Genomic DNA, 72,089 nt, shown 5'->3' on the forward strand with positions numbered 1-72,089 from the left:
TGATACTTAATGCCTTACTATGAGTCAATTATTCCATTATCATCAAGACCAGCATATCAGAATCCTTTTGTAAACTAGTGCATGCTTCATTACTCCAAAGTCTTTGACCCCTTTTACTCTTTAACAGGGAAATCTTAACTACACACTCCTTTTTCTTCCCTGTTTCCACCTGAAGTGTCTATCAGTTTTCTCTCTTACCTCTTAAGTCAGTGGATTTAAATCGGATATTTTCAGAAAGCAATGATCATTTATACTAAGATGCGTTTAAGGGAGTCTGACTTTGGTTATAAAGAGATTTAATGCAGGCCTCCAGTTTAACTTGGAGGACTGAGTCAGCCCTGTAATGACAGGTTTCCCTGGACCGGCAGGGCATCCTCACCACGTAGTCTCTGCTTTACGCCAGGTGACTGTAGGACCAGAAGCAAACAAAAGGCAAAGGTAAAGTATACTTCTGCCTCTGTTTGAAAGATTTTAAACATGGTTTTTAGAAATATGTTTTCTTAGAGCACTTAGAAGAAAACTAATTTTAATTTCTTCAAATACTCTAATTTTCTTTTTTGAAAGGGTAGGTTAGGACAGATTTATTTTAAGAGAGTGTAAAAGTAAATCAGAAAAGCTCCTAAGCTGAAAGAGGTGCCTCCACCCCCCCCCGAAGCTGGGGGGGGGGCGGTTCTGCGAGGAAAAGTTTTCCAAAATCCTTTTCAGCTTCACAGTATTAGTGTAGTACCTTTCAAAATGTGAGCTTGTTTTATGAGTACAGTATCCTAATTAATATGTTTGTCCCTAATAGTTGTAAATTCAGGTAACTTTTGAATTTATTCTTTATTTATGTTTGAAAATGTACTCACTCTTGTGATTATTTAAGTCTTGTTTCATTTCTCTTTTATGGACATAGCTTCTCTAAACAGAACTATTAGCAGTATGCTCAGTTATCATAACCTAATACTTAACAGGTGATAGCATTTGTAGTCTACAAAGCATGTTAGTAAACTAGGTGTACTAAGGTCATAGGGAGATTTTACAAGAGAACCATTTTTACAACTGAGAGCTGTAAAGAATTCATCAATGTACAATCTTCCATTACACTATACTCTTGTTTTATAGGAGTATCATTTTTCCATAATACTCAATAAAGCATGTCTTTTAAATTCATCCTATACTTATTATATAGCATAATGATTAACATTAAAGAGTTGTTATTTACAACCAATGTTAATTACAGTTTTTGGGTAATGTAATTTTGAAAAGGATTCATAAAATAGATGTTTTCTGACCATAAAAATAAATTTAAATTTTCTTTCCAAAAACTAACAAAGTGTCTGAGTATTTAGAAATCATTGATAATCAATAGATATTTCCTAAAAGAAAATCTCATAAATTGGGAAGAAGACAGACACATACATGTACATATAAAATATTTTTTTCCAGTAAGGAAACAATGAGTACCAAATGATATGAGAAATATAAGTCTTCAATCACTGACTCTAGCAGAAAGGTAAGATATTAAAATCATGCAGTTTCCTAGAAATGTAAATAAAATTTGTTTATATGGGTGGCTTATATAAATCAAAGATAAAGTGAAAGGTTTGAAAACTTATTAGTTAAAAGAATAGGTTAGGTAATAAAACTTAGTCTTTCTTCCTCTTCCATTCCCAGTTAAGCTATAGATTTTCTTTTTCCTCAACACCTCACATACGAACAAAGCAAAGCAGAAAACATGTTAGACAACCTTTTATCCATATATAGGTATCTGCACACTTGAATGCTCTTAAGAATCATATTTTTTCTCTAATTTATGAACTTATAGAGAATTTTCCTTTCACTACCTCTCTCAAAGGTTTTCCTTAGTAGCATGCAACACCATTCAGGTGAAATTAGAGTAACACTGGGCTGACCTGTTTGTCTCAAGGCTTTTGTAATTTCTCCATTCAATATGATACATATCAAAGTCATTGTCACTTGTGACACTGTTGATGAATATGATGTTGATGAATATAATATGTTGAAAATGCTTTTGTAGCAATAGCTATGAAATCTTAGTCATGTGCTTTATTCCAAACTTGCTGGTAAATTAGAATTCATTCTGATGGGAGATTTCTCACTGAAGTACTATTTCTTTGTCAGTGGTTAAATACTAAGGTATAAACTTAGTTACATGGAGAAAATTAAGACAACTTTTAAAAAAAAATTATAAAAAAATCATTTGCAGAGATCATCCTCCGTGACTTTTTATTTTTATTTTTTTAAGAATAATAGCATGCAACATTTTCTTAACAAGGCATGTGTGAATATGATTTTTGCTTGGAAACTGATTTAACAAATTGAGTAACTCAAGTTATATTGTTCTTGCATTTTCATCTCCTTTTTCTATATGTAATAGATTTCTAGATGCTGTAAGTTTTTAACAAGAGCAATCTTTGGATGTCTTTTTCACAGAATAAAAGCTTCTTACCTCAGCACTAAGTACAAGTCTAATGTCATGATAGATACAAATGAATGAATCCCATGTTCCCTCTTATCATGTCCTTTTGAAGAAATTATAAACCTATTCTTTTAAAACATTATTTTTTATTTTATAAATGGTTAAAGTCTATATCCCCTCACCCCAATCCTCTTCCCCTGAGAGCCCTCCATAGTGGCATTGTTGATATTCATTATGGGGTCATGAAGGCCTCAGTCATTCTCTGCTGGGGGACTGTGCCTTAGGATAATCCTATCTATCTACCTTGTAGCTGTTACAATCTTTATGCTGCCTCTTCTGCAAAGTTTCCTGAGTCATGGCGGACCTCTTAGCAGTCTGATTTAGTGTTGGAGTTCTGTGACCTCTGGTTTTCTGCTCTGATGAATTTTGATTAGCCATGTTGTTGATTGCTGAAAACCTCCTCTAAGAAACAGTTTCTTTGACACAATTTATTTGATGGGGAATTAAGAACAAGTTACTGCTCTAGGCAGAATCATTTCTTCCATTCATAAGTATTTCAAAAACATGTTGTATTCTTAGTGGATTTTTTAAGTGACCTCAGTTACCTAACTGTGTTAAGTACTCTCAAATTACAACTGGAAATTATAATATAATTTTTGCATGTTTTCAAGTTGCAAGATAACCAGACAATATGCAATTAGCAGTGGTGGGCAAATAAATTTAAAAATCATTTTTATGAAACATATTGACTTCCCACTTACAGTTAGTAGACATTGCTGTCGTAAACATAGAGACTCGACTTTCTTTATAGTATCCGTGCACCAAGCAAGTCCCATGTTGTGTCATTAGACAACAAAAGCTCAGGTTGAGCTCTCTAATGATCTTTTAAATGATGTACACAAATTAATGCTGTTAACTAGTATATGTGGCACTTTGACAATCACTATTTTATAGAATAAAAGCCAAACTCCCTTGCTTATAATATTAACTTTTTATTACTAAAACTTGGTGGTAATTAGGCTTTCTTGGCACATTCAATTGCTACATCAAGAGCTTGGTCATTAATCCAGAAAGTGAACCCACAGTATTATCCCACAGCCTTGAATGGAGATATGAAATATCTATGTTGCAAGTTAGACAAGATAACAACCTAAACAGTAAAGGAAAATATATGCAAGCAGTATTTCATTATCTCTTTCTGTAGGTTCAGATTGTTTACTTTTAAAGGATTTTACAGTGTACAGTCAGGTTTACTGAAGGTTGACAGGGATGCTTGAGGAAAGAGACATTTATAAAGTTAAAGGGCATTACAAAGTCAGGCACGAATCAGTTAAATACAGGAGGTCAGAGCACAGGTGTAAAATGTCCATAGAGCACTCTGATTCAGCTGCATTCCCATCTAGGTTAGAAAGTCTGTTCCATGAGAAAATATCAGAGAGGGTACAGGGCTTCAGGGAGACACAGAAGGTGGTAGGCAAGATTGTCTCCTATGCATGTTAATAAATTAAAACTGAATTACTGTTCATAAATATACTTCTTTAAGAGCTGAGATTTAATCTCATGGGGAGAAAACAGATACTGTTACTATGTTTGGATAGATAAATGCCACATTATTTTTAATTATAACCTTGCCCCAAAAGAAACAGTATTATAATATGATGAAAAGATAAATTAAAGCAATAGAAATACAAGCTGAATATGTAAGGTAATGCTTTTTTCTAGTGATCTGATAATGGAAATAGTATTCAGAATATAATATTTATAAGATTTTAACCTCTATTGTAAACTGAACTAAGATTTCTTTTTAATTTTTAAAATAAATGCACCAGAAATATTGGACAGAATTCAAAGGAAGTAGTCAGATTTGAGAAAATATTCGCAGAAGGAAAGTATGAGGACAAATAAAGAAACACAAAATAATGGCACGAACTTTGGAGAGCATCAGACAAGGTCAGAAGTTAACCTTATCAACAGGTATAATCTAATGGCATATAATAGAATTGAATTGCTTATGCAAATCTAAGAAAAGAACTCTAGAATTGACAAGGTAGTATTCTGGCTTCCTGTGTTAGTTGCAAATAAGAGATGAGGAAGAACTACAGAACATCTTTTCTATTTCTAATTCCTACAGTTTCATCACATTTACACTTAGAGAAGGCCATTTTCTGACTTGAATTAGATAATATACGTTATGCACTGCATTATATGGTATATAATAATATTCATTAATTTCCTCAACCCCATTATCAGTGCTCTGATTGACTACTTACTAAACCATTAACTACTGTTGATGTTTCTTTACAATATATAATTAATCAATCTATAATGAGCTGTTAATATCATTATGTGAGAATCGAGTGCTTAATTACAAAGCTCTGGCTGCTATGTTCACTTCAATGAATATAATAGAATCCTATTTATTTCCTGAAATGGGCTTTTTCTTGCCAGGTTTCAGAAAAGTATATTCTTTTCTAAAATAGCATTACTAATTTTTTTTGTAACAAAATCCCACTCAGGTGTGACCTTTCTAGGGGCCACACCTATAGCTTTGTAATCAGGATCAGTTTGCATACAGTGTTTCCTAAACAAACAAGCTTTATGAATTTATAATTGATTGTATGAGTTTTCTGTATGTAGCATATATGGATGGGTATGTGAGGTATGGTTGTGTGTGTGTTAAATGAACAAGCATGTGTAGGTGAGCACCCCTGTCCCATGAGGTTACAGAGGCCAGAGGAGAATATAGACTGTCTTCCTCTATTGCTGATCTGAGTGTTTCCTTGAATCTCTCATTGACCCAGGAGCTTGCTGCTTTCAAAATCATTTATCCAGTTTCTGCTTTTTGTGAGGAAACTTTTCTCCTGGGAAGATGTGAACACATGTCTTCACCACAGATAGGGCTCTGATGACAGACCAAACTAAGATTACACCAAAACTAGTCTTGGTGAACCAATGAGTTTATTGTGGTTACTTGAAGAGCAGGGTCAAGTGTTACTTATAGGAGTAATACAGACCCCAAAACAGCTGCACCACTGAGAATTCTCATCCCATCAGTTTAAGGGCAGCGGCATCACCAAAAAGCCCACTCCAGCATAGGTGACAAGTCATGAAAGCTGGAGCACACTGCACAGCCTGCAGGCAGAGAGTCTCTAGCATGCTTTGTGACTTGCAGGCAGCTCAATTAAAGAGTCCCAGCACCAAGCAGTTGTTTCCCCCATATATAATCTTAGGGTTAGGCTATTAGGATTGAAGCAGAATTTATAGTCAAACCCTTCTTACTTAAAACAGGACAGTGAGATCTGGTCCTAGCCCTTGGACTCTAAATTGCTTGTCTACTCAGTTCAGCCTTGAACCTTCACCTTCAGATTTAGGATCTGGAGAACCCAGTTGGAACTATTTTGCTTGAATGTTTCCAGTACCACAGCCTGAGACTGGATCTCTCTTCAACACTGAAGACTTAAGTAGCACTGTGCAGTCCACTAGATTGCTTTTGAATTTAAACACTGTAGTTAGAGATATGAGAATTTAAATCAACTTCATGTTATTTTAAGGAGCCTAGTTAAAAACAGACTGATAGAGGGAATATTTTATTCAAAATGTGGTTCTCAGACTGTATGCTTTTCAAAGAAACCTGCTGATCTTAGCTGCAACAAAACTTCAAGTTTTAAAGGAAAAGTTATATATATATATTTATTTATTTAAAAATCACCAAGCATATATGTTCATACAAACACAATAATATTCTGTCTCACATTGCATTTCTTAACATGTAAAGTGTTCTTGCTTTGGGAAAAAAAATGCAGCTCCAAAAATTGAATAATAGTGTATTTCCCACTAGTGGTAGTGTTATGTGACTTTTCCAAGGCAGAGACATAGAAATACCCATTAACTGTCAATAGAGAGCAATGAGAGACCAAGGAAAGAATTCAGCTCAAGTTTGGCATGGAGAACCAGTGAGTTTATCAGAGGTAATTAGTTACCAGTGCAAGGGTGAGGGAGAACTTACAGAAATAGGGTGACTCTCAGGCAGCTGTATCCACCAAAAAGCCACACCTCAGCATGGGTGATTACTCATGAACATTGCATCAATGGAATCCAAGCCCCACCCCATGATGGCTGATGACCCACAAAAACTGTTTCACTGGAGCCTCCTGTATGAGTTGTAAACAGCTACACCACTGAAGAGTTTCTTCTCTGACAGTTTTTGCCAGTTAACATAACTTTGGGGAAGGGCTTTGTGAGTTTTGTGTTTACTGTGAGCCTTGTGACTGTCTCTCCATCTGTTAATCCACAGGAAGCAGCCGCAGAGAAAGTGACATTGAACAGTCATTTTCTTAAAACCTTTTAACAAGTTCCATAAATATAGACAATATACTATGATTGAATAGTCATTTTTATAATTGACAAAACTTGAAATTATCTTTAAGAAAAGTAGAAAGAAAGCAATCTTATTGAGTCCAGATAACACAGAAGTTCTAAAATTTGTACAGATGGAAGAACATTAGCGTTCCTTGATCGTGTGATAAGAAAAAGCTTTACCAAAATTCAGAACTTAATAATGAGTTATGGGTCTTAAAGAGATACTATCACAGAATGGATTATGTCACAACTCAACTGTGAATAATTTTGTTTTTCTTCTGAGGAAGGGTCTCAACTCTAGCCCAGGCTGACCTGGAATTCACTATGTAGACTCAGGGTGGCTTAGAGCTCATGGAAATCCTCCTACTTCTGCCTCCAAAGTGCTGGAATTAAAGGTGTGCACCACCACACCTGGCTGCAAATAGGTTTTAAGAATAAACATAAAAGAAAAACTAATTGAGAAGCTTCTATCATCAAGATATTAGATTTCTTCTGGAATACTTAGATTCACTACACTGAAAATTGACATTTTACAAAGAAGAAATTTATCAGAAAAAAGATGTCTATTATTGGCTTGTTAATATTATTTTAATTAAAAAAAAGTTAGCACTTAGTGCTGAAAAATTGAAGACATAGCTTTGAACTTAAAAGCCTGTGCTTTGTCTTCTAATTTGATAAATATATAAATATTTTAGTATGGGCAATAAAGTAACAAAATACTTACTTTGAATATTTGGAAACAAAGCACTACATTTACATTTACCAAATTCCTTAGGGAATATGAAGATCAGAAAATAGTTAAAACAAAATCCCAATATTATGAAAAAGATTCAGAATAATTGTAGATTTGGACCATCTGTTTCCTCCGTAATACATTAAATGCACAGTGTATGCATTCACAAGCTTTGCTAGAGCATTTGCTATAATCCTAAAGATCAGTATCCTTGCTGCATGGTGAACAAGAAGACATTCAGTAAGAGAGGACAGACATGCAGTGCTGCAATAGCAAGACAAAATTGTGACATCTAAACTGAGGAGGTGAAGGCAGAAGGATCACAAGTTTAAGGCCAACTTAGGTTTCATAGCAAGACCTTGTCTTAGAAAAAAAAAAAGCATGCAAACAAACAATAGGACAGAAACCGAATTAGACACAACCAGCAAAAGTTCAACAATGGTTAAGGATATACCTCAGGGGCAGTGTGTTTGCCTAGCATAGACAAAGCCCCAGGCTTTTATTCCTAGCAGAATGAATAATAATGATGATGATGATAATAATAATAATAAAAGTACAAAAAAATCAACAGTACCAATGTTTTAATGTTTAATGTCCTTACTGCTTATAACTGGATTCTGGCACACAGAGCCAGGCTTGCTTTGGCTCACTATAAAATTTCTGTTTTCATATATGAATGGAAAACTAAGTGCCTCTGCTTCACACAATTGTCACTGCCCCAGAGACAACCAGGGATGCCCGCACTTACATGAACTGGCTGTGCTGCTCATTGAATCAATGCGGAACATGTTTATACACAGAGAAGCCATGGGTGCCAGAGGCAGAGGATGTCAGATGTGATATAGGATTTAGGCTTTGGTTGGCTAACTTAAGAGGGTTTGAGAAGGTGGGTATTCACTCAGAACTGGAGTTTGTACAAGGTAGAGGATGTAGATGCTTTGGCAAAGAGTAGCAGTCATATGCATGTGCCTGAGTTTGATCCCACAACCAAAGTAAACAGCAACAAGGGCAGTCATATGTTTAGTAGTCACTCATTCCCCCTTTGAGAGGCATGTTTGATACTTTGCAGAGTGCACATTCACCTTTTTCTTCCATGCTTGGAAAAAACTTAAAAGGTGGCCTTACGCTATCTCATGTTATTATGGCCTGACAGTGAACTTGTTTAACTTTGCTGTTTTGTGAGATTGTCCATGTATAATAGGCGAACTACTGGGCTTCACCATCATTTGAATGTTAAGGTTACAATTTTCATTTTTTTATATATTTTTAAATTTTTTGTTTGTTTTTATTTATTTATTTGAGAGTGACAGACAGAGAGAGAGAAGGAGGCCGAGAGAGAGATGGTGCTCCAGGGCCTCCAGCCAGTGCAAACGAACTCCAGACACGTGCGCCCCCTTGTGCATCTGGCTAATGTGGGTCCTGGGAATCCAGCCTCGAACCTGGGTCCTGAGGCTTCGCAGGCAAGTGCTTAACCACTAAGCCATCTCTCCAGGCCCATTTTTATATTTTTAAATTTAATTATCAAAAGCAACTGAGCACGTTAAAGAGAGGCTTCATCATAGACTCATATGTGTATACAGCAGACCTGTATCCCACAAAGGAACATTTCTGCTTGTCTTTGTCACTATCTGGAAGAGGAAGCTCAAAAGGGAAGGTCCTAAGGATGTTTAGAAATACATGCCACCATTCTATTGCCTTTGTTGTGTTCCCCTTTCTGGTGGGCAACATCAGAGCTGGGAAGCCAAGGTCACCATAATAGTAATTAAGTTCTGTCTCTTTACCTCTTTTGTCAGGGAAGGAGGATGAGGCAAAAGTTACTTCCTTTTCCAGCTTCTATCTATGTGGCCAATTAACTAGTAATCATTTGTCCATGGGTCTCCAAAATACTTTAATAGAAGATTGAAGAAAGGGAACTTGCTATTCCTATAAGTCCTCAGACAAAACTTGCTCCTAGAATGTAAAAGGGATGGCAAAACTTAGGGGATAAGTTCAAGCTAAACTCACTCATTCCTACCTTCAATATATTGCCAACTCTTCTACTGATTAAAGATTTGTTTAAAGGAACAAATCTTGGGAAGATGAGAGGAGGAAACAAGGGGAGAAAAATTATGCCTGTCTTTCATGTGATGTCACATCAACCAAGACTCTTGATCTTCATTAGTCTCTTCTATTTGTAAAATGTAAATGTAATTATAACCTTCACAATATTTATCAAGCATCCTTGTTTAAAGACTGGGATTTTGGTGAGATTTCCAAAAATAATTGTGAATATTATTTTACATCTGTTTTTCATTATGAACTCCTAGAAGGCAACTTATTTATTTTTAATTCTAGACATGGGTGTGATGCTCCCTGAATAGTCATTTAAAATAAAATAAACTTTTAAAATATAAGTATATAGTAATGTGCATTCAATATTTGAATCTTTTTGCTTGACATAATCTCTAACAGATAATTAAATCTTTTTTCAGGTCTTCTGGAATACATTGAAGAGAAGACAACATACATTTATATCTTATCATGAAACTGTTATCTGAAGGACAATTCAGACTTTGTTGTGTTCAGCCTGTATACCTTACATCAGGCCTGTTCATATTTTTTATTCTGAAGTCTACCTCCTCTCTGAAACCTGCTCGACTTCCCATTTATCAAAGGAAACCTTTTATAGCTGCTTGGAATGCTCCAACAGATCTGTGTTTGATAAAATATAATTTAACACTGAATCTGAGCATGTTTCCATTGATTGGAAGCCCTCTGGCTAAAGCCAGGGGGCAAAATGTCACTATATTCTATGTGAACAGATTGGGATATTACCCACGGTATACAGCAGAGGGGATCCCTATCAATGGGGGTCTCCCCCAGAACATAAGCTTACAAGTCCATCTGGAAAAAGCAGAGGAAGACATTAATTATTACATTCCTGCTAAAGATTTCAGTGGACTTGCTGTTATAGACTGGGAAAATTGGCGCCCACAGTGGGCTCGAAACTGGAATGCAAAAGAGATCTACAAACAGAAGTCAAGAATGCTTATTTCTAATATGCAGGAGAACATATCGGCAACTGATATTGAATATTTGGCCAAAGCAACCTTTGAAGAAAGCGCAAAAGCTTTCATGGAGGAAACCATCAAATTGGGAATTAAGATCCGACCCAAGGGCCTTTGGGGTTATTATTTATATCCGGATTGCCACAATTATAATTTTTATGCCTTAAACTATACTGGGTCATGCCCAGAAGAGGAGGTTTTAAGGAATAATGAGCTTTCTTGGCTGTGGAACAATAGTGCTGCTTTGTATCCTGCGATCAGTGTCAGGAAATCCTTTAGTGACAGTGAAAAAACTCTGCTTTTCTCACGATTCCGGATGCATGAATCCATGAGGATATCCACCATGACATCCCATGATTACGCTCTGCCAGTATTTGTCTACACAAGGCTGGGGTACAGAGATGAACCTTTACTCTTTCTGTCTAAGGTAGGCAGCTCCTTGCCCAGTCATAGAGACATTTCCTTGTTAATCATGCCCTTTGGAGAATACCCAATTAGTGGGCTGCTAGCGCATGATTCTTTCTAAACTATCAAATACCTAGATTCTTTATTTATACAATCTGTATTATATGTGTCATGCATTAACATCCCTTTAAGGAACCTAGTAAGGCTGGAAGGGGTTAGGCCTTAACACTAGCAACTACTGCACGTCCTGCTCCTTCATGATTGATTGGTTTGGGAAATTATTAAATGGTTTGTGGTTAGAAGGTTAGAATATTGCTCAAAGATGTGAAAGTGTAATGAAAGATTGTCTTGCTTCTGGACTCACCATCTCAAATGTAGAGTAGAGAAATTATGTCCTTTTAAATGCATAATATCAGCCTTGGTAAGATGTATCAAGGCAATATAAATACTGAGATAACATTTAAAAGAATTACTAATTAATAATTTTATAAACTGTATTTATTATAGTTAGTTGAAAACATTTTAAAAAGTATGAGCGTAGTAAAACTGCTAGAAGTAAATAAATGTGTAGAGTTAGCCATTTTGCTTATCATAGCCTCTCTGACCATAACTATTGGAAATCTGGTAGATCAGCGTCAGTTGCCAACTTCAATAGCTAATTATTAGTCAGTGGTTTTGTAGCCCTAGGTTAAAAGTCAAAGATAAGTGTTATTATATCTGTTTATGTTTACTCTAATCACAGGTGCTGCCAGACACCTCAGCCATGCTAGGAGAGTCACCTTTAAAGCAGGTGAACTTTCAGCCAAAATTTCTCTACTTTTGCTACTCTAGGCATTTACACAGAAACTTCAGGAAAAAGAATGGACTTGCATGTAAATTTTCTACATCAAGAATATTGGAAATGTGCACAGGCCTTGTCATTTTTCATGCTGCAGTGTTTTCCATAACATCTGATACCAAGTGTTTAGTATAGTATAAAAAGACATCACTTTTTTTTTTTCTTCACCATTGCAACTTTCAGTTTACCAGCCTGCGCTAAAATACAAAGGTGTTCTGAGTGCTTGAAACCCTAAGGCGAAAGTTTAGGAAACACTCAGGTATGGACTTTTCCAAATATACGCACTTCAGGGAGAAACAGTTTACATGTGTAAAGCATGGGAAATGTAATGCCTTTGATACCATTTGTAAGATGATGAAAGCCTTCTCTGTGAGCTGATATTCATACTACCCAGAAATATCAGATAAAAATAATTGAATGAAGACTGACAATAGATCAGTATGTTCTAGAAAGTTTGCAAAAGCTACTGAAATTTTTTACAAAATAATCTTGGCTCAGACACTGACAATTAAATATGCCTTCTTTTATGAAATACTTCTTTTTCTATATTTCAATTGAACAAGTTCCTTATCTCATGATAACTTAGTTTTTGAAGAGTACTGTAAACTTTAAAGAACAAAATATTCATTTCAAAAGACGGGCTTAGAATACTGGTGCAAATGCATGGTGGGAAATCTTTTGGTAAGCTTCATTCTTAAGTGGCAAAGCTCAGAGATGCTTTTGTTCCCAATCAGAAAAGCATCATCATCATCATCATCACCATCATTATCATTGTCATTTTGGACTTTATCTTATTCCCAAATTTTTCCAAACAGTAGCATATCTTGGTACTCTTTACACTATTCAGGGCTGCAAAGCCATCTACTAATGATGATGTATTGAAGATAGAAATTGCACAAGAGTTTAAAAATACATCTGTTTGTATCAAATTCTAAATGACTATGAAGGGCTCTCACTTTTGACTTTCAAAAATACGTTTGTCTTTTAGCATGCACACACATACAATTAAGATTAGAAAATAGTTTTGCAGGAAGCATCAAATCTCTTAACTTCCCAGGAACTTAGTGCCTTGAGTCTTAATGTAGAAAGTGAATCGTGTCAACAGAAGAAATATGAAAATCAAATGGGAAAAAGTATAGAACATTTAAATCACTGAAGAAATGCATGCAGAAAGCCTATCATTTTTTAAAAAAAAATTATTTATTTATTTATTTGAGAGTGACAGACAAAGAGAGGAAGAGGCAGATAGAGAGAAACAGACAATGGGTGTGCCAGGGCTTCCAGCCACTGCAAACGAACTCCAGATGCATGTGCCCCCTTGTGCATCTGGCTAATGTGGGTCCTGGGGAATCGAGCCTCGAACTGGGGTCCTTAGGCATCACAGGCAAGTGCTTAACTGCTAAGTCATCTCTCCAGCCCAAGCCCATCATTTTTAACAAGTATCAAATCCTTGAACAACCAGGTGATAGCTAAGAATCTCAGGCAGTCATCATAGTTTGAGGGAGTAATACGGAGACAGCAATATCTGATTGTATATTAAAGATTGCCTATAAATATCTCTATATAAATATAGCCTATACATAATCTGATGATATGTGTGGTGCCGAGGAGTGGGGTTTCTGCTAGACACCTGACTATGTGACTTCAGCCTTTTGGAGCTGATTTTCAACAGGAATGTGGAAGGAGTTGAAACCTTGGCCTAAGAGATGCCTTGCAGTGCTGTAAGTACAGCTTGATGGACTATTATGGTCAGAGCTACAAGACCTGAAGGCAGTAAGAACTATGGACTGTGAGGTTTGGCTTATGAGGGTGAGAAAAAGCTTTGCCTGGACTGGGCTAGTAGTTTGTGTGAGAAGCTTGCTCTTGTGCCCATGTCCTAAGAAGTTGTGCAGGGTTGCTTTGCGTAGAAATGAACTGGTGTGTGCAGAGGGATATGGCACAGAAAGAAAAATCTTTGGGTGAACTGCTGCCCGTTCAGCTGCAACTGAGAGATAACAACCTTTGAGACTGGGCTAGCTGACCTGTGCTGGGGCAACAGGAAGAATGTCAGCTTTTTTGAAGGGGTTTGGGTGCTCAATGAGTGTCCTGTTCTTCAAAGTCTGCTTTATTCCCCCCTGGATTAACAAATTGTCACCCTACCTGGTATTGTGGAGTATAAGAAATGCTGGAAAGAGGGTCATTGAGTTTGCAACACGGTCTTGTGCTTTGGAAATGGCCATGGGCAGTGTGAAGTGGGTTTGCTGGTTACCTGCATAGAGACCCCATGGGGCCATGAAGATGAACCGTGGCTTGCAGTGGAGACCCAGTGGAGATGCCGGGACCATGAGGTGGCTGCCAAGGAGCTGCCGGCCCCGATGAAGTTTCCCAGGACTGTGAGTAGCCTAGCTGGAGGGGTGGAATTGGAATGCCAGAGACTTGTTGCTGGTTAGAATTATCAGACTTGAAGATTTGTCACTGGTTAGAGTTGCTGGACTTGAAGCTAGAGTTTGATGTTTGCCCTGGTTGTTTTTAAATCTTGTATTGGTTGAATGTTTCTTTGCTATGCCCAATGCCATCTTTTGCAGTGTGAATATTTATTCTGTGCCATTATGGGTTTTTTGAGGTTATTTTTTGGTATTATGGCTCAGTTAAAAGATCTTGAACTATGGGGATGTATGAACATCATTGGGATTGATGAAAAAAACTATGGGGACTTTTAAAGTCAGACTGAATGCATTGTATTTTACATCATGTATGGATATCAGTTTATGGGGGCCAGGGGCAGAATGTGGTGGTTTGATTCAGGTGTCCCCCATAAACTTAGGTGTTCTGAATGCTAGGTTCCCAGCTGATGGATATTTGGGAATTAATGCCTCCTGGAGGGAGTGTATTGTTGGGGGCGGGCTTATGGGCTTTATAGCCAGTTTCCCCATGCCAGTGTTTGGCACACTCTCCTGTTGCTGTGGTCCATCTTATGTTGGCCAGGGGGTGATGTCCACCTTCTGCTCATGCCATCAATTTCCCCTGCCATCATGAAGCTTCCCCTCGAGCCTGTAAGCCAAAATAAAACTCTTTTTCCAAGAAGCTGCTCTTGGTTAGGTGATTTCTACCAGCAATGCGAACTGGACTGCAACAATATGCTTTACAAAAATAGCAAAAATTACTTCCTTGGCTGAAAATTCACAGATATTCCTGTAATTAATTATCTGTCCTCTGGTGACACACAAAGGAAATTCATTAGTAAGCTTATTAGTTCATTATGTCTCCCCATAGTGTGCATCTTTCTTACATGGATTTTGGTAAGCATCAGGAACTGAAATCCAAGCATGAAAGATGAACCCTCTTTGTAGCCCTATCCTCAAGTGCTGAAACCTTGACTTGAGTTGGGGGGTGGTCATGGGTAGGAGCAATGCAGTCACACACCATGCTGGCACCTAGGAGGGTCGGTTTTACCACAGCTGCCATGTTCCTTTTCTTCTCTCAAGTGACATCATCCATGTGCCTCATGGTCTGTCATGGCTCCATCTACTCCCAAAGGCATTTTACCTATGGCCTCCCTATCAACATAGTTACCTTCTTTTCTAATCCTCAAAACACAGAAGGTTTGTGGTTCAACTAGGACCGGGCACTAGTTTAGTAACACATTTTCAATAGTGCTTGCTACCTCCGGCTTATTTTTGGTTAAGATGTTCTTGACGATTTGCTATTTTTTAATCAGGACTAATAAGCTTGCTCCCTTTCAGACAATCATAGTGAAGGACACATTGGATAGAAACTAATATAACCTGAGAGGGTATGATTGGCATCAAAAACACCTGTAGCCTCCACATTTACTGAATGTGGGTCAATAACTTATGAATACAAACTGTGAATGCTATGTTCCATTCCTTCTTTGATGACGATCCTTAACCCTAAGGAAGGTTGTTGGAGACTTCTGCCCCTTTGCTCACACTGTGATTATTGTTCACTGTTCTTAGAGATGCTTCAAGGTCAATGGCCTGAGAAGTTTTGCTTATTTGTGTTTTTGCCAAAGAGTTAGCAGATATGGACCCTTTGTCTAGGTATTGTTTGCATAGATGTCTCCTTTCTGTTTCTATTCTTCAGACTGCTGACAATCTTCAGAGTCCTTTGCTCTACATGATTTCATTTGAGCGTCACAGAACCTCACTTTCCTGGGTTGTGGCCTGTGTCCTGTTCAGCTGATAATGGCCTTACAAAATGGAAATGAACCAGAAAGGGGAGTCAGTATAACTCAAAATCTTTTCACTTTTTGAAAATTACCAGAACACTGTCCATAAAAAGTGTTTAAAATGGACATTGTAAAACATTGCTTTGAGTGGCAGATTATAGAATTCTCAGATAAGGATATTGTATTAGTTACTTTCTTGTTGCTATGAATACCTGACCAGAAGCCATTCAAGGAAAGGATGGGTTTATTTTAGCTTATAGTGTGTGTGTGTGTGTGTGAGTCTGTGATGGGGGAGGGAGAGTGGCAGGAAGGCATGATAGCACAAGGGGAAGCCAGCTGGTCACATTGATAGGCAGGTAGCAAAGGATGAACAGGAAGTGGGATCAGGTTATAAAACCTCAAGCCTGACTCCAGCGACCAAATTCTTCCAGGAAGGCTCACTTCTCAAGATTCCACAGCCTTTGCAAACAGTGCCATGGGCATGGGGAGGGGAATCGGGTATTTAAACACATGAATGGCTGGGGTGCATTTTACATTCAGACCTCTGAAACAATTTGATCTCTTAAGTACTAATATTATGATAACACAGCTAAGGTAAAAGTTTAACATTTTTTCTTTTGTTTTCTACCAAATCACTATTTTCTAGCATATAACTGATGGAATATCCTTGGAATAAAAGGTTAATATTTAGTATCCTAAACAGAGGGAGAATATAATATGGTTTAATAAACCATGAAACCAACAACATACATTGGACTCTTATTTTCTCCAAGGAAACCCTATAGGTCCATGTTAACCTTGAAACACTAAAACAACAACCTTAAAAGATGATAAAACTAAAACTCCTCTTGCTTAAATTTGTTTTCCTCTATTGTAACCACATTGGGAACAATCCTGGTGCCTTTACCAATGCTACATGGATCATAAATAAAGCCTATTTACTCCAGTACTTTGAAATTAAACACAGGTGATTTCAGGACTAAATATAAAGGATAGAGAAAGTCTGAGCATTGTAACCCCTTGCTTGGCTCTGAAATCAAATGACACAAAGCTATCTGAGTGACTGTGGAGGTTCCATACAGGTGTACTGAAAAACTATAAGAGAAAATGAAGAGGCTTGTAGTTGGAGAAGGAAAACTGTTTGGATTCTGGTTATGCATGTAGCTAGCTTGTGGGTAAATGCCTTCAATCAACTTCAAATAAATAACTTTTTTAAAATTTATTAATTTTTTTATTAATTTTTTTTTGTCATTTTTATTTCTTTATTTGAGAGTGACAGAGAGAGAGGGAGAGAAAGAGACAGATAGAAAGGGAATGGGCGCGCCAGGGCTTCCAGTCTCTGCAAACGAACTCCAGACGCGTGTGCCCCCTTGTGCATCTGGCTAACGTGGGACCTGGGGAACCGAGCCTCGAACCGGGGTCCTTAGGCTTCACAGGCAAGCGCTTAACCGCTAAGCCATCTCTCCAGCCCTCAAATAAATAACTTTTGATGACTATTTATAGATTGTCTTCAAAATAATAAGCTTCGTGTAAAATATAAGTTTTTTTTAAAAACTATTTGTATCCTATTGTATTTGACTATGGAACATGATTTTGAGTATCAGTTCATTCCAATTTCGATAGATACTATGAGCTCTATTCCTAATCCCTGGTGAATTGACTAACATTCATTATTCAAAGAATACTGAACTCCACTCTCTTCCCATCTAGCAAGATCTGATTAGTACCATTGGGGAAAGTGCTGCTCTGGGAGCTGCCGGCATTGTTATCTGGGGAGACATGAATTTAACTTCATCTGAGGTAAGTCAGAGCCTCGAGGGTGTATTTAATGCTTTCAAAAGTATTTCTCCTCTCTGTGGAGTCACTCCAATGAATGATCTTCTCCATGGTAAAATAGATTTAGGATGAAAGTCTAAATTAGTACCTAATATATAGATATAGGGTCCAAACATATTAAGTTTTGTAAAAGTCATAAAGGTAATACTGATATTTGTTGGACAACCGCTGAAAGAGTATCCAAGTGATTTTTGTTTGTTTATTTTGGATTTCCTCACTTATGATAACACAATTCCTGACTGTCACCTTTATTTACAGATAAATGACAAAAGAGGAAATTTCACCAAGATTAACAGTTAAGCTAGTGGTGGAGCTGGTATTGATCACAGACTGTTTGAAGTTGGAAACCCTCCTTTGTGCTAAACTACTACATGGAATATGTGATATCTTACTTTTAGAAGTACTAACAGATGCTAATTTTTAATATTCATATTGAAGTTATTTTTCTCCATAGAGAAATCAGTTGAAAATCAATTACATTTCAAATAAGATTTAAATGTCTTTTCAAATTTCTCCCAGCTGAGATACTATTTATTCCACCCAGTTTCCCCATAGTCACATTCATCACAATTTCTTTGGTATTTCCAGGTGTTCTTTGTTTATTCTCTACAATATAACACATTCTGCTTGGAATTATAATATCATACTTTAGCTTTTGGTTGAGGTAAATAACATCTTGAAGTCCATGATAATCTGACATTATTTTAAGAATTTTAGTATCAGTTTGCTGTAACTGAGACATTGTCCATGAGACTATTATACTCACCTCTGAAAATTAGGGATTGATAGGCTCCAGGTGTGGTATTTCTATTCCATCCCCTAGGTACCTCGTGAAAAAGGTTTCATCAGGAAATGGTGTATGCAACTTGGTGGCTGCTACATAGGACACATAATAGGACACACACACACACACACACACACACACACACACTCACACTCACACACACACACCCTAGTTAGCCTTACAGTCCTTCCTATGTTTGAGTTGTACATACACAACCCAGAAGAGTTGATACTGAAGCACAATTAACAAGAAAATCCAGGATGGTACAGGTGGATAATAAATTAGTGGAATGTGGCAATTCAGAGTCAAATGAAACCAGGGAGGACACTACATACCTGAATGGTAAGCTGGGGGCAGCAGCTGTGGCATAGTTTCTAATTTTGATTTGTTTTTCTTCACGCACTTATTAACTTGGTAGTTACAAGGGGAAAACAAAGGTGTTGATTGGGAAAAGGCAAGAGCCCCCATGCTGACTCAGGTTCTATTACTTTACCTTACTGTGCTAGTTTGAATGGATGTTTCCCAATAGATTCAGGGATTTATTAAAGCTTTGTAACTTAAATTTCCACCCTCCTGGGTGGAGGAGGCAAGTCACGGTGTGTGGATCCTGGGGCCCAGCCCTATGGGTGTGTTACTGTTTTGGGCGGGGTGGGGGCGGATTTGGGATTCCAGTCTCAGGTCTGCCTAGAGCAGTCTGAGCTCTGCCTAGTTCCCTGCTGTTTAGCTGTCGATTTTTTACTCTTGATTTTGGTGGGAGGTATTCTCTTTTTCGCCATAATGAAACTTCTCCTGGGTCTGTAAGCTTCAATACATCCGGTTCCACCCATAAACGGTATCTGGTTTGGAAGTTCATCCCAGCTATGCAACGTTTCCCATCTTCTGCCTTCAGTCCCTCTCGCATCCCATGATCTTAGGAGTTTGCCAACTAGAACCAAGACAGGTTCAATCAAGTGCAAAGAGCTGCCTCTTGGGTCTCAAGTTCTAAGCAGGAGATGCACTAAAACCCATTTGTTTCTTCTTTTGTTTCAGGCCAACTGTACAAAGGTGAAGGGCTTCATGAGTTCGGATTTAGGGAGCTACCTGGTCAATGTGACCAGAGCCGCAGAGCTGTGCAGCCTGCATCTCTGTAGGAATAATGGAAGGTGCATACGGAAGACGTGGAGAGCTCCCGATTACCTCCACTTGAATGCTGCAAGTTACCACATAGAGGCCTCTGAGGATGGGGAATTCATCGTGAAGGGAAGAGCAACCAACGCAGACCTGGCGGTGATGGCAGAGAAATTTTCCTGTCATTGTTATCAGGGATATGAAGGGGCTGATTGCAGAGAAGTGAAGGAGGAAGACAGCTTCTCTGGGGTTCCTCCTGTGTGGGGCTCACTTATAACAGTGTGTCTGCTACTTTTAGCAGGTTATGGAAGCACTGAGTTATGACATAATTGAGGTTAGAGAGAATTGTATGGCCTCTGAAGTAGAATACTAGTGAAAAGATGAAATTTATAACATTTTTTTCTCTTATGAGTTCCTTTGAGAGGTATATACGTAGATATCTATATGTCACTTAATATAAATTGTAATCTACTATTTTATATGCTACCACTCAGGTTAGAAAACAGATCTGCGAATACAAATCAATGCTTTCTTCTTTACTAAAATATGTAAATTGTATTTAAACCAAAGCTAGCATGTTTTACCATTTTTATGATTGTGCATACATAAAAGTATAAATTTAAGCATCGTTATAGATTTCAAAGACTTTTTCTTGATAACAGTTGATTTGGGACTGATTATTAAGTAACTCCCTGATTCTATAGAAAGGATCACTTCAGGTGTGACTGGTCAACTGGTCTACTAGAGAAGGCACAGTTTATGTTCCAGCCTCAGCTTCACCTGGGATCCACTGGACTCAGACCACAGGTGAATCCTGAGGAGGCTTCTCATGTGGGCACAGGGACCAACTCCCAACTTATGGCAAGGCATCTAGCATCTCTTCTGGGTGGTACATCTCTCACCAGACCCCCACCCCCATCAGTTCTTTTCTTGCAGGCTCTGCCAACATGAAATACAGCAAAAGGATTTGGGATAATGTTTATAGCTGCCTGGGCTGACGATGCTATAGGTTCAAAAGTTGGAGCCAAGTTAGTAAAAAAATGTAGTCAGTGACTTAAAGTTAACATCCTTATTTTTAAAAAAATATTTATTTATTTATTTGAGACAGGGAGAAAGAGAGAGAGAGAGAAAAAAAAAAGCCATGCCCAGGCCTCCAGTCACTGCAAACAAACTCTGGATGCATATGCAACCTTGTGCGTCTTGCTTATGTGGGTTCTGGGGAATTGAACCATAGTCCTTTGGTTTTGCAGGCAAGTGTCTTAACTGCTAAGCCATTTCTCCAGCCCTATTATTATTATTTTTTAAATAAAAGACTTTGAGGGGATCTGGAAGTGCTGTTGAAAAGGAAACCTATGACAACTAACTATTTTTGCCTCCCCTCCCCCCATATATGAGTTTTGAATATTGTATTTAGTCATTTTGAATATAATTTGCACTACCTATTTGGTTCTATAAATCAGGTAAAGTTTTTTTGTACTCCCCATTTTGTTACCTTAAGTTTGGTGGTATAATTTTTACCTCAGTAAATGATACTGAGGAGGAAATGCAGTTACACAATTCCTTGCATTCTTGGGCTGCTAGCACATGCTGTTGATTGACAGTCTCCTGATTACCAAAGCAATAGAAAAGCTAATGCTAAAACAAACTCAGGGAATTTCCTCCTTATCTGTTGTGCTTTTGGGAAACAAACTCAATGGCTGGGATTGCCTTTCTCTAAAGATGATTTAAGTGGAATGTAAACTCAAGAGAGGTGTACTGCTAGTCAAGAAGGAATGAAAATTGATTTAATCCTCCTCTCTTCTCCTCTCCTCTCCTCTCTTCTCCTCTCTTCTCCTCTCCTCTCCTCTCCTCTCTTCTCCTGCCCTCCCCTCCCTCTCTCTCTCCCTCTCTCTTTTTCCGTTTGTTTTGTTTTTTGAGGTAGGATCTTGATATAGCCCAGGCTGACCTGGAATTCACGCCATAGTCTCAGGGTGACCTTGAACTCACTGTGATCCTCCTACTTCAACCTCCCAAGTGCTGGGATTAAAGGCATGTGCCACCACACCTGGCTTCCTCTCTTCTTTTGCAAACTAAATGTGCTCTTTGAAACTCTGGCTCCTTGTTTGTCAGAGGTAACTGACATTGTTAAGATCTAATGCCTAGATGTGAAGTGCCAACAGAACAAAACCTAAATCAATCATGCAGGAGAAATGACATTACATAAATTATTAGCTTTTCAAAAAGTTAAATGATATTTTGTATCAAAGATGATTGTGATTACATTGTAGAAAATTTTTAAAATCAAAAAACTAATAAGCAGAAATCACTAATAATCACTATAGCACACACTGAACATTTTTGGTGCAGTTCTTTCTAACATTTCATATAAAATAACTTATATAGTTGTAAATGTGGTGTATGTACATATTTGTAACCTGTGTTTTTCAATTAATGATATAAATGGTTTTCATACTATTTCATTTTACATATAATTTAAAAATCCTTGATTTCCCAGTATTAGGGATTGAATCTAGGCACACGAGCACACCAGACAAGTGCTCTATCATTGACCTAATACCGCAGAACTTTGCTTACTTTTTACTTTGAGGTAAGGTCTCACTAAGTTGCAACTGGCTGGCTTAGAACTTGGTATGTAGCTGTGAAATGAACTTTCCAGAAAACAAAAGCTACACCTATCTTGAATCTTCTGCAAAGCTGATTGATTAGGATTCTCATGATGATATAGAGCTGGAATGCTGTGCTTCCCGAGCCAAATTGTCTGGGGCCATCTTTAGTTCCCTACATAACCATCAAGTACCCAACTCCTGTTGACCTATATCTTTATGATTATAGTAAATCCTTCTGGAATGTACTAACAGGTCACTGACTTCCACCAACCCAAAGATTAAAAATGTCATCAGACAATATCTGAGGCCTATGGCAGAGATTTTCCTGCTTGGCTGAAACCTACTTACCTTATGTTCCTACCAGTGCACTTGAAAAAATGTCTTAATTTATGACTTTATTTTGTTTAGTTAGTACAAATATTTCATAGAATTATTACCACATGGGAACACGCTATTTAAGGAAATCTGAATCTATGTTTTCTTGTATTTGGCCCCAGAATGTAGTATCTTTTGAGATGAGCACTGCTATTCTGTTGACATAGTGCAGCCGGGCCTTCAACTTGCTATTTTCATGCTTATAGTTGAGATTATAGGCCTGTACCATTAGGCTAAGCTTAAACAATTACTTTTATTTCTAAAGCAAATAATAGTCTTTAAGCTGGGTTTTCACTATTTAATTAGCAATTTCCCTTAAGTTTTGATCTTTAAATTTCAAATTTTACAATTTATCACCTTTTCAGAGAAAATGATCTAATGATTATTTCTCTAATTCAGCTATTCATTCTCTGACTAATTAGTTTATCACCCAATTTGGTGAGCATTTTATTTCCTATCAGGCATTTTCTAGGCTTTGGAATCAATCAGGACCTACTTTCTTGAAATGAACATTCTAGTTGGGAGAGACAGATTTTAACACACAAATAAGCCATTTCTATCACAGCATAGAAATGAACGCAATCATGGAAAAGACAAAACATCAGAGAGAAGTGGGATTTCTGTGGGATTCTCCATGTACTAGCCAGATCATGGAGAGAGTTACTGTCAAAGAACTCTGGACAGGTGAGACAGCTGGTACATATTTGAAAATGGCCTGATGGATTCAAAACAGGGTTAAGAGGCCACTAGGATTGGAAAGTTCCTTTTACTGTCAACCTTCTTTGCTTATTCATTGGTTTTTACCACCTGCTCACATAGAATTTTTTTTTTTTAAATTTTAAAACAATTAAACAGCAGGGTGTGTTGCACATGCCTTTATTATTATTTTGTTGTTGTTGTTGTTGTTGTTGTTGTTTATTTTTTAATTTTCTATTTATTTATTTGAGAGCGACAGACACAGAGAGAAAGACAGATAGAGGGAGAGAGAGATAATGGGCGCGCCAGGGCTTCCAGCCTCTGCAAATGAACTCCAGACGCGTGCGCCCCCTTGTGCATCTGGCTAACAGGGTCCTTAGGCTTCACAGGCAAGCGCTTAACAGCTAAGCCATCTCTCCAGCCCTAGAATATTTTATTATATTCTATATTATATTTGTCTATATTATATTTGTGAATCATTTTTTCTTCAGTAGAATGTAAACTATGAAAACAAGGAGTTCATTTTGGTCATTGTAAGAACACTACTGGCTATAACCTCATACATAATAGGCATCTACCAAATATTGTTAAAAAAAAAAAAACCAATAAATCATCCAGAAGTTCAATTCATTGGAACCTATAAAAAGCTACATTTTGTTATTGATTACTCTGCACATTAGTAGTGATTTATTATAAAATCACCAGCAAGCACATTGTTGTATTCCTATCCTAGCAGGTTGCCCTGTGAAATCACAAGCTAACCCCTGTGAAGAGTTGCGACCTGCAGTCATTTTTCCTTTCGAGAATCCAGTTAGCCAGTCTGTAAAGAGGTTCAATCTGGATTCCTGGTTGCCAAGTTTTCTTTCCATCATAACCATGGACAATTGGAATATAATATTTTCAGTCATTAATAAAGTAATGGGTAGAGGTGTTATATGAACTTTTCTTGGGAAGATGAACAAATAAAAATTAACCCCCATAGGGTACCAATGACAGACCAAAGTGTAGCCTGGTGAACCAGTCATTTAATTAAGATTACTTACAGATACAATGGGAGAAGAGCTATTTACAGGAGCATTGGCACCTTGGGAAGGCTACACTACTGAAAAAATAAAAATCTCTTTCCTAGCAGCCATGAACTGCCTATGGCATTCTCAAGGGAAGGCAGGGTCTTCTTGATTTCTTTAGCACTTCACAAACTCAATTTGTATGCTAGTCTAAATCATTCAGATATGCCTGAGCCTACCTTACCTTGTAAAGATCACGTCTCACCACAGGGCTCAACGAAGCCACTAAGGTCCCATACCACTTGCAAGGTTCCTGATTAATTAAGCTCTTTCTTAACTCTCCTACCTGGACCAGTGCACTGGGCGTCAAATGCTATCTCCTGTATGCCTACCTCCTTTGGTAGTGCCTGTTCTTCCTTTATTGCCCTCCATTCTCTGATAGGCATGGACAATGGCTACATCCAAAATAAGATACATCCAGACACTCAATATTATTCAGTTGAAATATGAAACACTTAAAACTAAGAATAATTCATTCCAAAATAAAATGTGACCAGTCCTTTACAATCTAGCTGGCAAAATAGTGACTAAGCAACTAATCTCAATGAAGTAATATTATCAGGGAGAAAGACCCAGGATAGCCACTGTGAAACAGTGCACATGATTTATAAGATGTCACGGCCATCTTCACACTGATGAGATGGACTTCCAAACCAGGCATAGTTTATAATGGTGGATGAAGCTGGTCCCCTTTCACAGGTCCACACACACAGAGGGGCACCATCAGCAGTACCATAAGTGAGCACACTCAGGTACCCCAGGCGGAGCTCAAGCACTCTGGATTTAGCATATAGGCTGAAAATCAGGTCCACCTCCAGTAACACCTTAGGGCTGGACCCTAGGATCCACACACAGTGACACCTCCTACATCCAGGCAGCTGGAAATCCAAGAAGCTTAAATAAAACTGAATCTATTGAGGGCATCCATTTGAACTACCACATAATGCAATATACAATTTTATCAACTCTTAGGGATTTTATTATTGTAGTTCAGAAGAGCAGCTCTATTTCAGTATTAAAATTGAATATGTATAAGATAAAGATTTAATAACTAGAAAAATAAATTTGTTACTAAAGAGAATATTAGTATTATACTTTTTGTTACACCAGAGAATGTAATAACAAAAACATTGTAGTCTTTGTCTTTTATTTTAGAGAGAGTGGTAGAGAGAGAGAGAATTGGTGTAGCAGAGCCTCAGCCACTCAAATAGAACTCCAGATGCTTGTACCACTTAGTACACATGTGCAAACTTGCACTTGCCTCACCTTTGAGTATCTGGAGAGAGATCAAACACGTGTTGTGATGCTTCACAGGCAAGTGCCTTAACCACTAAGCAATCTTTCCTGCCCTAGTCTTTGTCTTTGTTGATCCCAAGAACTTAGAAAAATTTGATTGTTAACTGAAAATTTACATGCACACTGGGTATTTTGTTCTTTCTGAGGGCCCATGAGCATTACTTGTTTACTTCTAATATGACTTTGTGCAAGCTTATGTAAGGGCTTTTTGCTTTCTGTGACTAGAATATAAAATCTCTTGAGATTGCATTGGGAGTATGTCTTATTTGCTGCTACATTAAGATTTCTATGTGTCAACCTTACTGGACTGTTCTGTACCCAGACATCAAGTTAAACATATTTGTTTCTATGAAGGCATTTCTACATGAGAATGACATCTACATCCTGAGATTGAGTAAATCACAATGTCCTGAGCATTGTAGCCAGCCTTATACAATACATGAAAGACTTAAATAAAACAAAAAGGCAGGGTACATGGGAGTTCAGCTCTGTCATAGTGCTGAGAAATTAAAACTCCCCACTTCAGATTTGGATTCAGACTTGAATCACGCTATCAGCTTTTGTGGTTTGATAGTAGATGATGTTGGAATTTCTCAGTCTTTACAACAGTGAGCCAATTAATCGTAATAAAAATAAATCTGTCTTGATCACTCACTGTCTCCCTCTGTTACTATGTCAATATATGTGTGCATTTATGTTTAGTGTGAATATCCTATTGGTTAAGTTTCTCTTGAGACTGGAGACTAGTAATCACACCAAGAAAAATATTCCATTAAATTTATTACTACTCCCCCAAAACAAACATTGGAAAAGATAATGAGGAATTGGAACTTCCATTCACTGTTGATGGTACATTGAAAGACAGTATTGATGTTTCTCTAAAAAATTACAAATGATAGTTAACCAACAACCTATATTTCTGGGTATATACCCAAAATAATTGAAATCAAAGGTCACAAGCTACAGCTCAGTAGTGGAGGCAATGGGTTCATCTTTAGCACACATTTAGATAAAATTGAAATGGGTATCTCTATGAGATATTAGTGGTACCATGTTTATTGAAGCATTATTAACAATAAATAATATATAGAAATAAGCTATCTGTCTACCACCAGATAAAGAGAGGAAGGTAGAAAATTACTTATTTCTTTAATTTTTTTTTTTTTCTTAGCAAAAGAAACTTGTCTGGAGGTATCACCATACCCAACTTAAAGCTATATTGCAAATCCATCATAACAAAAACAGCATGGTACTGGCATAAAAACAGACATATAGACCAATGGAACAGAAATTAAGATCCAACTCTTAGCTCAAGTAACTACAACTATTTGCTCTTTAACAAAGGAGCCAACTACGTTGCTCTGGAGAAAAGAGAGCGTCTTCAACAAATGGTGCTGGAAAAATTGGATAACCACAAGTAGGAAAATGAAAGTAGACTCAATTCTCTCCCCATGTACAAAATCAACTCCAAATGGATTAAAGACATCAATATAAGAGCTAAGACCCTCAAACTACTGCATGGAAAAATAGGGGAAACTCTCCATGGTACAGAAGTGGGGAAAAACTTCTTGACCAATACCCCAGGAAAGTAAGCAATTACTCAACCAGTGAGATCTCATGGAGCTAAAAAAGATTTTGAACAGGTAAACATACCATAAACAGAGCCAGCAGACTACCCACAGTATGGGAGAAAGTCTCTACCAGCTACACTAATCTACAAAGGACTCAGGAAACTAAACAATACAAAAATAAAACAATCCATTTAATAAATGGGACAGGGGCTAGAGCAGATTCTGGCTCAGAGTTTGCAGGTCTGCACCACAAGCCACTGAGCATCTTCCCATCTCTGAGCAGACATCAGCCTGGAAAATAAAACATCTGCAGAAATGAACCCGTGCGTCACTGACAACAACACTACTCAGTCTTCCTTGCAGAGTGTGCTCCAGCAGAGTGGAGATGGAGTCCCCAGTCCCATTCCTATAGGGGCAGAGAAATGCTTGTGGGGCACCCCTGGGGCCTGGAGAATGAAGAGGAAGGAGGACTGTGCAGGAACCTGTGGCACTTACCAGATGAAATCGACTGTGGCGAAGAAGGATGGCCTGGCATCCAGATTTGAAAAAGAAACTCCGTGTGCCATGAGCACTTCTGAGGATCCACCTCTGACAGGATGTGAGCCTCCTGGTTCTGATCTGGAGACTGATGTGGACCCTGAGTTGTACCCAGGGGAGGATGACTCATATGTATGGAGCAAGTCGGAACTGACAGTTCTGAAGGCCTTCTTGGATCACTTGAATGGTGCCCCGTGCCCCCTGAAGAGTTGACTAAGGCATTTGATTTCTGAAGAAACAACTCAGGGAACCAAGAAGCAAAGGAGGAACTGGAGAACAGGTGGGCACAATGGCCTAGGCTTGTAAGCCGAGTTTCTAGGAAGACTGAGGTGGAAGTGTCGCATGCCTCAAGGAGTTTGAGTCAAACCTGTCTTGAAGAACTAACCCTGTTTTATAAAAGAAAGGACAATAGATTCTCAAATGTAAAAGTTCTTTTTATGTGACTCATTTTACATAGTGATGTTGAAAAGGATCCCAGTGTCATAATAAAACAGAAATGGATATTAAAAACATAAATGGGGCAGAGCACTAAATAGGGAATTCTCAAAGGAAGAAAACCAAAGGCTAATACTCACCTAAGAAAATGTTCAACATCCTTAACCATCAGGGAAATGCAAATTAAAACACGTATGACATTCCACCTTATTCCAGGCAGGATGACAATCATAAAAAAAAAAACAAAACAATAAATGTTGGTGAGGATGTGGGGAAAGAGCAACCCTCATTCACTGTTGGTAGGTTTGAAAACTTGGACAACCACTATGGAAATCAATATGAAGGCTCCTGAAAAAGACGAAATCAGAGCTACCCACTGACCTGCCATCTCTCTACTGGGTATCTAAAGGCTCCACTCTTCACTTTGGAGATATTTGCTCAACCATGTTTTTAGCTGCTAAATTCACAATAGCTAAGAACTGGAATTAACACAGATCCCCAACTGTTGATGAATGTATAATGAAGATGTGGTACATATACACAATGGAATTCTACTCAACATTAAGGAAAAATGATATAATAAAATTTGTAAGAAAGTGGATGGACTTGGAAGAAATCATACTGGGAAAACTTACACAATCACATAAAGGCAAACACCACATGTTCTCCAACATTTGCGGATCCTAAACTGGAAGAGCTTGAGTTTCTGGCATACCTGACAGACAACTCACGGGACAGATAAAAGGTATGGAAGGGTTGGGGGAGGGAAAGGGTAGGAAGGGGAGAAATACACATAATCAAATCCAAAATGAATTGGTATCACAGAAACCTTCCTCCTGGATAGTAGCTGAAAAAAAAAAAAAAACAACCCTCAATAGAAGTGTGGAGGGATTATCTTGTAAGAAGTGTGGAATGAAGCTTAACCTTAAAACATTTGGCTCTGGCTTTTAACTCCTAGTACCAGAAATTGGTTACAACCCATGTTGGGCTGTTGGTCAGAGACTAAAGAGGTCCCCAACACAAGGCAGGCTTCTGTCAAAGCACTTGACTACCCACATGAGGTAAAGGGTAAGGCCATTTTGATGAGACACTACATACTGCTGATGCAGAACATTGAGAAGTCTGGCTAATGTGGAAGGAAGCCAATTCCAAAATGGTTAGCCCACTTAGTACTAAAAACTGCCACCTGAGATGCAGAGGAAAAATGGCCAGCAATGTTATGAGTAAGTAGGGGACACTGCTATATGAAAGCAAATAGCCTAACAAGATGTATACATCTGTGAAATAGTGGCACACAGTCTAGGTGGGTAGCCAGTGGTTTTATGATTGGCTACAAGATTCACTCAGTGGAAAGGAACCCATAACTGGAACTAGAAACCAAGTGAGAACCCTATGGAGACCAAGATTATGAGCTCCAATGAGAAGCTCCCACTAATCTTTGTCCAAATGTGATACTACATCCATAAAAATATCTGTAAATTAACAATGCTTATCTCCTTTAACCTATACTCATCTCACTTTTCACTGGAGAATCTGTTTTTTTTTTTTTTCTACAAAGCAGTGAGAATGGAGGAGAACCAAAATCTATCAATAAGACAAGGATACTTGACTCCCTGGCAAGAGATGAGCCACTCCTCACATATCAGTGAGGGTTCAGGTGAAATGGCAAAGGAACCTGTGAGATGAACAAGAGCGCTGCTTCCATCGTGAAGCTGACAACCTGGGCCGTGGAGACAGACACAGGGTACACTCAAAACACCCCAAACAGAAATCCCGAAGCTGCTCAGAGCTCAACACTAATGTAGACTTAAAAAACACCCACCATGGCTCACAGAATTTTGCGGAGAAGGGAGCAGACCGAAGGTAAGAGCCATAGTGTGGGAGGGAATAACCAGAGACACTGCCCACCCACCCCCGGTCACCATGACTACCTGCTGCTCTCATAGCTCCTAACCCACAGCCCAGCGGTGAATACTAGAAGTCCACTGAGGAGGGCCCTTAGTGGAGTGGAGGCAGGGAGGAAGAGATGATAGTACCAACATATGACATGTCCATACGAAGTTGATACTTAGTTCTACTACTACTAATAAAAACTTGCACAAATCGACAGGAGCACAGAACTAGACAGAGAACAGCCTTTAGGGAGGTCAAGAAGAAGGCATCCATCTTTTGTGCTATGATTATGTGGCTACTACCAGCACTTACTGAGCATGTCAGCCACCATACCTTGTATGTTCCCATATTTCTTCATTTGGTTTTTCATCTTAGCAGAATTGAGTGGTATGTGGTATTTTCATTCTCATTTTACAAATAAGAAAACAATGTCTAAAGTAATCAGGTGACTTGCTGAAGGTGACACACCTAATGGCTGGATTTGAACCTGTTACAGTCCTGTCAGTAGTGAAGATATTCTAAAGAGACACATAGGCCACTGCTTTTGGTTATCAGACTATTGAAACAATGGACCACAAGAAATTGGAATTTCCCCAGGAATTTCATTCTGGGAGAAGGTAAAATCTAAAGCATAATGCCAGACAGAGGAGGAGTTTGTCAATCCCAGGAAGATGTCACACAGTTCTGAGTTTGTAAGAGAGACTGGAGGCCTGGGCCTGAGACACTGATGATGGGCAGGGCTGCCTTGACCAGGCCGGCTTACCCATGTATACCCCTGCCTACTCCTGAAACCTAATCCCCATGTCGGCAACCTGAGGATGAGTTTAAGGGACCACTGGATCTCTTTGTTACTCTTGCCAAAATATATCTCCTTTTTCTGCTTTTCAGTATTACTTTATCTAATTAATCTATTAAAGGCAGATGGACAACCCAAGCATGGTAGAGGCAGCATATATCTTTAATCCCAGCCCTCAGGAGGCAGATGTAGGATTACTGTGAGTTCAAGTACAGCATGGGCTAGAGTGAGACCCTATCTTGAAAAACCAACAACAAAAAACACCAAAAAACAAAAATACCAACCAATTAAAAAAAAGAGTTGGTTGTTAAACCCGGTTTTATAAGGATGCTAGGATCCAGGCTCTGACCATAACAATTCTGATAATAAACTCAAAAACGGCTGAATAAAAAAAAGAAGAAGAAGAAGGAGGAGGAGGAGGAGGAGGAAGAAGAAGGATGGTGACTCTATCTTAAGCTGTATAATGTTGCTCCAGTGTCTGTCCAATGCATGCTGCCTACAAGTCAAACAGGGAGGGGGCAAATGAAAACAAGTGCTCAAAGAAATTAGTTAGAATGAATTATTGGTAACAAAATGTTGGGAAAATAAGCTTATTCGAAAGCAAATTGTGAAAAAGACACAACACACACACATATCTATATATCTATAGATATATATATATTTTTTCAAGGCAGGGTCTTGCTCTAGCCCAGGCTGACCTGGAATTTACTATGTAGTCTCAGGGTGCCCATCAACTCACAGTGATCCTCCTACCTCTGCCTCTCAAGTGGATTAAAGGCATGTGCCACCACACCCGGTTTGAAAAAGACATTTCTGAGAAGCTCATCTGGGGAGATGGTGGTAGATACTAAGAAGACTAAAAGCTCATCAAAGCAGAAAATTAAAGTCTACCTAGAGCTCAACATTCAAGAAGACTTGTAACATGCTCTCCAAGGTTCAGAAAAGATTGGGGAGGAGGTGGGTGGAAAGAATGTAAGAGCCACAGGATGAGAAGGTATACTCTGAGGCATTGTCCCTGCTTCCCCACAGGGACAGACTGGTACATTTATAAACTCACAATGATCTCCATAATCTCCCTGAGGAGGGCCCTCAGTGGAATGGGGTGGGAGAAAAGGAAACCTAAGAGTACAACCCAATGAGAATATGACCAATTTGCAATATGTTAAGATATTAAAGTTCTCAATAAAAATGTTTTAAAAATCATAAATGGACAATTTATAATTATTCATATTTATGGGGCATGAAGTGATGTTATTACATGATTACAACCTGTGATAATAAAACTAATATATCGCTAATTTAAAATACCTAGATTTTGTAGGAAGAACATTTTAAATTTAGTTTGAAATATAAAACATAGTTGTCCAGCACATTCATCATGCTGACCTCAATTTTGAAAGAAAAACCCATTCTTCCTATGACTGTGCCCTTTGATCACTGTTTTCTCATCTCTGTCCATCCTGTAGCCTCTGGAACCAGGTTTCTAACTTCTGCTTTTACAAATCATATTGATTTATACAAAACATATATTTTACTTCCATGCTTGTCTTATTTCACTTACCTAATTTCTCCAGCTCCACTCATGTTGACACAAATGACATTTCCTCCTGGATAAGGCCATTAGATACATACAGCATGTTTTATTGAACCGTTTATCTATGGTTGGTTTTATTTTAGTATATATGCTGCTAAAGTGAGCACTATTTTATTTTATTTTATTTTTTTTGGTTTTTCGAGGTAGGGTCTCACTCTGGTCCAGGCTGACCTGGAATTAACTCTGTAGTCTCAGGGTGGCCTTGAACTCTCGGCAATCCTCCTACCTCTGCCTCCCGAGTGCTGGGATTAAAGGCGTGCGCCACCACGCCCAGCTTAAGTGAGCACTATTTTATAACTTAACTACTGTTAATGATACTTCAATGAAGATGGGAGTATAGATATCTCTTAGATAAATTATTTAAAATCTTCTTGGTAAATAAATAAAAGTGGAATCTCTATTTCACATGGTAATTACATGGAAACTATTTAGGAAATGTCATGTTATTTTCCATAATTAATTTACATACTCACCAGAGAGTACAAAACTTCCCTCTTTTCCATAACCTTGTCAAACATTTGCCTTTTTTTTAAAATTTTTATTTATTTATTTATTTGAGAGCGTCAGACACAGAGAGAAAGACACATAGAGGGAGAGAGAGAGAATGGGCACGCCAGGGCTTTCAGCCACTGCAAATGAACTCCAGACGCGTGCGCCCCCTTGTGCATCTGGCTAACGTGGGACCTGGGGAACCGAGCCTCAAACCGGGGTCCTTAGGCTTCACAGGCAAGCACTTAACAGCTAAGCCATCTTTCCAGCCCTGCCTTTTTTTTTTTTAATGGTACCCCCTATGACCAGGGAGAGTTGATATCTCATTGTGACTTTAATTTTATTTTTCTAAAAATTAACTATATCAAACACTATTTCATGTATCCATTGGCCATGTTTTTGGCATTTTTCCAGAAATATCTATTCAAGTCCCTTTCCAGTTTGTTACTTGGCTTGTCTTATTATTATGCTCTTTGAATTCCTTATATATTTTGTATATTAACCCTTATCATATGTATTACTCCCAAATACTTTCTCTCAATCTGCATATTGTGGTTTTATACTGTTTTTTTTACCTTTACTGTGCAGAAATTTTTAGTTTGATATTAACTCAGTTGTCTACTTTTTTTCTATTAGAGAAAGGAAAGAACAAAAGAAGAGAGACCACTTACAGGATGAAGGGAAACCATTAACTGAATAATAAAAAAAATCATATTATGAAAGTTTCAGAGGGAGAAGAGATAAAGGCATGAAAAGTATGCTTAATGAACTGGTAGCTAAAACTTCCTTGTTCTTGAAAGACAGAGATGTCCAGATCTATTAGGTTGAAAGAATTTCAGACATAACACAAAAGCTTCCTTCTCAAGTATATTATAATCAAGCTGTTAATAGTGACAAAGATGTCTAAAAGCAGAATGTCAAGTTATACTTAAAGGATGCTACATTATATGAAAAATGATTTATTACTAGAAACTTTTCAGGTGAGAAGGGAATTTGGTGACATAGAGGGCTTAAAGACACACACTGTTAAATTCCCTTAGAAATGAAGTAGGAATAAGGTCTTTCTAGTACAAGCAAGAAATGAAGGAATGCATCATCACTATAGATGCCTTACAGAGTGCTAAGGGAAGTCACACATCTTAAGAACAATATGAAGGCCACTAATGAAACTCGAAAATTTTGTATATATACAAATATTGTTTAGCTGTACGAAAGAATGAAATCTTGTGATTAACAGCAAGGTGGATAAAAATTACATAACAATGTTGTGTGACCTACTTCAGAGACCAAAGGACCAAATACCACATGTTGAGAATATTAGTTGCTTCGGACTGGAAGGCTTGGCAGAGTATAGAGAGAGGATGGGTGATGGATTCAGGAAACACAGTGGATTTGAGGACTAAGTTTTAATGTCTTATACAAAACAAAGATAACTATAGTTGTATCTTTCAAAATAGCTAGCTGATAGGATTTTGAATGTTCCTAACATAAAATAATCTTATATATTTGAGATGATGAATGCATTAGTTAATTTATATTTATTTATTTATTTGGGTTTAAAAAAACTTTTTTTGTTCATTATTTATTCATTTGAGAGTGACAGAGTGAGAAAGGCAGGTAGAGAGACAGAGAGAATGGGCGCGCCAGGGCTTCCAGCCACTGCAAACGAACTCCAGACACATGTGCCCCCTTGTACATCTGGCTAATGTGGGTCCTGGGGAATCGAGCCCCAAACAGGGGTCCTTAGGCTTCAGGGACAAGTGCTTAATCCATCTCTTCAGCCCATTTATTTGGTATTTTGTGGTAGGGTCTCACTCTGTAGTTCAGGCTGACCTAGAATTCACTAGATAGTCTCAGGGTGGCCTCAAATTCACAGAGATCCTCCCACCTCTGCATCCTAAGTGCTGGGATTCAAGAGGCACACACACCCGGCCCTCATTAGTTACATTTTAAATACCTGTGGTAAAATACCTGACAAGAGCAATTTCAAGGAGGAAGGATTTAGTTTGTTCTGTGGCTCAGAGGATACAGATCAGGGTATGGCTGTAGGAGCACCTCGTGGTTTGTGGCAGTGGGAATCTGAGCTGGATACATCACCTTAGCAAGGAGATGCTTGAGCCATAAGCAGGACCAAGCTATAAGCCTTGAGGCGCCTGCCCGGTGTCCTACCAACCTCCAAAAACAGTGCCAAATGTTCACACAGGGATATTTTCATATCCAAGTCATGACATTTTGTCCCTGGCTCTCATAGGTTCACAGCTATCTCACAGTAGGAAATGTATCCAGTCCCACTTTAAAAGTTCTGACAGCACTATCAGTGTCAACAATGTTCAAAAAAACCCAAATTTCAAATATTTTTTTGAGACTAGAGGCAATCTATATAAAAAAGTTATATACTGTGGCAGTTAATTTCAGTCGTGAGCTTAATAGAACCACTATGAAAACAAACTTCTGGGCAGGTATGTAAGGGATGCTATCGATTAGGTCAACTGAGGTGGGAAGACTCATCCTATTTATGAGCAGTGCTAGTTAATGGGCCAGGATCCTAGAGTACATAAAAATGAGACAGTTAGCCAAGCAACAGCATTCACTGCTGAGTACTGACTGTGGATGCAGTATTACTCAAACTCCCACAACTATGCCTTCCCCATCATGATGGACTGTGCTGTCAAACTGTGAACCAAAATAAACCCCAACCTCCTTAACTTGCTTCTAGCAGGTGTTTTGTTGCAACAAAAAGACAAATAACATGCACATACTTCTGATATAAATGACAAAGAGTTAAACATTTCCATTCCAAAGAGGAAGAATGGGGGATATACAAGGGATAGACCAGATCAAAGCAAGACCAAAACATAGCAGGAAAAACACCAAGCCTTGTAGCTTCATGGGTACTGTGTGGTAGCATAAGTTCGCATTCAAGAGTTTGGGGTAGCCATTGCCTCTGTCTGTAGCATATATCTATACTCTGTTACCCTGGGTGAGAGCTGTGAACCTTTGCCATACCACATCTTGACCGCTATGCTGTCTTGAAATCTCCTCTGCCCAAGATCTTAGTTCTTCACTTTCCAATTCCACCCCACTCATAGTTTCAGGGCATAGGCAGGATGTGGCCAAATTCTTTGTGAGAATATAACACACATGACCTATAGCTCAGTTGTGATGGTTTCCTTTTCCCCCCTCTCAAGCCTCTTGAGCCAGGTCTGCATTGCCCACATTTCTGTTGCTATGCTGGTATTCTGAGCTTCCACCAGAGTGACCAGTTAAGCATTGCTTATGGCACTCTAGGGCCGTGCTGCCCCACAGCTGCAAAACCTTGCACATTACTCATGAACACTACTTCAGAAGGAAATGCTTGCATTCATGTTTGTTATAGCCACAATACTTGGTATCAAGTTTATGTATCAGTTACTTTTCTTGTCACTGTGACCAAGTAACTGGCAAGAGGCAACTTCCTGACAGAAAGCATTATTTTGGCTCATGTTTCAGGGTATGTAGTTCACCCTGGCAGGGAAGGGATGGAGGTGAGCAGCTTGCATCTCTCGTAGTAAGAGTATGAATCAACTGGTTACATCATGTCAATAGTCACAAAGCAGAGAGCTTGGGCCAGTACAACCTTTAAGACCACCTCTAGCTAGACCTGTACTCCTAATGGTTCTGTAACACTCACAACAGTGTCACTAGCTGGAAATTAAGTGTTTGAACATATGCACTTATATCTTTGGGATTTGTTCATTCCTTTTTTCCTATGGCTAATGAGATCATGGCCCTTCCATCTTCTGTGGACCCAAATACATAAGTATCTAAGAATGATTTTGCACAGAGAGTCTGAGTGATATAATTTAGGCACTAAAATATAGGCTGTTTATACAACTACATGTGAGTGAAAATCTTGGTTCTACTACTTACTAATAATGTAACCTTGCTGAGTTAATAATCCTCTGCAAACCTCATTTTATCCACTTGATATGTTGATTTCAATTTAAGCTTATTTCCAGATATTTTCATGTTCCTTTAATTTTTAATGTTTTTAACCCATTGCTCAGGAGCATGTTGGTTAATTTCTGTATATATGTGAAACTTCTCTAGATTTCTCTTAACTTTATTGATATTTAGATTTAGATAACTTTAGTTGGAAAAGATACTTGATATTTTTTTCATTTTATTACATTTTATAAGACTCGTGACCTATTCTATTCTATCTTGGCCAATGTTTCACATGTTTTTGAAGAGAATATGCATTCTGTTTCTTTTAGATGTATTTACATTGTGTCTATTTGGTTTAATATGTTGTTTAAGTCCAACTTTTTCTCATTGGTTGTATGGGTGATCAGTCTAGCCTTGAACATAGTATATTGAAACCTTTGCAATATTCATGAAGCACTACTGATACTTGCTTTAGGTCCTTTAATATTTACATCCTGTGTTCCAGTGTTCTGACATGTCTAGCTTGTAATGCCCCTTGTGAGGCTGATTTGCTGTGGGTTTTTTAATTGGCTTGTCTATTTCCTTTGCTCTTTTCAGATGAAGTTGGGTACTTCCATGGTCAGCTTGGTCACAATATGTATTAGGTGGGCTAGTTACATTTCATTGCTGAAAATAGAACTTAAGGGAGGAAACATCTACTTTGACTCATAGTCTGAAAGACTTTACTCCAAGGTCATTCAGTTCTTTTGCTCCTGGGCCCCTGTGTGGTGAGGAAGGACATGCAATCATAGTGGAGAGAACATGTGATGGATTAAACTGGTTCACTTTGTGGTGGAAGGAAGGTACAGAAAGGGAAGAAGCATATGGGGACAAAACAATGCAAAGTCATACTAGTTCCTCCAGTTAGGCCCCATAGCTCATTCAAGGATAAACCAATAAATGGATTAATTTATCCATGAGGTTAGAGCTAGGTGACTCAGTCACAACAATAGATAGACCAACTGGGTATTAAGCCTTCAACACAAGAGCCTCTTGGGTAGATACTTTACACCCAAATCATAACACTCTACATAGTACATTCTGCTACTTGGAATCTGTAGTTTGGCAGCACTTTAGACTGTGGGTCAGGGTTAGATTGAGCCACTGCTTAGGTTGCGTTGGGGAGAGGAATAGAGGCTATATGCCTTAGAACTGCATAGTTAAGGATAGTCTCTTTAAGTGGATGAAACCAAAGGATAGACTTTTGTCTGAGTAAATATACTGCTTGACCTCACAGATCAAAGAGGCATGGCACTTATGCTTCTCTGTAATGCACTGGGGTGGGTTTCTGCCTGCCTGGGTGCTGTTGTTGGGACGACCTACAAGCTTATCAGTGAATGCTAGGAATATCAGAACTAAAGCCAGATTGAACTTTCCACCATGCTTCTCTATGAAATCAGCTCACCTTCATATATATATGTATGTATGCATATTTGGTTTCTCGAGGTAGGGTTTCACTCTAGTCCAGGCTGGCCTGGAACGCACTATGTAGTCTCAGGCTGGCCTTGAACTCCTGGCAATCCTCCTACTTCGGCCTACTGAGTACTGGGATTAAAGGCATGTGCACCATGTTGGGCTACCTTCATAGATATTTTATAATAACTTTCACTACATAAGGCATGACAGGTATTTGGGGCACCATTGTGCCTTCATGATTGTTATTTCTTTAGGTTCCATCTCTTTTGGTTGCTGGTGATCTAAGTGTATTAATACAGTATTACCCATGAAATGCCACTGGAATGGTCCTGGAAAGCATCCTGGAGAGACTGAGAAATCTAAATGACTCCATCTGGTCCTTATTTTGTTATCTGGTCTGTGAAATCATGGGAGTCTGGGAGAATCCTCTCTGTCTCATATTAAACTCATTTACATGCAGGAGGAGGGCATCATAATCAAAGCGAGGGCATTCTTGTATGGATTTTTAAGTTTTATGGGCTAGATTGACTTGTTGGGATTTTCACAGAGACTTTCTGGTCTTTTGTTAGCCATCAGTTGGAATTTATGTGAGTATTGAAAGTAAGACTCACTTCTGCCATGTTGCTGATGTAATTCATGACTCACATTTGAGGTAAAGGACAGTAGATAAGATTCTGTTTTCTTCAGTTCAAGAGTTAAAAGAATTACAGAGAAAAGTCATCTTCAATACCAATGATCTGTGGGATAGTTTTGTTAAATATAGGCTGTGTAGAACTCAATGTTATGTCCGAGACCTTGTTCACATACACTCATAGAAATAATGTGCATGAGTACGTGTGTTCACATAGGTATGTCTGAGGGTATGAGTGAGAAAATAACCTTATATTAGGTAGTGCTGTGTGTGGAAAACTCATGAAGAGAGAAATGGTTTATATCAAATATTCCTTTTTCTTTCCTAGGGAACAGTTTAACCTATCACTGTCTTTCTCCTCATCTCTCTGATTTTAGTTCAAATAACCTTGCATTTGGAAATAAGAACTTTAGAGAGTTCAGATATGTAATTTCTGATATGATTTATAACTATGTTTAAAGGCTAGAATAACTGGCTACTTGAGTTGCGTCCATTACCAAGCATTCACTTTTCCCAGTTTGCCCAATGTAAGGTAATGTGGTAAACATGGTGTGTGTGTGTGTGTGTGTGTGTGTGTGTGTGTGTGTGTGTGTGTGTGGTATAAAAGCTTATTTAATGGCATGACATCAGCACAGGGTTTCTGTTTCCATTTCTTCTAAATAAATCTATGTAGGTTAACCAACATGTCCACATCTAATAAGATATTATTATATCCAAAAAGCAAAACCAAACACATATATTATTAAAAAGATCGAAATAAGTGGACTTAACGATCTGTCTTTATTGCTTCCCATATTTAAGATCAAAGTGTTAGTTTATTTTGAGGTTTTCTTTGTCTTCAGGCTGACTTGTTCTTTGGAGCACTTCCAGTTTCAAAGAACATTGTATATTTGACTGAAAATAGGGTTTTACTGCCCCCATGGAGTTAAATAGAAAAAAAAAAAAATTCAAAGGGCACATTTAGAATCTGAAAAGCTTTATGTTTTGTTGTATACCCATAGGCTAGAGTCTTTAAGAATAGTTTTGACTTTAAAAATATATATATTTTAGTGGTAATGATATGTGTTAAAAATATAGAAACAATTTCATTTCACTTATTACATTTTTATATCTAGGATTTCCATTTAAGTTTTTATAAATGATAATTTTTCTGTCTGTATTGATAGTGGAGAGATGAGGTTTCAGCAAGCACTACAGATTCCTTTTCTTTCATGCTTTGAGTGGGTTTTTAGTAGCTACTATGAATGACATGTTTTTTTTCTCTTACAGGACCAGGTGTCACAGAAAAGTATCACTACCCCCTACACCCACAGGGAGGTTGGCCCTATTTAATTGCATGTATTGTAAGTTTGCATACTCTGTACCTACACCAGTGTTTCATTCTTTGTTTTGCTCAACACTGTAACTTCTATAAGAAAAGCCTCTTTTAATAGCTAAAATATTAATTTCTAAAGTCAGCTATTCCAGGAGAAGGCTACCTGGATCGAAATGCACTGGTCCCATTATCTTATGACCAGTCATCTTTCTTGGCCAAGCTTCTTTCTGGGGAAATCTCTTTACCACCAGAAGAATGAATACCCTTAACTAAGACACATAAGTTAGCCAAAGACATCAATCACCATTTGGAAGTAACAGAATATATGAGTTTCCCAAACACCCCAAATCAAGCCTTGACTTCAGATTTTAACCCTTTAGGCAGTGGTCCAATGCAGAAGATACTACAGAGGATAGGGTGGGGTAGCTAGAGATAACAGGATCGAAGATAAGTCACCTGATCAGATGCTAAAGCCAGAAATTCAATCACAGGAGTCTTCATTCCCACCTTGCCTTCCTACCCTCAATAATACAGTTTACTTTGAGATAAAAGACAAGAGTCATCAAAAAATGGATATACCAGCGAGGCATGGTGGCTCTCTACAGGAAGCTCACTTCTTGGGAGATTGAATAAAAAAGATGGCTGTGAGTTTGAGGCCAGATTGGGCCACAAAATGAGTGGCAGGACAGGCTGGCTATAGAGAGGTAGTAAGACTATCTCAAAAAACACATGAATATACTTTAGATCAGGAAGTATCATATAGTTCAGACCAATGGGAGATTGTTAACTCACTCCATGATGCTTGAACTTTGGTAAGAATAATATGCACCAATTCTGTAAAAATCTCTACAAGCAAAACTATAGGCAGAGAGCTGGATATTGTGGCACATGCTTATAATCTCAGTACTTCAAAGGTGGATAAGGAATGATGAGGAGTTCAAGGCCAGCCTTTGGATACATAGTGAGTTTAATTCTGAAGCCAAACACATCCTCAGTAAGGTAAATACATTAACCCCATGTGCAAAAATAACAGGATGTGTCAGGCATGGAAGCTTTCATGTTCAAGACCTCTTCTTGAGTTCAGCCTGGAAACATAGGAGCTCCTGTCCTAGATAACACTGGCAGATGGACTTCGCCAGTTATCCCTTTTGTTAAATATTTAATTTAATTTATTTATTTGAGGAAGAAAGAGAGAAAGAATGGGTGTTCCAGGGCTTCCAACTACCGCAAAAGAACTCCAGATGCTTTCGTCCTCCTGTCCATCTGGCTTAAGTGGGTCATGGGGAACCGAACCCAGGTCTTTTGGCTTTGCAGCCAAGTGCCTTCACTATGAAGCAAACTCTGCAGCTAAGTTATCCCTTTTGACATGGCTAAAAGTACCCACCTTTGACCCCTTATCTGGGACATATAAGCATTCCCAACTTCAGCAGAAAGGAGAGTTGGCTAAGGTGCTCTTCAAGGAAACATTCCCCATGGAATTTCCCTGGCATGCCCATTCTCTCTCTCTACCTGCCTATTTCTGTATCTCTCTCTCAAATAAATAAATAAATAAATAAATAAATAAATAAAACATTTTTTTAAAAAAGAAAAGAAATAGCTCTCTGTTGAAGTGAGGCACATGGCAGGCTACTGTAATGGTGTCTGCATTGAACTCACTGGCACAGGTGACCCCATGAAACCACAGGGCCTTAATGCATTAGCCTGGGTGATGACTGTTGTTTCTTCATCAACACCTCTGAGGTGGTGCAGGGATATTCGAGCAAGAATGAGGCCAATCAACTGTGTTTTGGATGACTTCAAAAAGGGGTATGATTAAAGGTTTTTCTTGGGTCCTCTGCAGTTAATGAGCAGAGAGGACAAGGGACAAGGCGTCGGATTCTCCCTTTCTGTCATGTGGCAAGAGTTCTGGACTCTGACGATAAGAACAACCCTTTTCAGGAGGAAGGAGTTATACAATCAACTCATTCCTCTCACCTTGAAAGAGCACAGATTCCTGTGTTCTTGAGGATGGAATATTAGAAGAGATAGGCAGGCAGGCATGAGCAGGAAGGAGAATAATGTCATAGAGATCCACCTTTTTTTGTGGTTAGGTATATCTTGACTGGTTAGGCATGGATTTATACATGAGGCAACCAAGAAAAGTACAGCTGTGTCTCTTGGTGGTTAAATGGTAGTTAAAATGCTTTGACATTGTTGAAACTGCAATCAGCTTGTTCCTGCTACATCAGTAATTAAGGCTCCAAAATACTTTCCTAATGGCCATTGATGTGCACCAGTGTGAATAGTAGGCAGGGAAAGAACACCCACTGTATATCTTGGACCAGAAGCAAGTGCAATACAGTGGGAAATAGAATTATTGTATGGAGTGAAGGGCTGACTAGTGACATTGCAAGCAGGAGGGAAAATGCAAGAAGATGCCTAGTAACCCACAATGTAAAATCCAGTGGAGTGCTACACCCTGCCCTTGAATCAGCCTGTTCCAAGCCATCTGAAGTACATTATCATTTTATATTCCAAATAAGCTTCTGTTTAAATTGTATCTTTTGGCCAATTTATTTCCATTCAGATGACAAGAACTGAGAACTCCAGCCCTATAACAACATGACATCACAGATGGAGAATTCCATACCTGGCTTCATGTGATTGGTAGCATTAAAAACACAGTTGTGGGTAGGGGAGAGGACCCACAAGTGTGGGGAGCTGAACTTAGATACTTACCACCTACACAAATGCTGGGTATGCTGGGTGGGCACCTCAGCCTGCCAGTAATCTCAGTATGAGGGAGGTAGAGCCGGAGAATCCCCAGGGCAAGCCGACTAGCTAAACTCGTTGAATTGATGAACTCTGGGCTCCAGTGAGAGACACTGGCTCAGTGAGAGAAAGAGGAGAGTGATTGATGAAGACATCTGACATCAACTTTTGGCCTTCATTCACACACACATACATGTATGCACAGCCACACAAGTACACCCACACAGGGCTACACACCATATACACATGCAAAACACACAATGGGGCCGTCTACGTTCATTTTGTCACCAATCACCTTCAGCCTATATTCATAGGTTACATATGACACCTTAATGAACCAAGTTTGTTTCAGATCTCTTCCCAAGACCTTTCATTGTGTTTATATAACTATTTCAAGAACAAAAAGGGCTGAATCTAGAAATCTGAACCTTTTAGATGTGAAAAGAAATATGTAATATATATTCTTTTTTGTTTGTTTGTTTGTTTTTTGAGGTAGGGTCTTGCTCTAGCCCAGGCTGACCTGGAATTCATTATGTAGTCTCAGGGTGGCCTCAAACTCTCGGCACTCCTCTTATTTCTGCCTCCTGAGCTGGGATTAAAGGCGTGCATCACTACACCTGGTAGAAATATGTAGTATAAATTCTTACATCACAAATGTCTGGGAAGTAAATTAAATAATTTGAGAAAGAGAGAAGTAACTTTAACTGGGGTTGTAGATCAGGAAAAGTCAGAACCATGAAAAGAATTTAAGGAATTATGAATTAGTGGATTCCAGAACTTGGCTGTGAAGCCCAACTTTTTATTTTTATTTATTTATTGACTGATTTTTTGAGACAAGCCCAACAGACTGACTTTTATTTATTTATTTATTTATTTATTTTTTGAGAGAGAGAGAAAGAGAGAGAGAGAGAGAGAGAGACAAAGAGAGAGAGAGAGAGATTGAAAATTGGCCCCCAGGGCCTCAGGCACTGATAGCAAACTTCAGATGCTTACACCACCTAGTGGGCATGTGTGACCTTAGGCTTCACAGGCAAGCACTGTTAAGCTACTTTTTTTCCAGCTGAGGAAGCCCAACTTTTATTGTAGAGATTATAGCAAGCGGTATTCTTAAGGCAGAGTGTAGAGGAGAAAACAGGATCTAGGGATAGAGAGATGGCTTAGTGGTTAAGGCATTTTCCTACAAAGCCAAAAGATCCAGGTTCAATTCACCAGAAACCAGATGTACAAGGTGGCACATATGTCAGGAATTTTTAGCAGCTGGGGGCCCTGGCACACCCCTTCTCTCTCTCTCTCATAAATAAATAAATAAAAATTATTGAAAAACACAGACTCTAGATCAAAGCAGGGAGGGTTCCCATGACATACACAAAACACCCTAAACAGAGAAGAAAGTACCAGGCCACAGAAGAAAATTGAAGACATTAGAATAGTTTGAGCTGTGAGAAGCCATGGGTGTTAGCAAGAACCTAGACAGAGCAGCAGCTAAACCGTGGGTGCCACAGGATTTATGGAAAACCCACCACATCATTCCTGGTGAGGAGGAAGATGCATTTTAGATACCAGCCAAGGTAAATAGGCACATGACAACTTTCTATTATTTTTCTTTTTTTTTAGAACTTTAAAAATAATTTTATTAACATTTCCATGATTATAAAAAAAATATCCCATGGTAATACTCTCCCACCCCACCCCACACTTTCCCCTTTGAAATTCCATTCAACATCATATTACCTACCCATCTAAATCATAGTACTTACATATATACAATACCAACCTATTAAGTACCCTCCTCCCTTCCTTTCTCTTCCCTTTATATCTCCTTTAACTTATTGGCCTCTGCTAGTAAGTATTTTCCTTCTCATGCAGAAGCCCAGTCATCTGTAGCTAGGATCCACATATGAGGGAGAACATGTGGCACTTGGCTTTCTGAACTTGGGTTACCTCACTTAGTATAATCCTTCCCAGGTCCATCCATTTTTCTGCAAATTTCATAACTTCACTTTTCTTTACAGCTGAGTAGAACTCCATTGTATAAATGTGCCACATCTTCATTATCCGCTCATCAGTTGAGGGACATCTAGGCTGGTTCCATTTTCCACTATTATAAATTGAGCAGCAATAAACATGGTTAAGCACGTACTTCTAAGGAAATGAGATGAGTCCTTTGGATATATGCCTAGGAGTGCTATAGCTGGGTCATATGGTAGATCAATCTTTAGATGTTTTAGGAACCTCCACACTGATTTCCACAATGGCTGGACGAGATTGCATTCCCACCAGCAGTGTAGAAGGGTTCCTCTTTTTCCACATCCCTGCCAACATTTATGATCATTTGTTTTCATGATGGTGGCCAATCTGACAGGAGTGAGATGGAATCTCAATGTAGTTTTAATCTGCATTTCCCTGATGACTGGTGATATAGAACATCTTTTTAGATGCTTATATGCCATTTGTATTTCTTCCTTTGAGAATGCTCTATTTAGCTCCATAGCCCATTTTTTGATTGGCTTGTTTGATTCCTTAATATTTAACTTTTTGAGTTCTTTGTATATCCTAGATATTTATCCTCTATCAGATATATAGCTGGCAAAGACTTTTTCCCATTCTGTAGGTTGCCTCTTTGCTTTTTTCACTGTGTCTTTTGCAGTGCAAAATCTTTGTAATTTCATGAGGTCCCAGTGACTAATCTGTCGTTTTATTGCCTGAGCAATTGGGGCTGTATTCAGAAAGTCTTTGCCAAGACCAATATGTTGAAGGGTTTCTCCTACTTTTTCCTCTAGCAGTTTCAGAGTTTCAGGTCTGATGTTAAGGTCTTTAATCCATTTGGACTTCATTCTTGTGCATGGCAAGAGAGAAGAATCTATTTTCATCCTTCTGCATATATATATCCAGTTTTCCCAACACCATTTGCTGAAGAGGCTGTCTTTTCTCCAATGAGTTTTTTTGGCATTTTTGTCGAATATCAGGTGGCTATAGCTACCTGGACTTGCATCTTCATCCTCTATTTTGTTCTACTGATCTACATGTCTGTTTTTGTGCCAGTACCATGTTGTTTTTGTTACTATGGCTCTGTAGTATAGGTTAAAATCAGGTATGGCGATACCACCAGCCTTATTTTTGTTGCTCAGTATTATTTTAGATATTCTAGGTTTTTTGTGATTCCAAATGAATTTTTGGATTGTTTTTTCTATTTCTATGAAGAATGCCTTTGGAATCTTGATAGGGATTGCATTAAATGTATAGATTGCTTTTGATAAGATTGTCATTTTCACAATATTGATTCTTCCAATCCGGGAACAAGGGATGTTTTTCCACTTTCTAGTGTCTTCTGCAATTTCTCACTTGAGAGGTTTAAAGTTTTCATTGTAGAGATTCTTTTTTTTTTTTTTAATTTTTTTTTAATTTATTTATTTGAGAGCGACAGACACAGAGAGAAAGACAGATAGAGGGAGAGAGAGAGAGAATGGGCGCGCCAGGGCTTCCAGCCTCTGCAAACGAACTCCAGACGCGTGCGCCCCCTTGTGCATCTGGCTAACGTGGGACCTGGGGAACCGAGCCTTGAACCGGGGTCCTTAGGCTTCACAGGCAAGCGCTTAACCGCTAAGCCATCTCTCCAGCCCTCATTGTAGAGATTCTTTACCTCCTTGGTCAGGTTTATTCCAAGGTACCTTTTTTTTTTTTGATGCAATTGTGAATGGGAGTGATTCTCTGATTTCATCCTCTGTGTGTTTGTTATTAGCATATATGGATATATAGGATTTTAATGTCCTCCTGTTGGAGTGTACTCTTAATCAATATAAAGTGTCCATCCTTATCTTTCTTGACCAACATTGGACTGAAGTCTACCTTGTCAGATATTAGGATATCAACCCCTGCTTGTTTTCTAGGCCCATTTGCTTGAAACACCGTTTTCCAACCTTTCACCCTAAGATAATGTCTATCCTTTGTAGAAAGGTGAGTTTCTTGGAGACAACAAATTGTAGGATCCTGCTTTTTAACCCAGTCTGCAAACCTATGTCTTTTTGTTGGGGCATTGAGGTCGTTGATATTAAGAGATATTACTGAAAGGTGTGTATTTATGTTTGCCATTTTTTTTTGTGGTTCTGGTTCTACCTTTGATTTCTTGTGTTAACTAGTATTTGATTATTGCTCGTTTTTTTCCAGGTTCCTTATATGTGTCTTTTATTTTTCTATTAGGAATATAGGAGGTGGCAGAATTGAGATAGGGAATTATCATTGTTCCTCCTGGGAATATCCTGTCACGGCTCAGTTGTCACCAGAGTTGTGTTGGATTACATACTTCACATTACAAAATGCCAGGGGTCCTTGGGAACAGTCTTGTTTTTCTTCGGACCTCTGGTCTTGGTCCTTGGTTTCAGTCTTTATGTCTCCTTCCCACTCTCCACGTTGGCCATTTATGAAATTTTCTCCCTCAGAACTGGAATTTTATTCTAAATCCTTGAAAGTAGCCAGAGGCAGCTCATATATCCTTTGAACAAGCTCCCTCCCCCCATTTTTTTTTTTTTTAGTCAAGTTTCGTTATGTCACCGTGGATGGCCTGAAATTTGCTATGTAGAGCACACTGGACTTGAACCTGTGACAACCCTTTGCCTCAATATCCTGCATGTTGAGACTACAGGTGTGTCCTACCACAGCTGGCCTCAAGTCAGCCTTATAATGGAGGAGATCCCTTGACGACCCAGCTGACATCATCCTAATTGGTTTATTTTTCTCACCTGAACTGCTGAATTAAGTCTTCTAGGACTTTACCAGTGGAAGAGATAAGATTCTGAGGTCAGGATCCAAGGGATGAAATAGATCTTCTGGCCTGAGGCAAAAAGAGGTGGAAGGTTATCTATAGCATGGGAGTAGTTCTTGTGCCTCCTTCATTTGGTCTCATTGGAATGAAATGAGTTAATGTATGTAACAAATGAAAGGAGTGACAGAGGGAGAAAGGGAAGAAAAGGTTAAAGGCTGATGAGTATTCAGTTCCTCTTAGATTCAAGACTGAGGGCAGACTCAAGCTAAATGCCCTCTGTCTCATTTCCTCAATGTGTTTCATATAACAAAGATTTATAAGCCATTCTAATTATTGGTTATGTTTATCTGAGAAAGTGTATTAGTTACTTTACTCATTGCTATGAGCAAATACTTGGCCAGAAGCATCTTAGGGAAGGAAAGGGCTTATTTCAGCTTAGGGTATCAGGGGCAGGGTATCACAGTCAGTCATGGTGAGAAGGCATGGTGGCAGGAGCAGGAAGCCAGCTGTTCACCTGACATCCTTAATCAGGAAGCAAAAGACAAACAGGAAGTGGGGCTGGGCAATTAAACCTTAGAGGATCCCCAAGTGACCCAGTTTCTCCATCAAGGCTTTATCTCCTAAAAGTTCTACAACCTTCCCAAGCAGAGCCAGCTGGGGAGCAAGTGTCCAAACACATGAGACTACAGAGGACATTTTTTTAAAAAATTTTTATTTATTTATTTGAGAGCGACAGAGACAGAAAGACAGATAGAGGGAGAGAGAGAGAATGGGTGCGCCAGGGCTTCCAGCCTCTGCAAACGAACTCCAGACGCGTGCACCTCCTTGTGCATCTGGCTAACGTGGGACCTGGGGAACCGAGCCTTGAACCGGGGTCCTTAGGCTTCACAGGCAAGCGCTTAACTGCTAAGCCATCTCTCCAGCCCTACAGAGGACATTTTACATTCAGACCACAACAGCAAATATAACCTTTGATTGATCACTGCTGTCCATAGCAACTAGAAGATAAATATAATATAATATATATACATATATAATATAATATAATAAATGAAAGTTACCTTTGATTTAGATAGAGCACTGGTTTCAGTTTCAAGTCTTACTCCGTTTCTAAATCCCATTGGGGTAAAATAGTTCACAAATATGGTACACCTCTTTTCCTGATTACAATTGAGTGTGTTAAGAAAAACCTGAATTATAATTTAATTGCTATACTAATGCTTCCAGTCAAAAGAGATAAATGATCAAGAGCATTGTTGGATGATAAGAAATGAAACAATCACTTTGTTAAGGTAACTAAACTAAATATATATATTTAAAGGAATGGGCACTGCACAAGAGGCTAACTAAATGATCATCTTTGAAGATGCTTACATAGTGAGTTCAAAGTCTGTTTTTTTCCAAGTGAGGTTGATTCTAAGAGCATAGTATGATGGACAATTATACAGGCAGAGAGATTTCCATTATTTATGTGCTGAACAAGACAGTGAAGTTTTTCAGTCTAAATGTGCTGTTAGCATCACATTTTTATCTCTGGAACAACAGTGACTTGCCTAGTAAAAGGTAGCTAGATATGAGTTATCTCACTTAAAAATGGTAGACAGGGCTGGAGAGATGGCTTAGCGGTTAAGTGCTTGCCTGTGAAGCCTAAGGACCCCGGTTCGAGGCTCGGTTCCCCAGGTCCCACGTTAGCCAGATGCACAAGGAGGCGCACGCGTCTGGAGTTCGTTTGCAGAGGCTGGAAGCCCTGGCGCGCCCATTCTCTCTCTCTCCCTCTATCTGTCTTTCTCTCTGTGTCTGTCGCTCTCAAATAAATAAATAAAAATTAAAAAAAAATGGTAGACAATTTGTTAATCTTTTATAGTGCTTATTTCCATAATTGTAAAATAACAATAGTAATTACTCTAGTTTTACAGGAAATCCCTAAATTATTTTATAATCAGATGCTGATTGTCTGGTAGAGATTTTTATACTGTTTCAATGAAATTCTAACGAAAGAACTGGTGTATATATCTTAATATATAAAATTATAATAAAGACCATACTGTAATTAAAATAGTTCATTATATCAGTAAACATTGCATATAGTTTAGATATTTGAAAATGTACCTTGAGGATTAAAAGCAAATAACCATCCAAACACAACTGAGTAATAACAATATATTTTCTGACAAGTATAAATATATATTAAGTACTTAGCATATGCAACTTCCAGACCATTCACTGCTGCCACTTTTTAATTATATTTGCAATTGAGCAAGTACCTTTTGAAGTTTCTTTTTAACTCTTGAAAGGTATCTTTCTATCTGTCTGCTTTGGAATTTTGTCTTTAATATTTTTTTTCTTTAAATTGTGTCCAACCTCATACTTTAATCAAAAGTCTTCAACAATTCAGAAGCTGATCAAACCCCAATCCTAATAGTATTCCTGGATATTTTCATAGCTAATTTCCAAGATTCTCTCAAAGTTCTTTCCTATGCTGTGTCTTCAACAAGTGGAGTCTCAGGGACACTCCTACCCTGTCATTAATAACCAGATTCTCACTTGCCTATTGCAGCACCAAGTTCTTGTCTTTTTTGCCTCAGGTGAGAATGTGAGAGTCAAGAAGAGCTCTCACATTTCCCTGCCCTTGGTGAAGTGAAAAATACACCTGCCTGGTCTCATCCATCAGAGTAAATATCCTCAAATTTATGCAGAATAGCAAAGAGTACTATGAATATTAATACATTGTTAGACTGGTGTTGTGAGAATGTAGCTTTAATTTTTCTTCTTGTATAGAATCTGCTATACACTTATGAACTATGCCATGTATATGTGTGTATATCTATATACATAATATATATATATATTAACATGCCATATATATATATGTATATGGCATGTTAATAGCCAAAGAAAATTGAATTTAATCCTCATGATTGCTTCTTTGATTTTTTTAAAAAAATATTTTATTTTTATTTATTTGACAGAGAAAGAGAGAGAGAGAGAGAGAGAGAGAGAGAGCAAGGTAGTGAGAGAATGGGCACGCCAGGGCCTCCAGCCATTGCAAACGAACTCCAGATGCGTGTGCCCCCTTGTGCATCTGGCTAACGTGGGTCCTGGGGAATTGAACCTTGGTCCTTTGGCTTTGCAAGCAAATGCCTTAACCACTAAGCCACCCCTCCAGCCTGCTCCTTTGATTTTTGTGAAATAGAAGAACCATCACAATCAACCTGTATTAATTACTTTTTCATCACTGTGAGCAACTATAATAAGAAATTTTAGGGATTAAGAAGGAAATATTTCCCTAGTTGGCTGTTTTTGAGCAGAGAATCCCTATGGTGGCATTCTCTGTGCAAGCCATCTCCTTTCACATGAATTGGCATTCTTGCCAGATCATCCTTCTGTGGATGGGTTCTGGTCTTCTGTGTACCTTTCTTATGTCCTGGTGTGATGTGATGAAGATGATGTTTGTGTGTGGGGAATATGCACATGGATCAGCAGAGATGCACACACCCAGTGCATGTGTGTGGAGGCCAGAAGAGAACAGTGGGTGTCCTCCTCTATTACTCATCTGTGATTTCCCTGAGGCGGAGTCTTTCAACTTGGAGCTGCAGGTTATTCAGTAAGCCCAGTGTGTCTCTACTCTGCTCACCACAGGACTGGGATTGCAGATGTGTGTGGCCAAGTCTAGCTTTCTGTTTGTGTGCTGGGAATACAATTTTGATATGACATTTTCTTTTTGTAATGTTTTATTTATTTATTTGAGTGAGGGAAAGAGGCAGGTAGAGGGAGAATGGGCATATCAGGGCCTCTAGCCACTGCAAGCTGCAGATGCATGTGCCACCTAATGCATCTGTGGGAATAAAATTTCAATCCTGATAGGAACTTGGAAAAGCGATTTAAATAAATTAATTTTCTTTGTAGCATGAAGTGGTGTATCTGAGCATAACTTATTTGCCACATAGAATGAAAAGACAAGTGTTCCTCACAGTCAAGGTGAGAGAAGAACCTGTAATTCCAGAAAGTGTCTCATACCCAGTGTCTTTTGGCGCCTTCACATGACCATTTTCCATGTGGCCTTGTTACTCTGTAAGAGGAGCACATGGTTTGAAATTCTTGACATAACAGACCCGAAGTCTGACTCTTGGCAAATACAATGCATAGCCTTGTCATCTGAACAAGTTAGTAAAGAGTTTTAGTATACCAGTATAAATATTTTAGTATTAGGTAGCTTAGTCAAGGGAACAGAGAGTTAGTCCATGTCACATGAGCTGTGAACTAGCCAAAATATTTGTAGATTTGGCAAAATAATGTCATAAAGATATGTTCACAGTGCTTGAGACCTATATGAAATGCTGATTTTGAAAAAAGTCACAAGGTTTTAATGTAATATTGACTTATTTGATGAACTAGGAAAAACCCAGTAATGGATCTACATTAAATGAAATGAAACAGAAATTGTATCTCTTTTTCTGTCTTTCCTGAGGAAGGAGCAGTCTTTGAGTTTTCATGGAGTTTTTTTCTAGACATAAGATTCTGACAAGAGGGAAAGCTAAAAAATGCTGTTTTCTGGTCATAGATATGATCTCTGTTTATTCATCCATCTTCTATAGGTGTCCTGTGTATCTGTCTTAATATGGGTGTCTTCCAGGTACACACGTGGGAAAGGTTGAAAACTAGTTCATGTCTTTTCATACTAGCTAGAGATTGACATTAGTAGAAATCTGACTGATTAGCTACTATGATAAGAGTTCAGAACACTGGTGTAAGGTGGTATTGGGTTTATACTTGACTTAAGGAAACAGGTTGACAAAAAAGAGACAAATTTGAGGGCTGGAGAGATGGCTTAGCAGTTAAGTGCTTGCCTGTGAAGCCTAAGGACCCCGGTTCAAGGCTTGATTCCCCAGGACCCACGTTAGCCAGATGCACAAGGGGGCGTAAGCGTATGGAGTTCGTTTGCAGTGGCTGGAGGCCCTGGCGCGCCCATTCTCTCTCTCTCTCTCTGCCTCTTTCTCTCTGTCTGTTGTTTTCAAATAAATAAATAAAAATAAACAAAAAAATTTAAAAAAAGAGACAAATTTGAAAGAGCCCATAACAGATCACAGGGAGAGCAGGACAGGTTGAGAAGAGAAACCTTCCATCAGGCATTCAGTGAAAGGGAAAAAAGAGGAAGGTTTTAAGGGAAGTTTTCCATACTTATTGGAAAAGAGAATTAAAAGGTGGAAGAGGTAGAAGTTTCTTGATCTGTGCTATTGGGAAAATATGTCTACTTTGTGATGTCACCTGTTTCCAGGACCCCAGAATTACCTCTGGCATCCTGACTGTGAGGTCACCTCTTGAGATGGCTTTCCAGTTGTCCTGGTATTGCTGGCCTGTGTCTAGCTTGGCCATGGTTCACATGAACCTTGGGGGAGTTTCTCTTATTAAGACGGATACACAGGTGGCTAACAGTTGTTCATAGGTCCTTCTCCGAAAGGTAACAATGTGTGCTTTTTCTATAATTCTTAATATACAGTTTAGCTCTTGGTTAAAAGTGATGACAAGGTTTTCCAGTCAATAGAAACCATTTCTTTTCCACTTATGACATGTTTCATGTATACTAGTTATTTATAGCTAGCAAGTTTTGGCATCCAATTGTTCATGCAGGCCCTCTCAGGAGCACTTAATCTAGTAACGAAAAGTTTAGAGATGCTATTAGATATAAGATCACCAAGAACTAATTCTAAAAGTGCTCATTTATATCTCAAAGAAGTTCAGATTTTTTTAAAAAGATTTTATTTATTTATTTCTTAGCGACAGAGAGAGGGATGGAGAGAGAGTGAGAATGGGCATGCCAGGGCCTCTAGTGGCTGCAAACAAACTCCAGATGCATGTGCCCCCTTGTGCAACTGGCTAACGTGGGACCTGGAGAATCGAACTGAGGTCCTTAGGCTTTGTAGGCAAATGCCTTAACTGCTAAGCCATCTCTCCAGCTCAGAAGTTCAGAGTTTTATCAGAGCCAAAAGTGATGATATTAGTCATTTAAGTCCACTTTCTTGGACCCATATTTTTCCTCTACAGTAATTTCAGTGTCTAGATTTATATTTGCCATGATAATTAATGATGCTATGAAGTATGAAATCATGAAGATGACAGAGTTTTATGACCAAGTAGTTTAATTATGATAAAAATGAGCCCCTAACTCAAATTCACTCTATCATGGAATTCCAGCATGAGTAGTAGTCTCACTACTTCTTTGCCAGTGTTGTGGTATGGGCATGCCTAATTGGCCTGTATCCATCCACTAAGCATGCAGACAGTAACCAAGCAGTAAGAGTAGCCCAAGGTTGGAGGTCAGTTTCTAAAGTCCATGTAGTGACATCAGGGCACTATTAGATTTGGAGATTCCCTCAGGTATGTTGATAACTTCTAGAAATATGTTGACATTAACAGTAAGTGCATTTCAGAATGAATTTAGTCAGAAACTGTGAATGCTTACGCTGAATTCATTGCTTTTCTGTCCCATAAGTATCCTCTTACATTAGAATAATTTTTGGGCCCATTATATAAGTCATTTGGTAATTGATGGTCTCATATATTCATTATTTTTCAGACTGCTTGACTCTCAATAACATCACTCAAGAATAAAAGCAATACAAATTTTGTGGTGAAAGGATGTCTGGGATCTACTTTTAGATGTATACTTAGCAGCATTATCATTACTTTATTTCTCAAGAGGCATGCTATCAATTTAAGTATTGGCTAGCTGTGACTAAGTACCAATTTATATTATATGCCTGTAAGTACTAGGAGTATCAGAAGAGATTAAGAACCTACAGGTCTCCAGAAAGTATGTGTATGACAAATTCCAGTAGCATGCATGGGATAGTGAAAATTAAGGGATTTTTCCCCTTTGGTCAGCAGTCATGCTCTAGTAATAGTTTTGATTCACTAGACAAATTCCTAGGGGCAGAGATCTTGGAGGCTGATGTGGCAAAAATTTTCTTTTATTTTGCTGACTCTCATGTCGAAAGGTCTCTGTTTCCTCTAGAGTAGGCAAGGCATCCCTGGCAATGACAGTCTATCCTGCTAGAACCGCAGAAGAAGAAAATTACCTTTCTTCTGATCTTTGAAGTATGGTACCCAGGGCTGATGAATTGGATTGACAGACACACGAGTAGAGAAAAGTAAATGAAGCTTATTTATCATTGATATACATAGGAGACTTCGCAGAGGAATACTGAAGATCTGTAGATGCAATGAGATCCAAGATCATGACACGCTTTTAAAAACAAAATAATAAATTTCAAAGAAATAGCATGGACAAGGAAAAGCCACCAGAAGGAGTACCATGTGGATAGTGACTAGAAGAAACATGGGAAGAAGTAGTTGACAACAGGGGCTAGTTTAGTAGTTTTATTTGTACTGATCTTTCCTTTCCAGCATCTGCATCCAATCTCTGCTCTAAGATGTTCTCTTCCAGTGTTAGGAAGGATACCCTGTACATGTTGGATATTTTCAGGTGTTATCATAACATACCTATGTAATTGTTCTTTTTTATACACATTTTTTTTTTTTTTTTTTTTTTTTTTTAGCTAAACGAACATACAAAAAAAATACCTAAAGTACAGTGAAGTTATGTAGTTTGGGCAAGGTGACATTGAGTCACACTGTGTACCTATTGGTCCTAATCTAGAAGATGAACTTGCACAGTCCAGTGGTTTAGCCTTAGAAACATTATTTTAGGCATCCTGAGACATACAGGAGTGCCTCTGGTTGTTGAAGAGATTCAGTTGAAGAGTAAGTAACTTGCCTAAGTTCAATTAAACAAAAGTCACTACTTTTAAGATTTAAACCATGTCAGACTCCAAAATCTTTGTCTACCAAAGTAATTTGACCCAACCCATTCTACAGTAAAGAATAAATATAGCACTCACACATATAAATATATAACTGTGATGTTTGTGCATTTTGGTTTTTATTTATATTTCCTGGCTTACAACATACTCCTGGATAAAAATTTTCCCTTCTCCCAAGCAAGTCACAGAAACTCTGTCTCTAGATTTTTGTCTCGGAGCTGGCCATTAATTATCTGACTGACCCTTGACTGATAGGCAGTCACAGGAGACTTTCCTTTTTCCTGAGGTGTCCTGTTCCCCGTGATGTCAGAAGGAAGACTGCACAGAGAGGCTGAGAATGACAGGCCTGCCTGATTTCCTCACCCTGCACACAGGCTTTAACATACAGCCCTCTTGTCTGGTCTTGTTTTGAGACAGTAGTCACTATTTCCATCATGCCTATGTAATGAGGTCACTATAAAAACAGGAAATAGCCGAATTTGGTGGTAGTTTATCATGGGAAGAGTTCTGGATGGAGGTTCACCTGGTCAGGGTTTGAAGCTCTGCTCCTCTTCTCTCCACACCTCACATAGTACCTGTCTCCGTCCATACCCTTAATAATATGTTATGATCAACTGTGAAGTGTATTTCCTGGTGTTCCGAAAGTTGATTAAGAAAATTAATCAAACGCAGGAGAGTGTGGTGAGAACCCTGACTTATAGTCAGTTGGCCAGTGTAGAGTTTAGTAAAGCAACCTGAAGCTTGGGACTGTCATCTAGATGCGGAGGGAGAAGAACTGACAGCCTCTGAGGTCTTAGCTATCACCAGGTAAATAATGTGAGAATTAGATTGGAACTGAAAACATCCAGCTGCTATCTTCTGCAGAGAGAATTCACTGCTTGCTCTGTAGGTTGAGTGGAAAGTTTACACCTTTTTTTTTTTTTTAAATTTTTATTTTATTTGAGAGTGACAGACACAGAGAGAAAGACAGATAGAGGGAGAGAGAGAGAATGGGCGTGCCAGGGCTTCCAGCCTCTGCAAACGAACTCCAGACACGTGCGCCCCCTTGTGCATCTGGCTAACGTGGGACCTGGGGAACTGAGCCTCGAACCGGGGTCCTTAGGCTTCACAGGCAAGCGCTTAACCGCTAAGCCATCTCTCCAGCCCAGTTTACACCTTTTGAGGTCACAGAATTCTTCTGCATTTGATGTGTGAGGGCAGAGGGGAAAAGAGATTCTACTTTCCTGGTACCTAAGAACTGATAGAAAGGGTTCATAAAATAGCAGTCCTGATGGGTGTGGTGGCACACACCTTTAATCCCAGCTCTTGGGAGGCAGAGGTTGGAGGATTGCTGTAAATTCAAGGCCAGCCTGAGACTACATAGTGAATTACAGATCATCCTGGGCTAGAGTGAGACCCTACCTTGAAAAACAAACAAAAATAAAAATAAAGATAAAAACAGTGCTATTACATGTCCTGACACGTGCCAATCTGATCCTAGCCTAGCCTATCTCATACCATTTCTCTATTCTAGTCTACTTCAATAATAATTATTATTATTTACATATGCCCACTAGAACTATTAAATTGACTTTGTGACATTTAGGTCACAGATCGTTATGACTTTCAATTTGAAAAACACATTAGGTGTAGGGGTAACCATCATTTCCTTGTATCACCTTGTTTTCAGTTAGCCTCTACTGTGGCTAAAATGCATGGGAATGTGGAAGTGATAGTTAGAGAATGCTCAAGAAAAGCTTCTTCTAGGGCTGGGGAGATGGTTCAATGGTTAAAGTGCTTGCCTGCAATGCCTAATGGCCATGGTTTGATTATCCAGTACCCACATAAAGCCAGATACACAAAGTGACACATGTATCTGGAACTTATTTGTAATGGTGGGAAGGCCCAGGTGCTCCTTCTCTCTTCACTTTCTCTCTCTCCTTGCAAATAAATAAAATATTTTCAAAAGTGGAGTTTCCCTATTTTACATATTAAAAAAAGCTTCTTCTAACCAGATTTGTCCAGAGATGGTCGTAGTGTAGATCAGTTAATGTTTGGAGTTTCCCACTTCATATACATAGTGTCTGTGTTATTGGAACTATGTAAAGCTAAGCTGCAGATAAGGGGTGACTCCTGTGTGCTTTTCTCCCTAAATTTTTACAGATTGAAAGAAGTTTGCTAGATAATACTCTTCTTTCCCACCAAACTCTTTGAGATTCATTGCTGTTATCTCCAAACCTCTCTGCACCATCCAAATCAATATTCAGGATAAATATTCTAATTTTATACCTCTCAGTACCATCAGTGAGGGAGAATGGTGGCAGTTGGAGACAGTTTTTAAAGAATAGGATCAAGGTTCTTTGAGGTCCCTTTTAATTTGTAGCATTGAAGATGTATAGTCATGGGCTAGGGAGATTGCTCAGTGGTCAAAGGTCTGTACTTGCAAAGCTTGCTGGTCTGGGTTCAATTCTCCTGTACCCACACAAAGTCAGATGCACAAGGTGGTGCATGCCACCTCAAAAATGAGTTTGGGAGATGAACCCAGCACTCACTATTACACAGGTTGTAGCATGCATGAGACAAACTAATCTTATTAGGGTGAACACAATAGGACACCCTCTATCTTCTACAATTCAGTTATACACACTGTATATAAAGTTGTAAACTTTGTAAACTTTACAGTCTTGGATAAAGTAATGCAGAATGACATTTTTTTTTTTTTCAGTTATAGATGATGCAACTAGCAAAACATTCCTGAAACATGAAGGGGGAAGAATAGTACTCAAATATATAGACTTGTATCACCAAACCTCTTTATCCTTCAGAGTGCCCTGATTATACTATCTTTTTTTTCTGGGCTCACTTCTGGATCAATCAAGCGTGGAAGAAGAACTAAGTGATTTTCACTCTAACTGCTTTCTGCGATGGGACTGTTGAGCTTTCTTGAGAGCCTTGTTGAGTCTAGTGGAGTGTACCAGGCTGTGTTAGTCTTCTTGCTGATTCCATGGTGCATGACTCAGGATGTAAGGGAATCCCCAGTAATCCCAAACACACCTTTCCTCTGGGCCTGGAATGTTCCATCGGACATTTGTACCACATCTTTTAATGACTCAGTAGATCTGAAAATTTTCTCTTTAATAGGAAGCCCTCGACAAACAGCGAAAGGGAGAGGTGTCATAATATTTTATACTGATCGTCTTGGCTACTATCCTCACATAGACCACTCACAACGTATCGTGCATGGAGGAGTCCCCCAGGCGGGGTCTTTACAAGACCATCTGAACAAAGCCAGGACAGACATTGAAAAGTATATTCCAGTAGATGACTTGGGCATGGCAGTCATTGACTGGGAAGACTGGAGGCCCACCTGGTTAAGAAACTGGAAACCTAAGGATAATTACAGGAATAAGTCTATTGAGATAGTCCAGCAACGAAACCCACAGCTTAGTTTTGCAGATGCCAGCAAGTTAGCCAAGGAAGAATTTGAAAGGGCAGGAAGGAGTTTTATGGAAGAGACTCTAAAACTGGGAGTATCACTTCGGCCAAAGCGCTTATGGGGTTATTATCTTTTTCCTGATTGTTATAACAATAAGTTTAATGACCCCAATTACAATGGGTTTTGCCCTGATGTAGAAAAGAAAAGAAATGATGCTCTCGGCTGGATGTGGAATGAAAGCACTGCCCTTTACCCATCCATCTATTTGAAATATGACCTGAAGTCAAATCGACAAGCTGCACTCTATGTGCGCAGCCGAGTACAGGAGGCCATCAGGGTGTCTAGAGTGCGCGACCCTAGAAATCCGATTCCAGTGTTTGTTTATACTCGCCTTGCTTTTACTGACATAACTTCTGAATACCTTGGTCAGGTGAGTAAGTCAAAGTGTAGTAGGAAAAAGTCTTCATAAATGGTGTTTAATGGAGTTTAACATGGTTTTTGAAGGAAGTGAAGTGAAGGTTTCTAAACCAGTTGGGTCACTTAGGAAGTTACGCATGAGCCAGCTGTGTGTTAGACAATAGAGGCAAAATAACATTTTTAACCTTTAGTCACTGACCTGTTAGCAACCACGGAGAATTGAGAGTACAGACAGCATATGCACTGCTCTTGCCCTCAGAAGTAATTGAAACAATCATAGTAGTCTGTTTTTAAATATTAAGGACACGACGGTAAGCGAAATAGTGTGTAAGTATTTAAAGTATTACCCCTGGATCAGCCTGCTTGGCTCTGGTGTTTTTATGCTATGAATAACAGTTTCATTTTGTATCTGCTCACTCCGTCCCCGTTTTCTAGGAAGACCTTGTGAATACAATTGGTGAAACCATTGCTGTGGGTGCCTCTGGAATGGTAGTATGGGCAACTGCGAATTTAGCACGAAGTTTGGTAAGTCACACTGAGAGGAGCTAAATGAGTGTATTTCTACCTTTAAGGACGTTTGGGTGGTAATAACGTCAGCACTAGCCTTGCAACATAGTAGTAGACACTCATATTTGATGTGTCAAAGTATTATGCATTTCTCTGCCTGGAAGGCATACCATGTTGCATAGGCTCTCCAGGGACAAATCACATATTCAATGAGATTGAGTGGAATTTTTCTCTAGGTAACATGGTTTAGAATCAGTAAGACCAAATCTTCAATTTCCATGGTGTCAGACAACAGATTTATGTGTATTATGTAATTCTCCTTATATTTTCCACCCACTCTTTTTCAAGTACAATTTGTAAATTCCCATTGTTTCTCTTATCACCACTCCCTGACACCCAGGCAATTTTCCTTTCCCTAGAGTCACAGGTCTCATTTTGTTCCTCCCTCCCCACTTCTAGCTCATCGCTTTATATTCACTTTTGTTATGGTTCTAGCTACATATACACCATGAGATTCTACAGAAACATGAAATTTGCAGGAACATGGATGGATTTTGAAAGAATCTTATTGAGTGAAGTGTCTTCCACATCTTTGTTCCTTGACGTAAAGAAAGAGTGTGTAGCATTTCTAGTAACGAATGTGTCATAGAATCTCAGGAGCAGCTCATGGGCCAGGCTTCCTGTTTAGGTAACTGTAGAGAACTACCTTTATACCACAGGGCTAGGAGATACCCTTTGAGAATTATTACATATGCTTCTTGTTTTTAAGGAAAAATAGCCACATTCCTACTTCATTTAAACATATTTGAAACATGCACATTTGTAAGATTCTTTCAAGGTAGTCTCAACCTTTCTGCCTGTTTTGGCTTTTATTTTTTCTTTACTTTGATCTCCAACAGAAAGAAAGTAATAGTAAATCCAAGTTGTATAAAGGATTATGTAAAATTTTAACCTACCCACACATATTTCCAAAGTTTGACAGCTGGTTTTCTCAAACTGTGAGCTTCTTTCTCAAGGATGTTGCTTTATGATGGAAACTTTTATAAATTCTCTGTAGTAATTTTTAAAAACTTAAAGAACTGAGCACTCTACCCTTGCTTTGATAAAGGATCAGTCATCCACAATGAATAGGATGCGGTGATAGACATTTAACTGTCATATTTGTTTTTAATGTCACTTCAATATTAAATACATATTGTTTCATCATGCCACCCAAGTCATCTTCAGTATGATTCATTTAGGGACAGCTCATCCATTTAAGTGTTAGCATTTTCTTTTTAATGGCTCTGTCTTGACATTTTCTCATACATATGCATATATACCTATATTTCTGCTACTTTTCCAATTCATGTTTGCTTTGAATGTCAATATTACCTTTATCCCTCCTTTTTTACATCATGATTTTTCTGATTCATTGAAAGCTTCAAGTAGTGGTAATTTTAGGGATTTTATGAATGTGTGCAGATGTGTATATGTGAGCATACACGATCGATGTGTGTGTGTGTGTGTGAAGGTGTGTATACAAGCCAGAGATTCATGTCCAGCATCTTTCTCAGTTGATAGGGTAATTCGTCGATTCAGGAGTTTGTCTGTTAGGCTAGATTGGCTGGCCAGAAAGTTCTATGATAGTCGTGTTTCCACCTCTCCAGTTCTGGGCTTACAGGTGCACACCACACTCAGCTTTTTCATGTGGGTTTTGGTGGAACAAACTCTTTTCCTCATGCTTGCAAGGCATCACTTTACTGTTTAGCTATTTCCCCAAACTCCTACTTTTTTTTTTTTTTTTGCTTGTTTGTTTTGTCATTGCTACAAGTGACCTAAAAACAAGCGTCTCATAAACTGTTTACTACTATACCGTTTTCTTAGATCTATTGGTATGGTAATGCCAGCGCTACTGGTGCTAAGTTACAGCCATTATTAAAAATAAATGCCGGAGCTGGAGAGATGGCTTAGTGGTTAAGCGCTTGCCTGTGAAGCCTAAGGACCCCGGTTCGAGGCTCAGTTCCCCAGGTCCCACGTTAGCCAGATGCACAAGGGGGCGCACGCGTCTGGAGTTCGTTTGCAGAGGCTGGAAGCCCTGGTGAGCCCATTCTCTCTCTCTCTCCCTCTATCTGTCTTTCTCTCTGTGTCTGTCACTCTCAAATAAAATAATAAATAAAAATTAAAAAAAAAATTAATGCCGGGCATGGATAAATGCCAGGAGTGGTGGCTCATGCCTTTAATCCCAGCACTCCGGAGGCAGAGGTAGGAGGATTGCTGTGAGTTCAAGGCCACCCTGAGAGTACATACCATATTCCAGGTCAGCCTGGGCTAGAATGAGACCCTACCTCAAAAACAAACAAACAAAGAAACAATCAAATAAATGACAAGAAGACACAATGAAATAAAGGTGACAAATCCTTAAAACATACCAGCAACTTCATGTTTACCTCATGTACCTGGGGTCATTTATATCTGTTACATGTGTAGAGATGGAAGCACTCTATGATGGTTGCCCACAGTCTCATACTGTGTAATGATGGCGTATACACCTCTCAATTCTGCACTCAGTAGTGTTAACTTGAAATTAGCCATGGTAGGTGTATTTACAACATACCTTTTAGGTATCCAGTCTAAATCTCCCATACACTACATCTTGTGCAGGCCTAATGTTTTTCAAATTATCCTAATTTCTGTCCTCTGCCTTTTGTCTAAACTTTATTCCTTCAAGCAGCTTCAACTTGAACTTGGTATATACTCTCATAAATGACTGGTACTGAGAATAAAGCACTGGAAGGTATAGACAGCATCCATACATTCTTGGAATTCAAGAGTCCTTGGGATAAACTCAGTAAACAATTAAAATACTTGTAGTGATAAAGTGCTATATAGTCAAGTAGTATAGAGCTGTGAGTTCACAAAGTATCTGAGAAAGTTAATATCTAATTAAAACTGTGTAAGTAAAAAGATGAGTCAACCCTGTTACCAATTTGAGGAAAGAGCATTACATGCAAAGGGTACATTAGTGCAGCTTACAAATGCTAGTGTCAAGCATAACCAACAAGCCTGGGCATCGGATGCATGACCACCTCAGACTGGATGCCAGTCAAGAGAAAAATCTGAATTGTATACTAAAGTCCATGGAAGCCACAAGAACAGTTAAGATAGATGGTACACTAGTTTTATATTATTTCCATGAAATTTATGGCAAACCTAGTGACTTAAACAAGAGAACATTATCACTTTATAATTCTCTCTAGGGCTAAAGTCCAACATGGTTCTGAAGGGGCTCACATTAACTTCTCAGCAAGCTGCATTTCTTTCTAGGAGATATTACTCATTGCTCATTTGGGTTGTTGGAAAGTTTACCATCTTGTGTTTTGTAGAAATGAGATTTCTCTCTAACTTGTTGTTGGTTAAAGGCCATTTCCCTTTATTTAGGACCTGGAGGTCCCTGCATTCTGTAGTTCCTTGCTTCCATCTTCTCTCTTTAAAGATAGCAGTGATGGTTTATATAATTTTTTTTTTTGAGACCAGTCTCATATAGCACAGGCTAGCTGACATCAAAATTACTATGCAACCAAAGATGATCTTGTAGTTCTGATCTTCCTGCCTCCAAGTGCTGGGATTATAGGCACATGCCACCATGTCCAGCCTAATAGGTGAGTTAAATCCCTCTTGTACTTTGAAACTTACTCATTTTTCCATGTTACCTTTTAAGCACTTCTGGAAAATTTTCTATGCTTTGAAAGATTTGTCTGGTTAGATCAAACCCTCTCAGATCATTCAGGGTAATCTCCCTTTATCAGAAGAGTACATGCCCTCAATCATATCTACAGAATCACATGTAACCTGACAAATCCCTTGGCTTTCTTGCCAACCTACCACCACTGTCTCTTTTGGTCTGTCCAGTGGTGAGCACAGCCAACTCACTCAGTGGAACGGTTCACCACAGAAAACTGTCCTCCATGTGTTGTGAAGGCCCTTGTAAATGTACCAGTATCGAGGTGGATCATTTCAAATTCTCTCCACTCCTACTCTACAGAATGTGTCAAACTGTCATTATACACATGTAATTTGACTATATGATGATTTTATATGAAATGCACAGGTGAACCTATTTACTATTTTAAGTTATTAGGTTTGGAAACTCTTTTCAATGATGCTTAAATGTGTCTGACAAATTTATGATTTAGTGAGAGTTAATTGAAAATATACTAGATCCCATACAAAGCACTTGCATATACATATTTTTTTTTCTGAGACAGGCTTCAAACTTACCCTTATTTTGCAAGTAATAAAACTTAAGCATAACCAAATTAATTCATCTGCCTAAGGTCACTCACATAAAAAATGAAGACCTAGAAAGCTCCAGATATTGCAAAGTTCACACATAGATGCTCACTAATGAAACTGGGACTCCAATCCACTCAAATGAGCCTGAAAGCCCATATTCTAATAGCTGTAACATTCTTTACCTTGATTAATTTATAAATTATAGAGGAAGACCAAGATTAAGATGAGGTAAGCCTTAACTAATCAATTATTCATGAGTATGATATGACGTGTAAATTTTACAAATATTATAAAACAGGTGAAGAAATGGTGCTTAGTAAGGGTAAGCAAAAGAGAGTATTTCCCAACTTCTGGTGTGTCTGTTGTTTTATTCTATCCTAAGTGTTACTTACTGCAAGTATATTAACGTGGGCACTAATTTATGCCTCTGTATTCTGTTTTTTAATCTTACAGGCCGCTTGTGCAAAACTTCATGATTATATGACAACTACCTTTACTCCTTACTTAATCAATTCCACCTTAGCATACAAAATGTGCAATCAAGTGCTTTGTGACGATGAAGGTGTGTGTGTAAGGAAAGACTGGAATTCGGATGACTATCTTCACTTGAGCCCACAGAGTTTTAACATTGAATACATGAAAGATGGAATTTTCCGAGTGAATGGAGCGCCTTCTTATAAAGATCTGGAGTATTTTGCAGACAAATTTTATTGCAGATGTTTTGCCAATAGAACATGTAAAACTAATAATGATGGCATGAACAGTGTGCGTTATATTAATGTATGTACTCCTGGAGGTGTTTGTATACAAACAGAACCCAACCCAGCCTTCTACCTCACACTTGACAAAAGCCTTCTCTTGCTGACAGCATTGATCCATGCATTACAGCATGGGTCACAGTACCTCCACATTTTCTTAGGAATGACATCAGTGGATGCCTCTTAGTTCTATGCACAGCACTTGAAATTTTTGCTAGAGCTGTCACAACTTGAAAATACAAAATTGAACATCATCATACAAAAATCATTCTGCGTTAATTAAGCTTCTATGTTGAGTTTCAGAGGCAAAATGTTTACTTTTTCCATCAAAGACTGATTGCAAGAACTATCAAACTTGTAGGATTAGTTTTCTTACAAGAAGAGTGAAAACTGAATAAAAACTAAACTACTGTAAATGAATGTCTATATTTCTGGTTTGTTATTGGTTAAAAAGTCAAGAAAATATTCAGATGAAAACTTTCAGATTGGAATTGTCCAAGTGTACTAGTCTGTCTCAAAGAACTGCTTTTTAGTTATTTTATTTTGGACAACTTTTACAGCCATTTTTTATAGAAATGTAAACTTTAAACAGAGTATCCTATCTATTTTTGTACCTAATTTAATATATTTTGAAAATTCACATGTATAAAGGATTGTAATTTTCTTTTTTGTTCCTGGTTGTCAAATTTAATCTCATGTATGCAAAATGTCTTACTTAAGCATTCATTATCTTTACCATTAATCTCTTTTATATATAATTTATTGAGTGGTTATTTCCCACAAGATTTAATGTTCAGTATCATAGGTTCAAACTGATACAGTAAACTTCTTACCATCAGCAAATTTGTTATGTACTTGTAGGTGACAGAAACTGCCAGCTAAAAACTGCAAGCTAGTGTACTGTCAATACTATGATATGTGTTAATACTCTAGCACACAAGTAAGAATTTGGGGGCTTCCAGAACTTCTGAAAGAGCTGGTGCAAAAGTTAATTTAAAGGGTTAATAGTTACTTAGTATGAGTCAGGAGTAACTTCAGAAAGATGAGCATTGAATGTACTTGTTAGAGTGGTATAAAGTAGATGAACCAAATGATGAATGCCTTTGTGATCTATAACTGATGAGTTTGGAATTTTCCATTAAGATACTACCATTTCTTTTGGTCTTCTTTATTTTTCTCCATTCAAATGCCATGACATGGTGTATCTGTTTTTACTTACCATCTCTTTCATATAATGTATGTGTCAGGGTTCTGTTTTACTTAAAGCTGTATTTATAATGTAGTGAATAGTACCTGGGATTTAGGGGGTTCCCACTGAATATTTTTTAAGATTTTAAACACGAGAGTAACCATGGTCATTTACATTGTTTGGGGACCCTTCAATCAATGCTGACCTTTCTGTGAATTCAAGGCCAGCTTGGGTCTACATAGTGATTTCAAGATCAGCTAGACTGACCCTACCTTGATAACTACCCCCCCCACACACACTTGATTTTCTTCTTTAAAAATATTTATATATATTCTGCCAGGTGTGGTGGCACACACTTTTAATCCCAGCACTCGGGAGGCAGAGGTAGGAGGATTGCCATGAGTTTGAGGCCACCTTGAGACTCCATAGTGAATTCCAGGTCTGCCTGGGCTAGAGTGAGACCCTACCTCGAAAAACAAAAAAAAAAAACAACAAAAAAAAATAAAACATGTATATATATATATATATATATATATGGTATTCATTTGCAACAGAGAGAGACAGAAGAGAGGCAAGAAGACAGAGAGACAGAGGGAGAATGAGCATGCCATGGCTTCTAGTCACTGCAAATAAACTCCAGATGCATGTGCTACTTTGTGCATCTGGCTTTATGTGGGTACTGGGAATATCAAACCCAGGTCATTAGGCATTGCAGGGAAGTGCTTTAGCCACTGAATCATCTTTCCAGCATAGAGGCATTATATTTTTTTTTCATGAAGAAAAGGAGAAATACTTACTTACCTTCTTACTGCTGAGATAAAGCACATGGCCAAATCAGCTGATGGAAGGAAATTTTGTTTTTGCTTGGCTCACAGTCTTCAGAGGAAGTTCCATGATAGTGGAGAAAGGATGACATGAGCCAAGGCTGGACATCATCTCAGTCACAGCAAATGGGAAACAGCAGAAAAGATTGAGGAAACTAACATTGGCATGCTAAGACATAATAAAACTCAAGATCCATTCTAGAAACACACCTTCCTCATCAAGGCTTCATCAACCAACTTGCTATCAGCTGGGGAACAAATATTCAGAACACATAAGTTGACAGGGGACATCAAATTCAAACCAGCACATTCTATCCTTGGACCCCATAAACTCATAATCATCCATGATATAAAATGCAATGCATTCAGTCCAGATTTCAAAGCCTTTATGGTTTTTATCTACCCAAACCCCTTTTAAACATCCTTATCACCTAAGGTATCTCATCTATGATCAAGAAAACCAAAAACATTCATACTGCAAAAGATGGCATTGTAAGGAAGATTGAACCGATGCAATGTCTAACACAGGCAGGGCAAGCATCAAACATCTGCAGTTTCAAGTCCAATATCTGTAACAAGTAAGAAGTCTCTGGGATTCTGGGGGAAGCTTCATCATGGTGGAAGAAGCTGGCTCCCTTCATCACGTTTTCCTGGCACAGTGACAACACAGAAAGCGCTAGCTGTTTCTGAACACATCTTACAGCTGATCTTGAGATCAGACTTTCAGTGGTGCACCTCCAGAAGGGCTCCACCTCATAAAGACCCCAGAAGCCATGGAGGGCATCTGTAATACAGACTCTTAAAGAGATAGGAGGTGGAGAAAAAAGAGGTTCCCAGAATTGCATGGACCAGCTAGCATGGTGAACCCATCAGTGAACAAAAATATTAATATATATGTGCCTATTACAGTAACTGCAAATTTTTTGGTATGGAAAAATAAACACACACACACATACTATGGCATATGTGCACCTGCACTCACACATCTGAATACACACACACACACACACACACACACACACACACACACACACACACACTATGACATATGTGCTCCTGCACTCATATACCTGAATATACACACACACACATTTTAAAATTTTTTATAAGAAAATGTCATATTGTCTTCCTCCTTAAACAGCAATGTTGGCATATATGTGCCCTTCATACCAACTGCAAAGTTGAAAAAAAAATCATCTGAAAGTGAAATTTCCATCAATAAAAGTTTTCTTTAAAAACAACAGTCACAAAATCTGTCTTCATGGAACGCCCAGCTCTTGGTGGCAGAATACAGGGAAAAGACAGCCAACCATAGACAAGCTATTGATAAACTCTTGACTTGGTCAGTGACTCACCCTTTCTGAGTTGGTTTCCTCAACTACAGAAGTTCACCTTTGAGAAGACAGGATGAGAGAAGATAACCCAAGGTCACCTAGTATAGTGCTTGGTATAGAACCGTAGCTGCCCAACAACCGTTGCAAGGATGTACAAGCTCCTCAGTTTTCCTTCTATTAGATGACTTAGGCTTTACAGTTAGAATAAAAAAAAAATTGGCTTGATGATTTTATTTTGAGAGGTAAGATACTTAATAAAATGTATTTATAACATGTTGAATTTGTCTGAAATGATAACTGTCAACACAATGCTATATTATTGATGTTCTATGTATCATCTATCAGAAAAAAGTTAGCACACTCATATCTGATAACTGATGTACACAATTATAATTTGATTTTATAAAAGTTCAAAATTTTATAGGAAGAAAATCTTTGTACACCTAAGTGATCTCTATCCACTTCAATATCACACAACTTTAACAAGTTGTAGGTAGAACATACAATAGATCACATCTACCCAAATTTACTAATCCTGCAGAGCGAACACAAGGCAAGAAAGGGCTTGAGTCAGAATACAATTAGGTAATTCTTAGGGTGGAAACCATTACACATGTTTTAATTTCCCTTTGATTGGTGTTATTTAAAGGTACAAAGTAAGCTTCTAATTTAATATTTATGCTTTGAGGAAAACCTAACATATTAGTTATTTTTCCTATCACTTTGATGATATACCTGATAGAAACAACTCAAGGGAAAGAGGTGTGTTTTCACTCAAGGTTCCAGCCACATTTTATAATGTCTAAAGAGGGTCACCTGACACACAAGATTGGGGAACATTTGAAGACCACAGTTGGTAGAATACAAATGTTTTTGAGACATGAGGCTGCAAAAAGTAATATAACAAAATTAAAAATATACATAATTTTTGTATTCTATAGATGACCTTAGAGCTTACATGCTAAGAGTCAACTTTAGTGACCAATAATATTAGGGATATTTGGCTTCTATGAGGTGCTAGGAGTTAGCTTTGCTGAAATGGTCCATCAAAACTATAATTTTGCAAAAATAAGATATTATGTCTCTTGTTTTTTTTTTTTGGTTGCATGTGTATATGTGTAAAAATTATGTGTGTTGTATGTACATGAGTGTGAAAATGTGCGTGACCTGAACATGTGGGCTCTGGAGGTTGTAGGAGAAAAGCAGGTATCCTCTGCCATGTATTTGCTTGAGATGATGGTCTCTCCCTAAATCCCCAAATGCAGTTTATCAGAGAGTGTCAATGAGTTTCTGGTCTTTGCCCTCTGTGGACTGGGGTTATTGATGTGTATTGTCACTACAACTTTTGACCTGGACTCTTGGGGAGTCAAACTTGGGGTGTTCCTACCAGAGAGTCCCACATATTTAAGCAATAATTGTTATTAACTGTTGAGCCATCTCCACAGTCCAGCTTTGCCTCTTATTCAGTACTTAATTATGTACTCTTGGAAAATTCTGTTCCAGATGAAGTCCGTCAATCTTAGCCTAAGTGATTTGCCTCAAACAGCTAAGGGTAAATCCAAGAACCAGAGATAGGTGAGTGGTTTTAATTCACATTACACAATACTGCCCCCATGAGGCTGTGAGGTGACATGTCACTCACACAGTTCGAAGTCCTCACTACAGCTCAAAACGTTATCTGACCATAAGCATCTACCAAAAAGTTTTCTGAGCCCTAAAATGTAGGGGACAGACCATCCAGGGGAACTTAGATTTATATATAATTTTAATGTGGTTTTTATGGGTTCTAGGAAAAACTGAAGAAAGATCAAACACTTTTTAAAAAAACATTTTATTGTGAACTTTCATACATGAACATACTATAATTTGATCTTATTCCCATCCTATTAGTCTCTTTTGTCCCGCTTTCTACACCCCCATTCCCTTGAACAGCTCTTCCTCAGTTTTTTAGTCTCATTTCTTTTGCCTTCCTCTGTCCTCCATTCTAAAATGTTGTTGGGCACAGAACTGCCCAGGTCTTCTGGGGGGTAACAACAATTACTGTGAGGCCATAAATGCATCAGTTAGTTCATGTCTGGAGAACAGTGTCCGAAAGTACTACTTCCCACCCTGTGGTTTCTGCATTCGTTTTGGCCCCTGTTCTGCAATCTTCCCTGAGCCTTGGAGGGCATGGTAGAGATGTCTCTCTTTTAGTGCTGGCCTCTCAGCAGACTCTCACTCTCAGCTTTGTTGAGTTTTGAGCCTCATGAGTGCCAAACATCTTCTCTACAGGAGAGCTTTTCTGGCTAACAATGAGAGCAGCGCTAATACTCTTTCTGTCTCTTCTTCTGCAGTGTTCCCTGAGCCGTGGCAGCTGGGATGGAGAAGATTCGTTCAGTGCTAAGCCCCGGGCTTTTCTTCTCCTCACCGTGATGAGTCTTGGGTTTTCCAAGTATTTACTGTCACCTTGTAAGCAGAAGCTTCTCTAACAAAGAATGAGAATAGCATTAATCAATGCCCACAAACACACATTTAGAAGGCCATCAGGTGGGCTTAATTTTAATGTATCCATTTAGCCATTTAGCTTCCCTCTAGGGCCTATGTCTTTTCAAGCATAGGCTTTTGATTTGATTCTTAGAACCAGGCATGAATTTCTTCCCACTGTGTAGGCCTCAAATCTGATCAGAGAGCAGTTAGTTACCCTCAGAACTTATGTGCCACTGTTGTACCTGTGGGCACATCTTGCATGGCTGGCTAATTGTGTAGCCTGCAGGATCCACTGCTTGCTAAGCCTGTTGCTGACTTTTCTCCTTAGCAGCCTGCTAACACTTTCTAGTACCATGGAAGCTAGCCAGTAGGACATGGCTTCTTAGTTACAGCCTGGTTTCTCAGCATCTTGCAACTGCAGCAAGTGGTGGCTTTAGCAGTAGGGTCTTATCACCTAGAGTTACATTGTTTTGGGGGCCTCCCTAACCAACAACTCATTGGGTGGAGGAAATATCACCCATTCCTGGCACTTGAGATTTACTTACATCAACCTATGGTTTCAAGGTAAAGCTTTCTACACCCCAGTAGGATATCTCTTTCCAAACTCATTTTCCCTCTCTTCTTAAATTATATTTTAAATTTACTATTGGAGATGTATGTGGCTAGATCACTTATTCATAAAGTCTTTAGTTTTGTATATCCTTTCCCTCACCTCCTCACTTCCCCCATGCCCCCCTTTGACTCTTCCATAACCTGTATTCTGTCCCTCTGCTTGTGCATTAAATATTCCTCTTCCAATCTCTCCCCACCTCTCCTCCCTCCGAACTCATTCTAGCTGCCTTACTTTTACTACTGAGTCTTACTCCAACTTACAAATACATCTCAAGTTTCAAAGCTAGGATTCATATATGAGAGAAAACGTGGTATTTGTCTTTCTGAGCCTGAGTTATCCCAGTCTACTTTTTACAGATTTATCCATTTTCCTGAAAATTTTACTTTGAAAGTGGGTCTTACTCTGTAATATAGGCTAGCCTGGAACTTCACATAGCCCTGAACTTGCACAGTTATGCTTCAGTCTTCAACTGCTAGAAAGGGCCATGATACTCAGTCTCAATAAACTGTGAAAATTTAGAATTTAATATAGTATTTGTGGATCATCATGATGATGGAGATGGAGAGAGAGATCGTGATG

General features: G+C 38.6%; 2 protein-coding genes across 2 annotated transcripts; both read left to right on the top strand.

Annotated features, from left to right (window-relative positions):
- Nucleotides 1–234: 234 nt before the first annotated feature.
- Nucleotides 235–20,023, top strand: Hyal4 (hyaluronidase 4). Its single transcript, XM_004658602.2, has 4 exons — nucleotides 235–438; nucleotides 9,986–10,988; nucleotides 17,683–17,772; nucleotides 19,622–20,023. The coding sequence occupies exons 2-4, from the start codon at nucleotides 10,035–10,037 to the stop codon at nucleotides 20,021–20,023; spliced, it is 1,446 nt and encodes a 481-aa protein (XP_004658659.1). The 5' UTR covers nucleotides 235–438; nucleotides 9,986–10,034.
- Nucleotides 20,024–58,615: 38,592 nt separating this feature from the next.
- On the top strand, nucleotides 58,616–65,271 carry Spam1 (sperm adhesion molecule 1). Its single transcript, XM_004658650.2, has 3 exons — nucleotides 58,616–59,557; nucleotides 59,980–60,069; nucleotides 64,780–65,271. Exons 1-3 carry the CDS (start codon nucleotides 58,616–58,618, stop codon nucleotides 65,269–65,271), a joined length of 1,524 nt encoding a protein of 507 aa, XP_004658707.2.
- Nucleotides 65,272–72,089: the final 6,818 nt, after the last annotated feature.

The sequence above is a fragment of the Jaculus jaculus genome, chromosome 10, assembly GCF_020740685.1.
Source record: "Jaculus jaculus isolate mJacJac1 chromosome 10, mJacJac1.mat.Y.cur, whole genome shotgun sequence".
In the NCBI taxonomy this organism is placed as follows: domain Eukaryota; kingdom Metazoa; phylum Chordata; class Mammalia; order Rodentia; family Dipodidae; genus Jaculus; species Jaculus jaculus.

Coding starts and splice junctions, on each gene's coding strand:
- Hyal4 (XM_004658602.2), top strand. CDS start 10,035: ATGAAACTGTTATCTGAAGGACAATTCAGACTTTGTTGTGTTCAGCCT. Junction 10,989..17,682: donor CTTTACTCTTTCTGTCTAAG/GTAGGCAGCTCC, acceptor CTTCCCATCTAG/CAAGATCTGATTAGTACCAT. Junction 17,773..19,621: donor TGAATTTAACTTCATCTGAG/GTAAGTCAGAGC, acceptor CTTTTGTTTCAG/GCCAACTGTACAAAGGTGAA.
- Spam1 (XM_004658650.2), top strand. CDS start 58,616: ATGGGACTGTTGAGCTTTCTTGAGAGCCTTGTTGAGTCTAGTGGAGTG. Junction 59,558..59,979: donor CTTCTGAATACCTTGGTCAG/GTGAGTAAGTCA, acceptor CCCGTTTTCTAG/GAAGACCTTGTGAATACAAT. Junction 60,070..64,779: donor CGAATTTAGCACGAAGTTTG/GTAAGTCACACT, acceptor TTAATCTTACAG/GCCGCTTGTGCAAAACTTCA.